General features: G+C 38.0%; 1 protein-coding gene across 2 annotated transcripts; it reads right to left on the bottom strand.

Annotated features, from left to right (window-relative positions):
* Window positions 1–26,288: 26,288 nt before the first annotated feature.
* SLC30A8 (solute carrier family 30 member 8) lies at window positions 26,289–62,042 on the bottom strand. 2 transcript variants are annotated; one of them, XM_077847035.1, is made up of 8 exons: window positions 61,783–62,042; window positions 52,472–52,671; window positions 42,801–42,947; window positions 40,149–40,302; window positions 36,809–36,959; window positions 35,108–35,213; window positions 30,089–30,223; window positions 26,289–28,735 (listed from the first exon to the last, which is right to left on the bottom strand). In XM_077847035.1, the coding sequence occupies exons 1-8, from the start codon at window positions 61,851–61,853 to the stop codon at window positions 28,593–28,595; spliced, it is 1,107 nt and encodes a 368-aa protein (XP_077703161.1). In that variant the 5' UTR covers window positions 61,854–62,042; the 3' UTR covers window positions 26,289–28,592. The 2 variants fall into 2 exon arrangements, with proteins under 2 accessions (XP_077703161.1, XP_077703160.1); XM_077847034.1 differs by having other exon boundaries at window positions 26,289–28,738; window positions 61,783–62,031.
* Window positions 62,043–72,089: the final 10,047 nt, after the last annotated feature.

Raw genomic sequence — 72,089 nt, 5'->3', positions numbered from 1 at the left:
AAGAGGAGTGAAGCAGAGTGGTAAGATGAAATTTTTGAGGCATACACTAATTGTCTTCTATTCTGTCTTTGTTCATTCTTTTTTTTTAAGATTTTATTTATTTATTCATGAGAGACACAGAGACAGGCAGAGAGAGAAGCAGGTTCCCTGCAGCAAGCCTGATGTGGGACTTAATCCCAGAATTCCAGGATCATGACCTAAGCCAAAGGCAGATGTTCAACCACTGAGCCACCCAGGTGCCCCGTCTTTGTTCACTCTTGACAATATCCTGATTTTGTCTGAATAAGGATCACCATATGACACTGCTGTAGCTGATGATAAGACTTAGTCCCCTGTTGGAGAGTCTTTCTTTCTGAAATAAAAACATTAACAAGGTCTCAAATGATAAGACTCTTGCCTTTGGTCCTTTATGTTTCTCTCTTCCTCCCCAGTGCTTGGAGATACAACAACCATCTTGTAGTCATAAGGACAAAAATCACATGGTAAAAATAGTATAGAAAAAAGATATAAGGAGGCTGAGATCTTGGATGACTCTCTTGATCTAGCTGCTTGGACTTTGTACTTTTGGGAAATTATTATATGAGAAAAATGTGTCCCCTTCTTTAATAACCCATTTTGTTGAGGTGTTTTTTTTTTTTTGTACTGAACATATAACCATACTTCCTAAGTGATACAGTTGTAGATGTAACAGAAGTCAGACCACACAGAGTCCTATAGAACATAGGAGAGTCTAGAATTTAAAGATTGCACATAGGCAAGAAAAAGAAGAAATTATCCAAAATGGAAAAGACAGCATAAAATTGCCTGTTTTCAAATGACATGATCTTATACATAGAAAACCCTAAAGACTCCACTGTTAGAACCTGGGTGGCTCAGTCAGTTGAGCATCTGCCTTCGGCTCAGATCATGATCCCAGGGTCCTGGGATTGAGCCTTGCTTGGGGCTCCCTGCTCCGAGAGAAGCCTGTTTCTCCCTCTGCCCCTCCCCCTTTCTCATTCTCTCTCTCTCTCTCTCTCTCTCTCTCTCTCCCTTCCTCAAAAATAAATAAAATATTTCACAAAAAAAGCAATAAACAAATCCAGTAAAGTTGGCAAAATACAAAATCAACTCACAAAAATTAGTGGCATTCCTAGACAGTAAAAATGAACTATCCAAAAGGAAATTAAGATACAATCTCAGGACATCTGGGTAGCTCAGCAGTTTAGTGCCTGCCTTTGGCTCAGGGCATGATCCTGGAGTCCCAGGGTTGAGTCCCATATTGGGCTCCCAGCATGGAGCCTGCTTCTCCCTCTGCCTATGTCTCTGCTTCTCTCTCTGTGTGTCTCTCATGAATAAATAAATAAAATCTCAAAAAAAAAAAAACAATCCATTTATAACAGCATCAAAAAGAATAAAATACTTAAGAATAAACTTGACCAAGGAGGTGAAATATTTTTACATTGAAATATGCAATACATTAATGAAAGAAATTAAAGAAAACACAGTTATTGAAAAGATATCTCATGTTCATGGACTGGAAGAATTAATGTTATTAACATGTCCATACTACCCAAGCAATCTACAGAGCCAGTTCTATTCACATCAACACTCTATTTTTTTAACAGAAATAGAAAAAAAATCTAAAATGTATATGGATGATAAAAGACTTAAGACAAAAGAATAATCAAAGAGGTCTTAAAGAGAGAAGAACAAAGCTGGAGGCATTACTTTCTGATTTCAAAATATATTATAAGGCTACAGTTATCAAAACAGTTTGGTACTAGCATAAAACCAAATGTATAGATCAATGGAACAAAATAGGAAGCCTAGAATTAAACTTACACATATGTGGGGAACTGATCCTCCACAAGAGTGCCAAGAACACCAATGGGGAAGAGATGGTCTTTTTTGAAAAATAGTACTGGCAAACCTGGAGATCCACATTCTGAAGAATGTGGACCCCTATCTCATACTATGTGCAAAAATATCAACTCAAAATGAATTAAATACTTAAAGGTAAGACATGAAACTATAAAATCATTAGAAGAAAACAAAGGGAAAAGTTCGTGCCGTTGGTGTTGGCAGTGATTTCATGGAGATGACTCCAAAAGCATAGGCAACAAAGCAAAAATAAATAACAGGGATTCCATCAAACTAAAAAGTTTCTGCACAACAAAGCACACAAACAACAAACTGAAAAGACAGCCTATGTAATGGGAGCAAATATTTGTAAACCATCTGTTTGGTAAGGAGTTAATTTTCAAAATATATATGGAACTCCTACCATTCAGTAACAAAAAACAAATACTCAGATTAAAAAATGGGCAAAGAACTTGAATGAACATTCCTTTAAAGGAGACATACAAATGGCCTACAGGTATATGAAAAGGTGCTCAACATCACTAATCATCAGAAATGCAAATCTAAACCTGTTAGGATAGCTATTATCAAAATAACAAAAGATAACTAGTGTTGACAAGGTGTTAGAGAAAAGAGAACCCTGTACATAAATGTAAAATGTAAATTGATACAAATACTTTGGAAGGTCCTCACACAATTAAAAATTAAACTATCATATGATACAGCAGTTCCACTTTTGGATATATACCCCAAAGAATTGAAATCAGAATCTCAAAAAGATATCTATACTCCCATGTTTGCTGTAGCGTTTATTTACAATACCAAGATATGGAAACAATCTAAGTGTCCATTGATAGACAAGTGGATAAAGAAAGTGTGGTGTATACATACAATGAAATATCATTCAGCCTTTAAAAAAAAAAAAAAGGAAATCTTGCTAGTTGCAGCAACATGAATAGAGCTGGAAGATATGCTAAATGAAATTAGCCAGATACAGAAAGACAGAAATACTGCAGGTCCCACGTATCTGAGTTATCTAAGGTAGTCAAATTCATAAAAGTGGAGAATAGAATGGTAGTTTCTAGGGGATGGAGCAAGGGGAAATGAGGTGTTGCTGCTTATTGGGTATAAATTTACAGTTATACAAGATGAATGAATTTTATAGATCTGTTGTATCACATACTGCCTATAGTTAACAATACAGTGTTGTGCACTTAAAAACTTGTTAAGAGGGTAGATCTCGTACTCTTGCCTCTGACCCCTGATTAAAAAAAATAAAGTGAGGTGCCCAGGTGGCTCAGTCAAAGTTAAGCATCTGCCTTCAGCTCAGGTCATGATCCCAGAGTCCTGGGACTCTCTCTCAGGAGATGTCCCTCAGACATCTCTCTCTGTCTCAGATAAATAAATAACTCTAAGGACTCCTGGGTGGTTCAGCAGTTGAGCGTCTGCCTTCAGCTCAGGGTGTGATCCCGGGATCCAGGATCAAGTCCCACATTGGGCTCTTTGCAGGGAGCCTGCTTCTCCCTCCGCCTGTGTCTCTGTCTCTCTCTGTCTCTGTCTCTCTTATGAATAAATAAATCTTTTAAAAAAATCTTTAAAAAAAGCATAAAAGCATAGGAAGTCAAGAAATCTTTTCAAGATAATGAATATCTTTATTACCTTGATTATAGTGATGTTATCATAGGTATATGTATATATGGATATGCATATATGCATATATGCACTTGGATATATCCAATATATATCCAAATATAAATCAAAATGAATACATTAAATATGTGCAATTTTTGTATATTAAGTAAAAATTAATGAGGCTGAAAAAAGAATACAAGAAAAATTTTAACTAAAAATAAAGCAACCAATTGCATTCAATAGCATATTTTAGATTTTTAATAGAAGAGTGGTACTACTATTAAATTGTTAATATATGTGTGTTTTATGTTAGTTTAGAAAAAAAAAGAACAGATTTTCATACTACTACAAATATTTTTTTTTCTCTAAACCCTCCTCCATTCTCCTTTCTAAAGCAAAATCTCAGAAAATTACCCATAATGTACTTTGGGTCAACAGTAGTGTCTCATGCTACATTAGGTGCCAATGATTAAACTGACACCATCTGGTCTGAAACAAGTTATCTTTGCCTGATGTCGAAAGAGCAAAGACAGCAGAAGTCATATTTAGTGTGCTGGTAACTTCTAAGTATCAATCCACAGAAGGCTGCTGAGGTTGAGAAAGCAAAATCCTAATATGTCACAAACAGCTCACCATCCTAGGATTGTCTGGGAAGCCTAAGAAATGAAAGAGAGCACAGCTTGCAGTCTCAGGAGACATCACTTCCCTATAGTGAGAAGGGGGAAATCTGCACCTCTCCTCTGACCCTTTGCACAGAGGGCCCTCAAATGAGATTTGTGCCACACAAAGCCAAGTGGATAGGCCTTAATCTCCATAGTTAAGAGGATGTGAGGCCTCCAGAATTTACGTTGGGATTATGGTCACACTGTAACAACCCCAAGCCCCGCTGGCTTTAGTGCAGTCAGTAGCAGCCTCTGTTTCCGTTTTGGGTTGTTCAAATAGTTTCAAACATCATTTCGTTGAATTTTTAATAAATAACCTCTTCTGGTGTTTATTTTCTAAGTGCAGAATGTCCCATTTTTGCATCAGAAATCTCTGACTTTCAAGAACTTAACTTCTGAGTCATCAGAATCCTGTATCACTCTGAGCAGTTGGTCAAACATGCATTAACTCCCCCATAGGACTCTAATAGCCTGTGCTCCCTTATTCACATTTCTGAGTGTCCAAGGTGTTTTTTATAGTGGGCAAATCATAGACAAATCTTAGATGGAGGTGGAGCACATATTAGACATTGCTCCTGCCAGTAGCCCATTTTTTAAATTCTTTCTTTTCTTTCTTTTCTTTCTTTCTTTCTTTCTTTCTTTCTTTCTTTCTTTCTTTCTTTCTTTCTTTCTTTCTTTCTTTCTTCTTTCTTTCTTTCTTTCTTTCTTTCTTTCTTTCTTTCTTTTTCTTTCTCTCTCTCTCTCTTCTCTCTCTCTCTCTCTTTCTTATAATTTTCAAAACATATTTTAGTTTAAATTTTAGGTTGTTAACATACAGTGCAATATTGGTTTCTGGAGTAGAATTCAGCGATCGTTACTTATATATAACAGCAGTGCTCATCATAACAAGTGCCCTTCTTAATACCCATCATCCACCTAGTCTGTCCTCCAGCCATCTCCTTCCATCAACCCTCAGTTTGTTCTCTATCAGTAAGAGTCTCTTATGGCTTGTTTCCCTCTCTCCTTTTTTTCTTTTCCCCTTTCCCATATGTTTATCTGTTTTCTTTCTTTTTTTTTTTTTATTTATTTATGATAGTCACACAGAGAGAGAGAGAGAGAGAGAGAGAGGCAGAGACATAGGCAGAGGGAGAAGCAGGCTCCATGCACCGGGAGCCTGATGTGGGATTCGATCCCGGGTCTCCAGGATCACGCCCTGGGCCAGAGGCAGGCGCTAAACCTCTGCGCCACCCAAGGATCCCTGTTTTCTTTCTTAAATTCCACATATGAGTGATATCTTTTATATTTGTCTTTCTCTGACTGATTTATGTATTACGCTAAGTGAAATAAGTCAGAGAAAGACAAAGACCTCCAAGTAGCCCATCTTAAAAAGTCTTAGTACTGAAAGGTAATTTTAGCTATTGGTAATCACTAATTGGTAATTGGTAATTACCACTCACATTGGTAATTCCTCTCATCTCACATTCAGCACGGTAGGAAATAACCGAGTTTCAATGATCAGCTACTGTCTTGACAATTATTTTATCTCTGTTTTATCTATAGATCCATCTCTGAATTTCTATACACTTGGTATATCAATTAAGATTGTCACAGTAATGCTATGTGAGAACCATTCCAAAACTTAATAGCTCAAAACAGCAAGCATTACTATTTCTCACAAGTCTATGGGTTACCTGGGAAATTTTCCTCTCTGGGTTTAGATGACCTTGGTTGGCCTCACAGCTGAATCTGCAGCTAGCTAGTGAGTTGGCTGGGGACTGCTGGTCTAGAATGACCTTTCTCACATGACTAGTGAGTACTTCATCTGAGATGACTAGGTTGACTGTTCTGCTCCATGTGCCTCATCCTCTAGAAGACTAGCCAAGAAAAAGGAGGAAGAAAGAGCTGAAGTCCACAAGACCTTTAAAGGCCTAAACTTAGAACTAGCCTTCCTTCATTTCCACTACGTGCTGTTACTAAGGCAAGTCACAAAGCAGTTCAATTTCAAGAGTTAGAGGGAACGACTCCACCTCCTCACAGTAGATATGGAACCAATTCATCATAAAGGGTGTGGTTACCATAAACCATTGATACATGCTACTATTGGTAAATTTATTCTTTTGTGTACTGAAAACCTTTACAGTTATCTTTTATTTAGAGGTTGAAAATATTTTTCATTCCTGAACTTTTAATTTATTTTGACTTTCAAGGTGACTCTCAAGAATGGGACTTATACATTCTCAAGGCTCACAGTTTGTTGGACCCCAGAGTGAAGCATTCTGATACTGCTAAATAAGATTCAGATTATGCACAATGGATCAGACTGCCAGGGCCTTAAGAGAAAGAACTTGTGACCCAACCAATAGCTTCTAGCCTTCAACTCCTGCATTTGAACAGGAGTACTCAACCTAACTTGGTCTTTCCTTTGTTCTTGGTCTTCTCTTTCAATCTTTATATATATAAAGTATAAATATAAAGTGTATTTAAATATTAATTATACATATTTAAATATATTTATATATAAACAAATAAAAGATATATTTATATTGAAATACAATAAATACTTATATAAATACATTTGAATGTTTGGGTACATTATAAACTGATGTTTGTGGAAGACCACCTCCCATCTCTGATCTGGTTGAGAAGAGCTGTAGAAATATTGTTTGTGAGTTACAAAATTTGTAAAGCAAATTTATAACAACTAAGTAAATGTATTTATATTAGACATCATATATATACACACATAACACATTTTTGTATGTATACATGATTTGTTTGTATACGTATGTTGTGTTTACATATATATATGTATGTGTATATGTATCCACGTACATATATATTTACATGTATCATAAACACACCTCTATAAATTACCTACAATGGTGGCAGGTACTATTAAATATAAGTTTTAGGCTGTGGGTTTTTTTTTTAAGTTTTATTTATTTATTCACGAGAGACACAGGGAGAGGCAAAGACATAGGCAGAGGGAGAAGCAAGCTCTATGCAGGGAGCCCGATGTGGGATTCAATTGCAGGACATCTGAGCTGAAGGCAGACACTCAACTGCTGAGCCACCCAGGCGTCCTTTAGAGATAAAAGTTATGTGTAAGATTAAGTAAAAGTCAGCATGAAAGTAGGTCCTAAGTCCTGTGAAGGTGAGCAGGGAAGCCCCACAAGCAAATAGGGCAAATCTGACTCTAACCTGAATATAGTGCCTGGAATAGATTTTCAAGACTTGGGTCAATCACTTTATTATCATACTCATGCCCAATTGAGTAGATTAAAATTCCAAACAGCAAAAAACAAAATTCCAAATAAGTCATCCAAGATGAAAAAAAAGTATATGTTCTTCTACCTGAAAACTCCACAAGAAAGACTCTTTCTCTTGGCTCGTCTATCTAGAAGCCTGAAGTGTGGCTTGGATCTATCCTATCACCAGGAAGGGGCCTCCAATTAACATATACAAGAAGAGTTTGTCAGAGGGCAGGGGATAACAATGGTCTTTTTAGAAGTTCATCATACCTCTGCCTTTGTTCTCCCCCATCCCCAATAGCCCTGGGCCAAAACTGCCTGGTGCAAAGAAATGGTAATTTTCAAAATCAAACTCCAAAAGAGAGCCTTTGTGTTTCTCCATAAAGATCTATTATATGTGTTTATATACTCTATGAAATGAATTATTGAGAACATGCAGTGTAATAGAAGAAACTCACAAAAATTTTTGCTTCCTGCTGACTTGCTAGTTGGTGAGGCTGAGCTTTTTGGAAATTTAAAAAGCAAACTAATTTGCAAAATAGATAGCAAGGGCTTCCATGTGATTCTCAAGTATAATTTTCAATTTACAAGTCTTTCATCGGTCTTCACTTTTCATCTGCCCTTCCTCCCTTCAATGTTATTTGAACTACAGTGGTTCCATCAGGATGAAGATGCTAAAGAATTGCCTGAAGTTTTCCCCAAGGGGTATAGAACTATCTATTCAGATATTTTAATATACTTTTGATTGTAAGACAGCAGTCTCTGGCACCTGCCCTATGTCATGTGGATTGAGGAAATGCAATCAGCTCAGGGTTAACTTGAGATAACAATAGTAATATCAGTATAGTAATAATACTGACAATAATACTAGCCACCGTGCTGATCACTTCATTTACATTGTCTCCCCAAATCCTGTGACAATCTGTAAGACAGTTCTATTAAAAGCTAAAGAAACTGAGTCAAGTTTTCTTATTTTTTTAAAGTCATTTTTTTTAATTTTAAAGATTATTTATGATAGACATAGAGAGAGAGAGAAAGGCAGAGACACAGGAAGAGGGAGAAGCAGGTCCATGCCAGGAGCCTGACATGGGACTCGATCCCGGGACTCCAGGATTGTGCCCTGGGCCAAAGGCAGACGCTAAACCACTGAGCCACCCAGGGATCCCCTGAGTCAAGTTTTCAAAGCCACATTAGCACGTGTCAGAGGCAGGACCGAACTCAGGGTCATCTGACTCCAAAGTTCATATTCTTAACTATTTCTCTGTATTGTTCCTAGAGAAACTGAAATCATCTGACTTCCATGATGCACAAGTGCTAAACTGAAGCCAAAGATTATTGATGGCTTTACCTACAGATGCTCCAATATATACACACGACAGGCCAAAACACTGATAAAGGAGATCCATACAGCCAACTTGCAGCAGCTTAATCCAACCTAGACCCTTTCTTGGCAGAAAGACATAGGTGTAGGTGGTAACTTGAGACAGGCTGACTTGGAGCAGAAAGCATTTTAGCAGCTACCAGGGCAAAGAGGCAGAACGAACGTGACAGATGATACACAGCAGTAGGCATAGCTGCTTATCAAGAATGTGGCACGGAGAGGTTAGATGCTGTGGTCCTAGCCTGGCCATTATCAGCACTTAGATAATTATAAGTAATAGCACTCTTAAAGTGTCAACCTCTAGTTGAGTTCATACATATTACACATATATTTGTATTAGTGAATACTTGTTATACAGAATAACCAGTCTTTTCTATTTTTTTCAGTTATGACATTTCTGCATGCTTTATGTTAAATTCAGTATGTTTTAGTCACTGACTTCTGTCTTTGAAGATTATAGGATGTTGTGGAGAGATAGGCGCATGAACAGCCATTGGGGTCTATTTAAAAAAACAGTCTAGAAATATCATAGTTGAACATTTTTCAAAAATCACTTTGCTGAGTTATGACTGTCATGCAAATAGCTGTATATATTTAATAGATATGACTTGATAAGTTTGGAGATAAGTAAATACCATGAAATCATGGATTCAGTCTATGCTACAATCTTATCTATTACCTCAAAAAGTTTCTACAAAACCTTGTGAAATCAGGCCCATATTGATAAACTGCAAACCATGTTTATTATTATGTAACACAACTTACCAACCATTACCCATGGTAGGCTTGCATTTATTCATTCATTTACTCAATATTATTGTCAATGACTGCGTTCATCACTGGCAAGTACAGTCAATATAGGGTGGAGGAAGAGACATTCTAAAAATACAGAAAATCTATGTTTAATTATAAATGTGATTAGTGCTACAAAAGAGGAGTTCAGGATGCTATGGGGGTGCAATATAAGGGATCTAATCCAGGCCTAAGTGCCTCATTTAAATCAAGCTTGAAAATTTAACCTTATTCTGTAAGGAAGAAGGTGGGAATTTTCTGAGAGAGAAGATTATAATATGCCAAGTCCCTGAAGGAGAAAGTTGGGATGTCTGATGAATGGGAATGTGGCTGGAATAAGAACAGAAGGAAGAGAGGTGCCACGTGAGACTGTAGAGATGGGTCATGGAAGACCTTGTGAACTGTAGTTTGCATTTTAGATTTTATTCTAAGAGCACTGAGAAATTATATGAAGGATTTTAAGCTGGGATGTGACATAATAATAACAAGCCAGAAATTCTTCTAGGTACTTTAAATGTTAGCTCTACGACACTGTCAGGTAGATAATTTGAGCATCCCTCTTTTATAGATGGGACACAAAATTTCAGCAACTGATGTCAGACAACCAGCAAAAAACTGAACTGGGATTCACACCTGGCTCACATTCACAGTCCGGCTCCAGATCCCTAGAACTCTTACATGACGCTACCTGTAATGATTAGCTTTGTGGTCCAGAGGAGAGTGGATTGATAAACATGTTCCATACACCAGTTATATCATTTGGATACATGAATGAATGAAAGTAGACTAAGACTTCAAGAAGAAATCACTAGTCATCTATCTGCCTTGGGTATGTACTACTGGAGGAGGCCTTTTGACAAATGCGACCATCACTGGCAGAAGTACTTTCTGCACCTATAAGACATTTTGCACTTAAGAAGCTTTGCAAAAATGGGAAGCAGTCCATATTTCAGCAACTTCCATTAAGCTGTCATATACCTTCCCTGCATTTCCTGCCTTATAGCAAGTCTTGGATTAGTATCTTCTTTACTTAGTGGAAGTCCCCCCCCAACACACACACCTGCCCAGCAATCCTATAGTCTGCTCCTGATAGCACAGTCTAATTACCTTAATGTGAGATGCACAAGGTCACACCCAGATCTTGGGCTCTCTTGCTTGAGTGGTTGTGAGTCATTTGGCAACTACAGCCAGGCTTTAATGATGACAAGAAAGTATGGAAATTTTGGACTTTTTCTTTCCCTCAAATGACTTGTACAAGAGAGCAGTGATCACCCTCCTATGCAAAAATGTCTTTTTTGAAGTTCTACATAAATGTCTGCCTTCCCCAAATCCAGAGTATGAGAAACAGGGGGAATCCAGTGGAAAAAGCTAATCATTTAATTTTGTTTTGCATATTTTTTTTGCATATGGAAAATTCAGAGACTATAGATGTAGAACTCTACATTAAGTATATATTAATTAAGCATTTTATGTTGAAGGTGATTGTTTTTCGAAGTTTATTTTTAAAATGAGTAATAGAGGGGCTCCTGAGTGGGCCAGTAGTTTGAGCTTCCTACTCTTGATTTTGGCTCAGGTCATGATCTCAGGGTGGAGAGATGGAGACCAACATTGGGCTCACTGGGGAGTCTACTTGTCTCTTTCCTCCCTTTTTTCCCTTCACTCTCTGCCTCTCCCCCCTCATGGACCCTGGAGTGCTCTCTCTTTCAAATAAATAAATAAAAATTTTAAATTAAAATAAATAATATATTTATAACAGAAACATAACTTTCCACCAATCTACTAAAAAATATACATATTTATGTACATATAAAATTCTAGTTACCCATTCTTTAAGTAGAATAAATTGAGGCCTATTTAATGAATGAATGAATTTCTTTGGACAATGTTTTCAGGACGTAGCATGTACAGATTGTGTTTATAGTTCTATAGCTCATGAACCTTGCTAATATTTTGAGTATTATCCAACAGCTGGGAGGATTTTCTCTGAAGCTCTGTGGCCATCAACATCACCATTATTCACACAATTGGCTTCCTCAAATGAGGTAAACTCATTTCTCCTTAGGGATGTGGCCTCAGGAACCAGAATGCACAAGAACAGAAATATTGGAGTACCTGGGTGGTTGAGTAAGTTAAGCATCAGACTCTTGATTTCAGCTCAGGTCATGATCCCAGGGTTGTGAGATAGAGTCCTGCATCCGGCCCCATGATGATCATGGAGCCTGCTTGAGACTCTCTCTCTCTCTCCCTCTCTCCCTCTCTCTCTGGCCCTCCCCCTTGCTCACTCACACACATGCATCCTCTCTCACTCTCTCGCTCTCAAAAAAAAAAAAAAAAAAAAAAAAAGAACAGGAATACTTTACTTTGAGTCTGCTTAATCCAACCCCTACCTTACCACCTCACTTTCTATGACTAGCAAGCAGTTTTGTCACTTTGGTTAAGGAGACTCCCTCTTGCCCCTCAAGTTATATTTTCATGTTATACATGTAGCCATAATGAGAAATAAGGAATATAAAATAAAGTTTTAGAGCATGTGTTTGGGAATGACACAATCCTGGGTTTGAATCTATGTTCTATCACTTACTAGCTCTGGTCCAGTCACTTCACCCCCGTGAGCTGTCTCCCATCTGTCACATGGAGGATATCATATATATCATGAAGCTTGTTGAGAGTTAAAGAGGAAAATGTATTTAATTTCTCATCCCAGTACCTGACACCTGGCTAACTTCTGTCATCATTCTTATGGATATTATATCAACAATATATGGCTATCATGATTATCATTTATAATGAGGAAAAGGTTCCTTCCTTCTAGCAGCCAGTTCAAGACAGTACCTGACCCCTGTCCAAGACTTTGGAAGGGAGATGCCAAGCTTGAGCTACTAATGTGATTTTGATTATTAAATATTCACCAAGTGCTGGGAAGGTACAGCATGTGGGGGGGCAGCCTCCCCAGTTCTGAGTAGAGCTGGGAGCAGAGAGCTGGCTGGGTGTGTGGCTGGGAACAACACAGCCAAAAAAGACCATCTGGCCCAGTGCAGTCAGGGCTCCCAGGAAACCTGTAGGGCCTCTCTGACTAAACCAAATTATTTGGCTTCTAATCAATTTAACATTAAAATTCTCCAAGCCCTCCTGTCTAAGATGCTAATTCCTCATAAAGAGGCATGTGATGTATAGGAACCTACATCAATCAGGCTGCTGCTTTTTCTTCTGCCCCCATCTCACTCCTGTCAGCTGGATTGATCCACTGGAAAACAGAGACTTTTCCCTTATAATAAATCAAAACCCTAATTTGAATAAACACCACTGCCAAACCCTCATTTTAAGAGGCCTAAACTCATTTGGGAGTATATGACTTTACCACTCCAGTAATACTTCTCCTAGAATAGATGCCAGGTTCCCTTTCTTGTTAGGAAATTGGGCTGACTTTTTCAGGCCAACCATACCTTCTAGAATCACCCAGTCCTTGACCTCTAATCCTTCCAAAAATTGTTTGAAGCCCAAGGGTTTCAAGGGTGTCCTGAATTCCGACATAACATCAGTACAGGAGCTGACTCCTCCAACATGTTAATTAGTAACAGGATTCTATTCTAAGTCACAAAATGCACCCTGTAATTGCTTTCTTTATTACTCCTTGAGCCAGGTAAATGGCATTCCAAGAAGTCTGTGTTCACATTCCCACAACAAGTTAAGTAAGACTTCCTATTAAAATCCTGTTTTATAAATTTGACTTACAGTGGGGAAACTTCAGATCAGACCCTGTGCTTCATTTGCCATTGAATTACTTTGAGTTCTTCAAATATAGTGTCTGGTGTATAAAAGCTGCTCAGTCAATGTTTGCTGAACAGAGTACAATAGTTATGGCCTAAAGAATTATTTCTCAGCCTAAATGGTTTTGTATTTGCAACCTCATGGTCAAGTGGTCTTGCAGGAAAATTTCAATAAGCAATTCTCTACAATTCAAAGAAGCAAATAGTCATTGTGTATACAACTGTGTGTGTTTTAGATATGTTGAAGGTTGGGGAGCAGAAAAGGGGCAGCTATAAAGTCCTATGAAAAGAGGCAAATCTATATGATACAATTTCTACAGTGAGTAGTAATAATAAAATAATGATAATAATAGCCGCTGATTATGTGATAGTTTACAGTCTACAAAGTGCTTTTGCCCAAGATTTCCCATTTGGTCTCCATAACAAGTGCAGGGAGTAAAAAAGATCAAGAAGATTCTTCTTCCCATTTTACTTGTAGTGAGACAGCTCCAGAGTTGGCTGTGAATGATTTACAATGACATAATTTGTTCTGTTGATACCCGTCTTGTTACACTTGCTACCCTCTATTTCCATTTGCTCCCTGCACTCTGCTTTCTTAAAGGCTCAGGCAGGCATCCACGAACCTCTCCTATATTTTAAAAGTTAGTGTATTCCAGGGTGCATGCTTGGCTTGGTCAGTTGAATGTCTGGCTCTTGGTTTCAGCTCAGGTCATGATCTCCTGGGTCTAGAGGATCAAGTGGAGCCTCATCTCAGTCTCTGCACTCAGCGGGGCGCCTGCTTGAAGAATCTCTCCTTCTGCCTCTCCTCTCCCCCCCCCCGCCCCCCCCTCCCCGGCTTCCCTCTCACAAATAAATAAATCTTAAAAAAAAAATTAATATAGGGGCACTTGGGTGGCTCGGTGGTTGAACATCTGCCTTTGGCTCAGGACGTGATCCCGGGGTTCTGGGATCAAGTCCCACAATAGGCTCCCTACAGGGAGCCTGCTTCTTCCTCTGCCTATGTCTCTGGCTCTCTCTGTGTATCTCTCATGAATAAATAAATGAAATCTTAAAAAAATAAAAAAATTAATATATTCCATAATTATTTGTTCAATAAACAATCCTGTGATTACTTAGATGCTAGGTATAGGATGGGTTCTAGGGGAGGATACAAAGCTAAATAAGACAAAGATCACTGCTTTTGAGATACTTGAAATCTAATTGGGAAAGTCAAATTTGTAAGTAAATATTTTTTTGTGGAATGTAATAAATGCCTACAAAGTGTTGAATAAGCAAAGCAGGTGGAAGAACTAATTTTTCTGAGGGTGGAAGTCAGAGAAGCTTTGGAAAGAGGTGGTCTTTGGCAAGGCCTTAGAGAATGAATAGGAGTCTTTATTTCCTTGGAGTTTTGTTGAGATATAATTGACATATAATATTGTATAAATTTAAGGTGTATAACATAATTATTTGATATATGCATGTATATATACTGAAATGATCATCACAATAAGTTTAATTAACATCCATTACCTGACATAGATACAAGATTTTTTTTTGTTTGTTTGTTTGTTTGTTTGTTTGTTTTTTTTAGATACAAGATTTTTTTGTTGTTGCTATGAGGAGAACTTTTAAGATCTACTGTCTTAGCAGCTTTCAAATATACAGTAAAGTATTGTTAACTATATTCACACATTACATCCCTGGAATGTATTTATCTTATAACTTGAAGTTTGTAGAATATGAGTTTTTAAGGAGTAGGAGAAGAGAAGGAAGCATATTTCATATAGGGAAAGTGAGCCAGAGTGCAGAGCCATGAACTAGTATGGCCACTTGTGAACAGATGCAGAGCTCAGTGTGCTACGAGTATAGGATGCCTGGGAGAAGTGATAGTGGATGAAACTGAAAAATGAAATCAAACCAGATGACCCCATATTGAAAAGTTTGGTTTATAATCCTGTGTGTAATGTATAGTCTCAGAACTTAATTTCTGAAAAGGCACAAGATTTATAAGTAAGCATTGTATCTATGTACTTGCTTAATAGACTTTATAATTCCTCCTCTGGATAGAGGCCATGGTTGTGCCAGATATGGATTAGGATATGGGCCTTGAAATTCATGGTGGGAATTGTCTGGGTACCATGACTTCTCCCTGGCGGCTGCATGAAGGAAAGGGGACAGCTCCTGTAGACCTAGAGGAGGAAGCCATACCATCACAGTCAAAAAGGAAAGATATCCAAGTATGGGCTTATTTATTATTATCTTGTTTAAATGGTAGTGATGGCAGGTAGGAGAAGGGCTCCAAAGAAGAGATGCATCTCAGGAGCATGGATACGAGACTAATAGTTATCTCATCTCCCACCTCCTCCTGGTGATTCTCCTGACACTGATCATGGATTGTATTTCCCTGAGGGCAGTGCTTCACTTTGCACACATGCCTGCACGTGTGTGTGTGTGTGTGTGTGTGTGTTGAAAGCAAAGAATTTTTTTTTATTGGAGTTGAATTTGTCAACATATAGCATAACACCCAGTGCTCATCCTGCCAAGTGTCCCTCTCAGTGCCCATCACCCAATCACCCCAACCTCCCGCCCACCTCCCCTTCCACTACCCCTTGTTCATTTCCCAGAGTTAGATGTCTCTTATGTTTTGTCACCCTCACTGATATTTTCACTCATTCTCTCTCCCTTTCCCTTTATCCCTTTTCACTAATTTTTATATTCCCCAAATGAATGAGACCATATAATGTTTCTCCTTTTCCTATTGACTTATTTCACTCAGCATAATACCCTCCAGGTCCATCCACATCGAAGCAAATGGTGGGTATTTGTCGTTTCTAATGGCTGAGGAATATTCCATTGTATACATAGACCACAGCTTCTTTATCCATTCATCTGTCGATGGACACCGAGGCTCCTTCCACAGTTTGGCTCTTGCGGACATTGCTGCTATAAACATCGGGGTGCAGGTTTTCCAGCGTTTCACTGCATCTGAATCTTTGGGGTAAATCCCCAGCAGTGCAATTGCTGGGTCGTAGGGCAGATCTGTTTTTAACTCTTTGAGGAACCTCTACATAGTTTTCCAGAGTGGCTGCACCAGTTCACATTCCCACCAACAGAGCAAGAGGGTTCCCCCTTCTCCACATCCTCTCCAACATTTGTGGTTTCCTGTCTTGTTAGTTTTCCCCATTCTCACTGGTGTGAGGTGGTATCTCATTGTGGTTTTGATTTGTATTTCCCTGTTAGCCAGTGATGCGGAGCATTTTCTCATCTGTCTTTTGGCCATGTCTGTGTCTTCCTCTGTGAGATTTCTGTTCATGTCTTTGAAAGCAAAGAATTTTTTACAAGGGGTTTTGGGGTACTTGGTCAATCTTTGATCAATTTGTCTGAAAATGTGTTTTGCCAAGACACAAATCTGCCAAATAGCAACATGCCAAGCATCTGTGGTACTTTCCCCTTCCACCCCATGGAGAGCTCTGCATTTACTAAAATTCCAATTCCTTATCATGGCCCACAAGGCTTTACCCTTACCAGCCTAGCTCTTCCCTCTTCCCCTAGCCTTGCTCACAATGCTCAGGCACCATGACTTCCTTTCTCTTCCTCAAGCATGTCAAGTTCTTCCTACCTCAGCCTTTGCTCACACTGGACTCCCTTTACCTCTGCCCCTTTGTATGTCTGGCTCCTTCCTGATGTTCAGGCTCAGCCCCTAAGTCATATGACTTACTTATTAATTTAAGTAAAAAAAAAAAAAAAAGGAGTTTATTTGGGCATAACAGAGGAATTATGCTTCAGGAAAAGCAAACTACAGTAAACCAGAGGCAAGTCCAAAGAGATAATGGGAAGGTCAGCTTTTATTAGGTTTTAGGATAAAATTGGGGAGGGTTATTCTGAACAAAAGCTTATTGAAGAACAAGAGTCTGAGATTGTGTGGTTTCCCATTGGCTGCCAGTGGTAGGTCCTGCACTATTGCTGAAGCAGGGAGGGATCTTCCTGCCTTTTTGTAAAGGCAGGAGTTGAATTCCTATGTGAAAAGGGCCCTGCCTTGTTAAAATGTTTCTTATCTTTCTCCTTCCTATTGGTTTTGCAGGCTGCAGTGAGGGCCACATGCATGAGATCTCCCACTTCAGGGCTTTCTAACTCCATTTTAAATGAAGTTTTCTTACTTTATTTTCACATTTATCAATATCTGAACATTTCTCATTTAAGTCTTTATTTATTGGTCTATTGTCCATATTCCCCATTAGAGAGTGAGTGTCTTGGTCACTCGTAGATGCCCATGCCTACCACAGAGCTTAGCCCATACTTGGCAGCTACTAAACACTCATTAAATAAACAAGTGGATGAAAAAGCAAAGACAGTTTTAGGGTGACTTAAATTCTGTCCTATATTGGCATTAGTATTTCAAATACCCAATTTCTATTTGACATCACTAAGCAAGGAGGGAAATGCCATTTTGTCTTATGCTTGCATCATGTTATTTCAATGCCCTTCACCCACAATTTATATAATTTGTAGATCAGTTTTCATTATTATCCCCAACATGTTACCCTTCTCTCTTACACCATACACCATCCTTTACCCTATATCTCCACTCTCTCTGCCTATTCTGTTTTAGTATGTGAAAGGAGAGGAATTTATACTTATTTATGCTGGGCATTTTATATGCATTATCTTAATGCACTTTTCTGTAAATACCTTCTAAATTTTGTCAGACCCTAGAAATTTGCATTATAACTTTCTCTTTATTTGGAAGCTCCTTTTTCCTTCTTTTTTCCATTTCCTATTTATTTCCCTAAATTCCTTAAAATATTTGTATATTCAACAGAATGAATCTAAATTTTAAAGGTCCCTAATATGGGCCAAAGATCTTTTCCTGGTATATTTTGATCATTGGATGCTTCATGTGAGTCCATTCATCTTTCTTTTAAAATAAAGAACCCATACCTTTCATGACACCACATCAATGTGCTTATTAACAAGTTCATGTTTTTTTTTTTAAGATTTTATTTATTTATTCATGAGAGACAGAGAGAGACAGAGAGACAGAGACACAGGCAGAGGGAGAAGCAGGCTCCATGTAGGAGGCTGGATATGGGACTCAATCCCGGGTCTCCAGGATCATGCCCTGGGCCAAAGGCAGGCGCTCAACCACTGAGCCCACAAGTTCATGTTTTAAATGCAAGTATCTAGTTCACAGAAGGAGGACACTTTTTATGTTCGTAGTCCATGCTATGTGCAGGCTACAATGAGGAGGTCATTTTAGTTATCTAACAATCACAACAACCTTGTGATAAAGATGGTAATAGTCAGTATCCCCATTTTATTATGAGAAACGTAACTCTACTTCATGATGTAGCCAAAACCTTGCAGCTAGAAAAATGTCCTGGATTAGAACCAGGGGCAAATGAATTCAATGCTAGAATTTATTTATTTATTTTTTAAGATTTTATTTATTTATTCATGAGAGACAGAGAGAGAAGCAGAGACATAGACAGAGGGAGAAGCAGGCTCCTCACAGGGAGCCCGATGCGGGACTTGATCCCGGAACCCCAGGATCACGCCCTGAACCAAAGACAGATGCTCAACCTCTGAGCCACACAGGCATCCCTCAATGCTAGAATTTAAATGTACATATCTAGTGTTTAAAACATAACATATGAAAGAATTGAATGCTTAATCTTCTTATTAATAGCTATTAAAGTCTGCTGGACAAGAGTATGTTACTCTGGATAGGGAAATTAACTGAATACTGTTCTGTGCTAAGTCCATGAACGCAGTCCCTATCCCAACATCATGAAGCCAAGTATAGAGAGCTGGTTGCTGAGAGACGATGGCTTCGCACAGCCACCTGGTCATCCTCTTGTCATGGCCTTTCCACTATTCACTCTCCTAGATGACCAGTTCACTCTTTCTCCTCTTGCTTTAAATCCCCGTTGCCAACTCCTCCATTGTCACACTCTGTTGATGACCTTGCTTCCTCCTTCACTTAGAAAAATGAAGCAACCAGAAGAGCATGCCAGGCTGCCTCCATCACCCATCTGCCCACCAACCCACAGAATTCTGTTCTCGTAGAATCTTGGGTTTGTAGATAAATTACCCATGCCCCCCTAGAGCCAGCCCAAACACTTGCACAATAGAATCCTTCCCCTCCTGCTTATCCATATATACCACTCTAGTAATTATCTTCTTTCTCTAAGTTAATGATCATTAATACCAATAGTCCATGTGCTTACCTATATTTTCCAGATTCCTTTCAGTCATGTTGGGGTTAATTCTGGCCAGTAGACTCTGAGCAGAAATTAGATATGCAGGTTAAAGCATTGCAATTAACCAGTTTAAGAAGTGGTTAAAAGCCAGCATGTCTCTCCTTGTCTCTCTACCCCTTTACCTCAGAGACTAAATGTTCCACATGGTGCCATTATAAGATGGCCTTCATTACCATGGACACCTTTATAACCATGTGGAGCCTACAAAACCACTACTTTTGTAACTTCAGCTCAGATTTCTCTCCTGAATTGTAGAACTCATATAAACACTGCCCGTTTGACAACCTCACTTTTTTTGTTTAATAACTTAACATGTCTAATTCCAGATTCCCAATCCTGCCCCACCCCATCCTCTCACCCTTCCTCACTTTTTCTTTTTTTCCAGATTTATTGAGGTATAATTGACAAATAATAATTGTCTATGAGATGTACAACCTGATTTTTTGACTATGTGAAAAGATAACCACAGCCAAGCTAATTAACATCTCTGTCACTTCGGTAGTTACCATGTGTGTGTATGTGTGTATGTATGTGTGTGTATATGTGATGAAAATACTTCAGGTCTGCTTTCTTAGTAAATTTCAAGTATATAATATAGTATTATTAACCTTACTCACCATGTCATATGTTATAGATCTCCAGAACTTATTTATCTTGCAGAAATGGGAACTTTGCACCCTTTGACCAACATTTCCCCATTTCCCCACTCCTCAGCCCCTGGCAACCACCATTCTACTCTCTGCTTTTATGAGTTCAGCCTTTTTAGATCCCACATATAAGGAGCATCATGCAGTAGTTGTCCTTTTGTCCAGCTTATTTTACTTAGGATAATGCCCTCAAGGTTCATCCTTGTTATTGCAAAAAGCAGGATTTCCTTTTATTAAGGTTGAGTAATACTCCTGTATCTTTGTCTCTGTGTGTGTGTATACCATATTTTCTTTATCCACTTATCTGTCAACAGACAACTTAAGTTGTTTCCATATCTTGGCTACTGATAGCGCTGCAATAAACATGGGAGTGCAGATATCCTTCATTCAAAATACGGATTTCATTTCCTTTGGATCTGTATCCAGAAGTGGGATCAGGGTTCCTGGATCACAAAGTTTTTCTACTTTTAACTTTTTGAGGATCTTCCATACTGTTTTTCATAATGGATGCACTGGGTTGCATTCCTACCAACAGTGTGCAAGGGCTCTCTTTCCTCCACATCCCCATCAACACTTGTTATCTCTTGTCTATTTGATATTAGTCGTTCAAACAAGTATTGGTGAGGATCATTATGGTATTGATTTCATTTCCCTGATGGTTAGTGAAATTGAGCACCTTTCTGAATACCTGTTGGTTTTTTCATATCTTCTTTTGCTTTCTTTTTTAAAATTTTATTTTATTTAAATTCAATTAATTAACATATAATTTATTATTAGTTTCAGAGATAGAATTCAGGGATTCATCAGTTGCATGTAACACCCACTGCTCATTATATGATGTACCCTCCTTAATGCCTATCACCCAGTTACCCCATCCCCTCATCCATCTCCCCTCCATCAAACCTAAGTTTGTTTCCTATAATTACACATCTTCTTTTAAGGAATAGCTCATTTAGGCCCTTTACTTATTTTTAAATCATGTTATTTGATTTTTGCTATTGAGTTGTTTGAGTACCTTATATATTTTACATACTAACCTCTTATCAGATGGATGATTTGCAAATATTTTCTTTTATTCCCTAAGTTGTCTCTTCATTCTGCTGATTGTTTGATGTGCAGGAGTTTTTAGTTTGATGTAATCCCATTTATCTATTTTGCTATTACTGTCTGTACTTTTGGGGTAATATCTAAAAAAATTATTGCCCAGGCTGATGTCAAGAACCTCTTCTCCTATGTTTTGTTCCAGTAGTTTTACTGTTTCAGGTCTTACCTTTAACTCTTTAATCATTGTAGTTGATTTTTGTACATAATATGAGATAGGGGTCCAGTTTCATTCTTCTGCATGTGGAGCTGCAGTTTACCCAACACCATTTATTGAAGAGACTATCCTTTCCCAATTGTGTGTTCTTGGCACCCCTTGTCAAACATCAGTTGGCTATAAATGCATGGAATTATTTTAGAGACCTCTGTTCCAATGGTCCGTATGTCTGTACTTATGCCAATGCCATACTGTTTCAATCACTGTAGCTTTGTGACTATTTTGAAATCAGGAAATATGATGCCTCTACTATTGTCCTTCTTGCTCAAGATTGCTTTGGCTTTTCAGAGTCTTTTGTGGTTCCATATGAATTTGAGAATTGTTTTTTCTATTCCTGTGAAAAATGCCACTGGAATTTTGATAGGAATTGTATCAAATCTGTAGATAGCTTTAGGTAGTATAAACATTTTAACAATATTAATATTTGCAATCTGTGAACAGATGGCATCTTTCCATTTATGTGTTTCTTCTTCAGATTTATTCATCAATATCATATTGTTTTCCACGTATAATTTTTTTTCTCTTCTTGGTTAATTCTTTTCCTAAATATTTAATCTAATCTGTTTCAGCACTAACATTCCAAGCTCATCCAATCCTCAAGCCATTGCCCAGTAGTTGCTACTGTACAATGAGAGACACTGATATCTCAGTATATTTGGAGAAAGAAGTGAAGTGAAATACTTCATATTCTGGAACAATCAATAACATTTCATCAGGAAATGTGACTAATTCCATGGTTTGACTGCACCTGAGCAATACCTTTATGAAGTATATTTTTCAAGGGAGAAGCAATGCAGATGTTTTTACTTCTTAGAGTTGATGTCTAGTATTTGAGTATTAATTTTTTTCAGAACCTCCAGGGTTTAGTTATACAGTTATTTCTTAATACATGATAGTAATTGGAGTCTTCTAGACTAATATAAACATAACTAAAGCAATATTGTACTTCCCAACCTTGTGTCTGACAGGTAGTTTATCAATAAATATCAGTAAAATGAGTTGAAAAATGAATTCCATGAGTTAAAAAAAATTAACAAAAAGTCTCAGAGTAGGAGATTAGTGGTATTCTTCAAAATCTATATCTGAAAATGTGTCTACTATTGTGCAAATGTTTGTGCCAAGGTAAAACATTCTCCATCATTGGATGTAAGTAATAAACTCCAGAATATTTACAAGCTATCAAAATAATAATTATGGTAAGAAGAAGGAGGGAGAAAAGAAAGAGGATAGAAGGGAAAGAAAAGATGGAGAAAGAGGTAAAGGAGGAGGAGGAAAACAATTATATGTTCTCATCAACTGCCCTTGATCATAGTACCTCCCTCAGAATTTTCTCTTTAATCAACATTAAAAATGATCTAATCTAAGATTCTAAAATCTCTTCTTTATGGCTTTGTGTTTATAAAGGATTAGAGATTGAATGGAAAGAGAATCTGCTTCTTGTTTATGAATCCAGAGCTTACTGAGCCAAGGAAATCTGAACTGTCCTTTCCCATTCTAAAATTACACAAGGTGCTGAACTCTGTGAGAAAGTGAAAACTAGAAAAAGGACACTTCATCTTTCTAGGCTATTAATTATTCATAGAAAGTATTGCTCTAAAGAATTGTCAACACAGGGTATTCCTATCTTTTGACCATAGACCTCTGCCATGTCAAAGACAGATGTGGAGTGGAGAATGGAATAGTAACAGAAATTCTCGTTCATCATTTTCATGTATATGCCATGGATAAAAACCACTCTTCATCTGTGAAAAAAATGAGAGGGGATGGAAAAGAAACAGGGTATTAGCTTATTAAGTGCCTACAGATTTCCATGTGAAGAGTGCAGTTCAACTTCAAACAAGACCCCAAAGTCACATCTGATCCTGATTCTTTTGTACAGGTTAACTCACCGTGGTTTATAATATCTTCAGTACAGCCGGTGCCCTTTCTTCTTCTGTAATACCCCCAAAACCTCCTAAACTCTACAATCTAGGGAAATCACACTTGAAGGGACCATTGGACTGTGTACCGCAACCACATGGCTTCAATGGCTTCAAATAGGATAATTACGTTTTTAGCAAATGGGTATCCCTTTGAAGGAAGGAAATACAGGGCAATTATACTGAAAGGTTGTCTCCTAGGGCTTGATTGACACACCTGAAAGGGGTGCAATTCAGCTTGACATCTCTCTTCACTTCCTGACCTTTACGGGTGATGAAGCACAAATGTGTTTGTTTTTTTACAACTGTCGAGGGCTACCACTGCCTTTGACCACCATCCTTTTCCTCACTGGGGTTTCATACCGATGACCAAGATGATTTCAAAAGTATCCCTGATTCTTAGATCATCTTCCATTTCCTTTAGACTAATCTGCTTCCTCAATGGGTTCTTTCTTCTGATAAAAGATTGAGAGTAGAAGAGTATATTCTCATTACACTCCTGATTGGTGTTATGAGAAACATTTTCTGCCATGATTTTAGTGATAAAAAGATGATGACTTAACCCAAACTTTCCCTTTTCCCTGATTTTTTTCTAAACAACATACATTAACATTTTAAAATAGAATTTTAACAGGTGCCCAGTAACAGAATGACAAACGTTAAGTGTGAAATCTGAAAGTTAGGAATCTGAGCCACATATGGTCACCTTTTTTTTTTTTAAATATCCGCCTGTGCTGGACTATTAAGTGGTTTCATCACTGTCACATCAAGCAGGACTTGTAAAACTTGGGATATGGGTATTCAAAGACATTTGCCTTTAATGATTTCTGTAATTAGTCATTTAAACAGATTGCCCTGTGATCCAAATCAGGGAAGGCAGGGAGATGAGCTGAGAAAATCATTTCCTGAAGGTACTTTAAAGCTAATTGTGGAAAATGAGGCTTGTCTCTGTGCAAAATTCTCTGGCCCATAGTTCACCGGGTGGACCTGGAGCTGGAAAGCCACATTCTCCAAGAATCTATAAAATGTATATGCCAGGTGTTTTTTTGGACACCTGAGTGCTAAAGGCCTTTTGTTGCCTCTGCAAAATTTAACAGGTAAGGAAATGGTGCCTCTGTGACAATGACAATTTACAAACCAGAAGAAGGAAACACACCTGGTTAGAGTAAGCTGTGGCTAGGAGAGAGAGAGAAAAACCAAGGAAGGGATCCTTCACAGGAGCCAGGGAAGATGGCTGGGAGAACCATGGCTCTGCCTTCTTGAAATGGACGGCTGTACTTTGTTAATAAGTGTACACGAGGTGACTAACTTGGCATTTACTTTAAAGATAAAAGTAGAAGTTGGCAGAGTGTGTCAGAATGGGACTTAACTATTTTAATGAATCCGTGCCTCACGCACTAGGCAGTGCTCTCAGTAGATGTCTTTATCTCAGCAGGCCTCCAGGGCTCCATGAAAGAGCTGTTCAATTCTCACCCAAAATTCTGCCACTGTCTTGTGGAAGTTGTGTCGAAGACTCAAAACCTTTTAAAAGTAGGGATGATATAAATGTCTGTGTTGGTGCACACATACGTATGCACTCACTTCACATATCAGTAAAAATTAAGATTTACTGAGTGCTAACCACATGCTCTGTACAAGTCCAACATCTTTAAGTGTCCTAATATATTAAATTCTCATACATCTGAATAGGGAGCTTTTACTGATCAGGAGACAGAGGGACAGAGCATTTAAGTAACTCGCTCGAGGTCACAGAGCTAATAAACGCAAGAACTAAGATTCAAACTCAAGCAATCTAACTACAAATGTGATGTTCAAAGTGCAAACATTCTCTTCCTCATGTCCTTGAACATTCCCATTTCCCATCTGTAACCAAACATATGGAACGCATCAATTTCTTTTATGGGCCCTAACATCACCATAGAGTCCTAGATAAATCTTGACTGGGTGCTGGATGACAGAGAAGCATATGAAGGATGGAGGGTGGCAATGAAGTTGGCCTGATTTCAAAACTGTGGAGAATAAAGTGTGTTTCTTTGAATGATGTGAAGGATGTTTTGATACCCAGAAAGACTACAAGGCCACAAAGTAAAGAATTCTGCTATACTACTCCAGGAATGTCAACAACCTGGAGTTCACGATCCTGGACTCCAGGGAAGAGACAAAGGGGGAAGCCGACTTTCAAAATTGATACATGGTGCATAAAGTTCCCTTGGTGTCATCTGCTCTTTTACCTTCAAATCCTAAAAATCCCCATTGCAGATTGTATTGCACTTTATCCCCCAAACATCTACAGTCCAGAGTTGTCAGTCTAGCCGACAAAAGAGGTAGAAATTCAGGGAAGCAGCAGAAATGGTTAGGGGACCATGGGGCAATTCCTTTGGTTGATGTACAGATCCCCCTACCTGGGGGATTATGTTTACCTGGCATTTAGTATGTTCCCGGAATTAAAATAAAAGATAAGTGTGATTTTAAAAAGAAAGCAAACAGTTACCCTAGAACTTGTGTGCTTTCCAGGTCTTAAGGGCTCTATCCTACACAAAATACGGAAAAGCAAAACCATTCAACAGCCTTTGAGACAGGAGGAATGATTTGACATGAACTATCCCTGCCATTTTAAGAGCCAGCTGAGGCAGGACACATTAGTAACCTGAGTGGCTCTAATTCTGGTTGCCTAAACGTGCTTACTGAGGTGGGGGACAAGTCTATTTGTCAGCAGAATGCTAAGTAGTGATTTCGGCAGTGCTGATTGATTTGCAGAGATGGCACAGATGTGACCTCCTCCGTCAAAGTCGATGTTTTCTTGGCCCTCAAAATTTCAGAAAAATACAAATATAAATGAAAAATAATGACAGGACCCACACATAGCCCCAGAGTCATTGCCTCAACAATTATTTAATGCCTGCTAGGTTTCCAGCACCCTGCTGGATGCTGACAATGACATAAAAATCATCAAAGACATAACTTTTGTTCTACAAAATTAATAATGGCAATGTTAAAATTATATAGTTTTAAAAATCAGAGTTGAACATTTCCTTTGCCACATATATTCTGCTTTCAAATTGAAAATTAACAGGTAGGGGCGCTTGGGTGGCACAGTCAGTTAAGCATTCAACACTTGGTTTTTGCTCAGATCATGAGATCGAGCCCCACATCAGGCTCCATGCTCAGCATGGAGTCTGCTTGAGTTTCTCTCTCCCTCTCTCTCTGCCCCTCCTCCTCGTGATCTTTTTCTCTCTATAAGTAAATATTTTTAAAAATTAAAAAGTAAACATGAGTATACCTTCCATATAGTCTTCCCTTTGTCTAGAATGCCCTTTTCTTCATCTGTCTAGACAAATCTCAGATATAAGTCAAAGTCCAGCATGACTATCTCCTCAATAACATGAAGCCTCAGTGGCTATGCCCACATGGCAATGCCCCTTTAGACCCCATCCACATGTTTGCAATTCAAGATATTACTGTAGGTGTCTGGATATGTGTCTGAATCCCCCACTCAATGACCTTCTGTGGTTGAAGTTCTTTTAGACTCCAGCTATTCTTTAGAATATCTCTGGATGTGTTAAAAAACAAAAACAAAAACAAAAACAAAAAAACAGAAGTTTAGGTTCCAAACCATACCCATTAAATCAGAATTTCCAGGGTGTAGGCCTATACTTCTTTATTTTACTTTACTTTCTACAGGTGATGAGTTACAATCAGTGCTAGAAGCACGGAATTATACAATCAATGACTCTGAATGAATCTTACTTTGCCAAATGGACTTGCTCATCTCTCTTCCCTCATGTCCTCCATGTTTTTTTTAACTCACCCCTCAGTACCCTCCAGCCACAAGGGCCTTCCTCATTTCCTCCCATGTACCAAGTTCTTTTTTCATGGTGCCCATTCATGCTCTTGGTTCTTCTAGAATGTACTTCCTCCTAAATTAATCTGGCTATCACCTAGTTTTCTATTCAGGTCTCAACTTGAATGCTGTTTCTTCAGGGAGGCTGTCCATTGACCTCTCCCAATCTAAACCAGCCTCTCCTCCTTTATCACTTACCACTCTTTGTAATACATTCTTGGTATTTACTGGTGGAATGCCTGTCTCCCCAACAAAAGGGAAATAGCTCCATGAACAAAAAGGCCGTATTGACATAGTTCACCAATACTCAGCTCATAGCCTGCATCGACAAACTATTTTTGAATGAATGAATGACATTGATTAAATTACTTAACCTCTGTGAGCCTGTGTCCTTATCTATACATGATGGTATTAATTCCGACTTTCCCAAAGTTGTCATTCAAATGAAATGAGGTGACATATCTAAACAGCCCAGTGCAAAACCTGGACAATAGCTGGGACTCCATAAATATTATTCAATTATTCAAGATCCGGAAGTTCTCAATTCTTTGACTAAATTATTTTCCATGTGACCTGAGATAAGAATTCTGATGCTCTGTGCTTCTGTTCTATTATTAGGTCATACCATATGAAAACACTCAAAAAACAACAATTTCATAATTTTTCATTGGTCCAGAGCTTTTATACAGAAAGTAAAATGTCACTCAATAGTTTTAGGCATATTAAAACATAATTTGTAATTGATAAGGAAAAGGACATTTCTACCCCATTTAGTAAATAGTGATATGGATAGGGAGAGAAAAGATTCTGCTCCAAATCATATTATAACTTGCTAAGAGAGTCAAGTTATGGTGGGATGTTAAGTTTCCAGAATCTCTTTTAACCTTGCTTGGCTCTTCTTATTTTGCTTCTCATGTTTTCAGAGAATTTTGTGACTTTCCTTGGCACCAATTCCTAATAAGAGTTTCCTGAGTTCAATTTTACCCACTCACTCAGGATACATTATTGAATGGAGAGGAACTTTTTATTGCCTATGGTTACAAACAGCTTTTATTTCAGTCCCAGTCAGGAATAAGACTATAAGACTACACACATTCCTGTAATTGAACACAGCTACTGATGAGTTGATAATCCAATTGGCTGATGAGTCTAAATGCATTTTCATTTATGGTGGATGGACTAAAAAAAGAAGGATATAATGTGCACTGTACTGTGTCATGAATTTCTCAAACTTCTTCCTTTGGTACTTTATTTCTTAGGTTCTAGAAACTGCAGAGCAGCATATAGTGGCCCATCAAAACTGGGAAGTTGACATTGTGACTGAACTAGTCCCGGGGGTCTTCACAGAAAAAGCAGTTGGGGTCCTGGTCAGCTGGAGATTCCATCTGAATGGTGAGCGAGTGCACAGTATAGCTATTGCTGAGGGCTTTAACAATCTCTCTCCGAACAACCTGGCTGTCACGGCTGGCTGCTGTTGGGAAAGAACCACAGTGAGATTGGCACTGATTGCACACACATGGGTGACTGCTAAATTTCCAGCTTCAAGTACTTTGTCTTTGACCTGGTGGGGAGGGGCACAAGAAGAGCACTCAGAAGAAGCCACGTTGGCTCTGACAATCAGTTACATTCACACAGACAAGACAGGGGAAATTCTGGTGCAGCAAAGTACTCATCACTATGGGAACTCTTCCTGCCCACAGTTCTCTTGGGGTCTGGCGTGCTTAGAAGCTGAGCATGGAAGGGGAGATAAGGCCTGAAGAAAGCTAAGACAAAGCTCTTTCTTTCTCATATAGCCCTTTCCGCCAGTCCCCAGAGATCTTTGGGTTGCAGCTCTTGTATCTAATCAGCATTTATATCAAGGCTAGTGAAAGGAATCAGGAAGCATTTAGAGCTCCCCACAGACTCCTCCTAGAGCAGCAACCTTACTTCCATTTTCCTCTTGTTCCAAAAAGTATCAGGAGGCTCTAAGGCCCTCTCCCCCCAATAGCAACCTGTTTACTAGATTCTTCCACCTGCAGTAAAATATTGGTGTAGTGGATGCTATAAATCACCTGTAGCCAGATCTGAGATTCTCAGCAAAGATGAGGATGTCTAAGCCTAACCCTCAAATGCCTGTCGCCGTTGTTGCTGTAGCCTGCCTGCCTCTAAATAACTTCTTGAGTTATTTTTTAGCTGCCTGACATATCATTTTGCCTGAGCTGTCTCCTGAGGCAGTGAGAGATCCTCCCCCCTTCCCCCCACAGCCTGTTTCCCCAGCCCAAGGACACATAATGTGTGAATCACCTTCTATTTAAGAAAGTTTTTAGAATCCAACACCCTAAGAATTATCTCACATGGTACAGAATTTCTAACCATCCATTAATTAATCCCTGCTAGAGCGTCTTTTAGCTTGTTAGAATCTTAAGGATGAGACCTATGTCCCTTCATCTTTTTATCTTCAGTGATAGAGCACCTTAGACCAGGAGATATTCAATGAGCATTTATTGCTGAATTCATCCCATTATTTAACTGATTGGGCACCAAATCAGACAGGTGAGATCCAATTTTCAGAGTTTAAGGCTTTGAGGTTTGGGTGGCATTTAAACCATTTGTTCTACCCTCTACCCTCTGCAGTCTGCCTCAAAGGGATGTCTTCAGTATCATTGTTGCTACGATAACATTGACAAGGGGTGTTTTCAAAGGCCTTTGGTAATAGGAAACACTTTACAGTTGTTTTGACAGGCAACAGACACTAAAGAGAAGCTCTACAAAAAGGAGGGAAATTATTGAGTTTACAGGACAAGGGCTGAATTTTGGCAGGGTGTTTACAAAACTCACTGACCTGCAGCAACATGAGCTGAGAGAATCACTTGGTTCATTGCTAGAGACCAGATGTGCAAGCTGTGCACAGACACCACACCATCCACAGCTAAGATGAGCTCTTTCACATCACTGTAATTCAGGTTCTTAGGTACACCTAACAAGAGGAAGGAGAGGGAGGCTGTTTGTTATTTAACTAAATATAGCTCATCCACAGGGCTAAATGGGGCTGCAAAATCTTCTCCAGAATTTCAACTTGCCCTCCTCTTTTCTGGTTTCTTACTTCAGATGTTTACAAATCAGATTCACTTGACTGTGTCAAAGGGTTTCACATCAAAGAATGTTTGCAAAATTTACCATGCAATAACCAACAATAGCAATCATTCTCTGTTTTCGGGGTGTGTTATTAAACCAATTAAGTTTTTTCTACTATCTACTATTAAGTTATTTCTACTATCTTTGCATACACTCTAGAAACCAAAATGAAGAAACATGGGACTTGTTATGAAATAATTCTGGGTTAGCATTCTGACCACAACTACCATGAATTTACCCAAATCTTGGAACTTCTCTGATCCTCAGCAGATCTATGGTAAAATAGGGACAGTAAGAGCAATATGTATACTGAGTTCTTTGAGGAGCAAGTGGGAAAAAATTTCTGCTCTTTGTACACTACAATGCTATGTAAATCAGAGTTCTGCAATAGGTCACTTACTGAACCTTGTTAATAGGTGATACTAACATTGTAATGCCATCTTATTCGGTTTATAGAATTTTTATTGATCTAGGTACATTACTCAGGGTTTAATGACTGGGTCATATAATGTCAGAGTTTGACATCTTTCTTGATTCCAAAGGAATGGTGTTGGGGCATACAGGAAGGTAGGGATGCTGTCAGCCAATCAGCTATTCTTTCGGGCTGAGGGAACTGGGGTTTCCCCAGCTTGAAGAAGTGAAAGCTCAGGGCTCTTGGGTGGCTCAGTGGTTGAGTGTCTGCCTTTGGCTCAGGTCAGATCCTGGGGTCCTGAGATCGAGTCTTGCAATAGTCCCCCACAGCGAGCCTGCTTCTCCTTCTGCCTATGTCTCTGCCTCTCTCTGTGTGCCTCTCATAAATAAATAAATAAAACCTTAGGGGAAAAAAAGGAAAGAAAAAGTGAAAGCTGAGGGCAGAAGGATCGATCCCTTTTTTCAAATATTGCAAGGATTGTCATTTGGAAGATGAGAGGCTATGAAAGTGTAAGGGTCTTTGCTTTGGCAGAGAGAAGGCAAGCTAATGGTTGGTTAGAATTGTAAAACACATCAGTTTAATATAAGTTTTTTTAATCAACTCAACCAGCATAACAATGATAAAGCCACTTGAGGCAATAATTAAATCCATGCCAACTAACGATGACCCAAAGAGGATGCTGTAGAACAGATTTCTAAGGATGACCACCTTTTAGCTCCTACTTCAATCATATATACACAACACAAACACCTGGTGTGTTTGTTAAAAATAAATATGCCTTAGCTCCATTCCTGTCCTTCTGAAGAAAATTTCTATGGATAAGGCTCTGAAATTGACATGCTTTCAAAGTGGCTCTCCACCTTGAATGCATATTAGTATCCTCAGAAGAGATTTTAGAAATCCTGATTACCAGGTCACACCCAGGACCAATTAAATTAGACCCTCTGGGGATAAGATGAAGCATCAGTATGTTTATAGCTCATTTGGTGATTCTAACACACAGCCAAGATTGAGAACCATTGCACTGACATTAACAAACCACTGGGCAGCCCTACCTTGCAATAGTTCTCAAGTTTGCTTGCATGTTAAAAAAAACCCCATCAAAACAGGCCCTAAACTGAGTCAATTAAATCAGAATCTCTGGGTATGAGGCCTGTGCATAAGTATTTTTAAAAGTTTCCCAAATGATTGTAATGAGCAGCAAGTCAAGAACAACTTACTTAAAGGAATAGGAAATCCTTAATCCTCCTTTTTCAGGATTTAAAAGGCTTACTCATGGGGATTTCCATCTTAAAGCTAATATTAAAATTCTCTACAGTTTGAGTTTATTTTTTTAAGATTTTATTTATTTTATTCATGGGAGACACACAGAGAGAGGCAGAGACATAGAACGACAGGCAGAGGGAGAAGCAGGCTCCCCATGGGGAGCCCACTATGGGACCCTATCCTGGGACTCCAGGATGACATCCTGAGCGGAAGGCAGACACTCAACCACTGAGCCACCCAGGCATCCCAGTTTGAGTTTACTTTTTATCTCACTTCATATTGTTTCATGGAGGTAACAAAGAGCTGGTCAACATGTTCTTTTATTCTGTAAAGTAAAAGGTAACAAAGAGCTGGTCAACATGTTCTTTTATTCTGTAAAATAAAATTCTGAGTTGCATAGAGCTCAGACCACTGGAAACAAGAGTTCTTAGATTAGTCATAAATAGAATGTGTATGGAGTCATGGTCGACATTGTTATATTGTAATGATAATAACCCATCTTTACCGAGAAATGGCCATATGTCGAGGTTTGCGCTAAGTATTGCATTCATAGTGCTTATCTTATTTAATCTTTGTAAGAACTTTAAGGGCTAAATGTCAATGTCACAATTCCTATTTAATTGGGGGAGAGGAAATTGGGAGTCAGAGAGGTTAAGAACCATTGCTAAGGCTACACAGAGACCGGGGATGTCAGATTCTCAAGTCCATGGTTTGAGCGTGAAACATGATACAAATGGTAGAAGTCTAAGTCTTGCAACCCAAAGTTGCCTATTATGCCTTATGTATCATCTCTGAGGAGTTTCATGTGATCCTCTAAAAACCTATTGTCATTGTCTAGGACCCTTGAGATGAAATCACAATCCCACTACCCCCTTCCCTCTTGCCTCACTTATATCTTTACTTTTATAGAGAATACAAGTTCACTGTTACTTATTTTACTATATAAAATAATGTTGACAAGCAAGAGGATATGTTCTCACTGGCTTCAGTGCTCCATCATATACTAGAGTTTTGTTTTTTGTTTTGTTTTGTTTTGTTTTTTCTGAAGGAGAGCCTGTGAAAGTATTAATACATCCAGGAAAATACCAAAATTAGTCTTTAAAAAATAATTGCCCAGGTTAATAAATATATGAAAAATCACTCAATATATCTCATAATGAAGGAATTACATATGGAATCAATAAAATATAATATTTCACCTGTCAGATTAGAAAAGAATCAACATTTTGATACTCAGTGATGGTGAGGATGTGAGGAAATGGGCATTCTCAGATGCTGTTGGCAGGAAAGAAATTGATATGGTATGTTTGGTAGAAATGGCAATATCTATCAAATTTTTAAATGCACATAACTTTTGAAACAGCAATATCACTTCTAAGACACAGATATTCAAGCACTAAAAAAAATATATATGGACAGAATGGTAATTACACCATTATCTATAATGTCCATCAATAAGTAAGTACATGCATCCAGGGAAATACTTCATACCATGAAAAGGAATAAGAAAAAAAAAAAGAATAAGATGTATCTCTGTATGTGCTAATATGAAAAGACCTCCAAGTGAAGAAAGTAAGGTGAACAAAATAGGAATCAATGCATAATTCTGTTTATATAAAAAAACACACTATATATGTACACATATATATGTAAATGCCTAAATATTTTTGGACAGATACATATCAACTTATTAGTAGGTGTTATCTCTGAAGAATGGGACTGAGAATTCAAAGGTGGAAAAATGAGGAAACTTTTAATAATTTTATACCATTCCATATTTTTAGAAAACTTCATTAAGTACAAGTATTATTTTATGCTAACCTAATTTGAAAACCTAATTTAAAAATTAAGCATTTTCCACGTAGGAGTTACCTGCAAGTTTCAATAATTAGCTACGTTTTCCTTAAATAAAAAGAAATAGTCACCTGAGAAGAGCTGTACTAAGAGACAGAGACAGTGGAATATACTCATCTCCAATGTACACCAACTTGTTTTTCTCCATCTGTAAGTCAGCAAAGTCCCATATTAGGAACAGCTGCAGCTCAGCACTCAGCCCTCAGAAAGGAAATAGATGCATCTGTGACTTAACAAACCAAATATTGTCACTTTCAAAGAGAGGAAGTCCACTTGTTCCACAGTGACATTTGACTCCCTTTTCTGTTTCACTGTTGTCAACATTATCATCCTCTAACATTGTCTTACATCTGTCTATCATCCTCTTACAGTGCCCAATGGGATAAAATCCTTAAACATGTGATCAGTAATGAACACTAAGAAGTGTGGGCTTTTGTGAAGGCACCTGCACTCTGAGATTGTGTTAGCCTTATGTCAAAATGTGCTGGGCAAAAAAGAAAAGTTCAAGCCAAGATCTGGATATTTTTGATTGTCCAAATGCTTGATGTGATGTAAACCTCTAATTCCGATTGAATTTTCTACGTGCTACTCTCAGTGCTCTCATGTAGTAATCCTTTAAGTGGTATGAAAAGACTATTCCAGTGGTTCTCAAAGTGTGTTCCCTGGACCAGCAGTGTCAGCATCTTGTTAAAAATTCCAATTCTTAGGCCCTACTCCAGACCTACTGGTTCTGGAACTATGAGGGTGGGCCCAGCAGCCTTAACAGACATCAAGTGATTCTGATGCACTGAAGTTTAAGGACTGTTAGCCAGGTCTACAAGGGGTTTTAGGCAAGCCCTTCATAGTAGTTATAATGCTGCCTGAGAGATAGATTATCCAATTATTCTTAAGTCTTTTCCATATATTTAGGGAGAAATTTCTATTTTTGCAATATCTCCTTCAGTGTCTGTCCTTAGTATTTGTACATATCATTTTTATACCATGCCATATCATTTAATAGTTGCTGGAGGAAAAAAGAGAAACCAGCTCTTTTTATTTGTTCCCATATGAATAAAAAAATAATATCTGTTTTCACAAAAACTCCTTATAAATTTATATTTTCCTTAGAATGCAAATTAACAGTGAATGTGCCCTGCTGTGATTATAGGGAAGAAAAAACATTGATCCTGGAAATAATAATAAAATCACTCCTACCTTCCATGAGTAAGATGGAGAAGTCCTTTAAGACAGTGATGGTGCTGGCCAAAACCAGGATGGAAAAGACAAATGTGCAGATGGGGTCAGCCATTTTATAGTCTGGCTAAAAAATACAGGGACTTTAGTTAACTGAATTCAGGCCTTCCATGAAAAGTTTGATTAAAAGAATGAGTAATCATCTCTGCTTCTTTTTCACATTATCACCCTTCGCCTGCCTGACATTTGGCGTCCAACTCAGAGGTAAGACTTCCTGAAGACTCAATCCTTCTTTTAAGCTTCAAACTATCAGTGACGGAAGAAATTTTAAAAAGTAAATCTAAGATGTAAAGGGAAAATATCCTTGAGTTTTCTCTCCAAAGGCCTGATTTGACTTTTCTCAAATTAATAGAAGCGCAGAGTATGTGATTAAAAATATGCACAAGTTTATACAGTATTCAATGGCTTTTAGCCTTGGTAAGAGGAAAGGGTATCACCTGCCCAGAGGTGGCATATGACCAAGGTCCAGCTGGAGCTTGGTCTTGGAAGACTGGGGTTAGTTCCTTTCTTTCCCTCCTCAGGATGACACATATTTGAGGCAGGCATTTTTGATTAAGTCCTAAGAGTATAAGCTGAGGCCTCATTCTTGGCACTGTCTCACCACTGGACCCCTTAGCCTCAGGGTGAGATACCTGTTCCTCTGCCCTTGAAATTTTGTGCCACTAAAAAGTCCATGCCCAATTACCTCTGAGAAACTCTCAAATTCTACTAACCAGTGCAAGTTTGAACAATTTTGCCTTAAACTTGAAGCTTTCAATGAATATATGCTCAACTGAATTCAGATATGTCTGTAATTTTTGTTTATATGTTTTTATTTTTTAATAAAAATGATAAAGAATCCCTGCTAACTGGATGATCAAGATGCAAATAACAAAGCTAAATGCTCTTCTCCATTACTTCTACCTCCACCTCAGTGCACTTCCATCAGTTCTTGGCCTAACAGATCTGTGGTAAATGTTTGTTTAGGGTCAGAGGTTCACCCAGGATCCATCCCAACTTCCCATTAACACCCTGACATTGGGAGGAGAATTATCTTTCCCCCATTGTGGGTAATATTGGTGAGACAGTCAATCAGATTCTCTCCCTCCCAAGCCAAGCAGCAGGTACAAGATCCTACCTTAGTCTGTTGGACTCTTTCCCAGAAATACACATTTCAGCAGAATGACAAGAAATGGGGGGAAATGGCTGAGGCACATTCATTTTTACATTGGTACTTGGGACAGAAAGTGGATAGTTTCTGAAATCTAAGACACCCAATGTTGTCTTTATTTCTACCTTGATTTCTGTCCAAGAGTACATCAAATAAATTCCAGTCAATAAATATATTTTTTCTTAAGTAAGCTAGACATCTTTTCCCTTACTTATAACCCAAGAATCCTAAGGTATCCATTGTTCCATTGCTGTTCATCTTAGCTCCATAACAAAAGTAACTACTTTTTGGAAAGACTGATGCCCCTATAGTTTAAGACATAGCACTTAGGAATTTGGAAAGTCTAAGGTTTCAGGCTTTGGATATTTGTTTGTGTGTTTAAACCTTGCAAAGCAGTTGGTATAGGCAAATATAGGCAGTCCACCTCATTTAAGTTAATATTGGCATGTCAGCTCCTGTACTACAAAATCTATAAATTTACTATGACAGTGAGCAAACTCAAACATTCTCACCTTAAAGTAGATAATAAGTGCACTGGTTAGCACACTGATGCTCTGAAATAGATCTCCAAGGGCATGCACAAAAGCCGCTCTGACACTGGCATTAGCTTGCACTTCCTTATGATTGTGGCCAGGGTGTTTTTGGTGCAGAATCACACTTAGCCTGAAAAAGAGAAGGGTATTCTTGGCACACGTGAGATTAGCCCGTGAAAACCTATGCAGCATAATGGGGAATTCACAAGACCATGTATTATCTAGGATTGCAGATAGTTGAAATATTAATGCTGTAAAATGTACTATTTTGGACTAATTTTTGAAAACAAATGTATCATAGAATTTTAAATTTTTACACAAGGAGAGACAACAAAAGTTCACTTCATTTTCCTCTTCTATCTACCCAGTGCTACTATGGTTCACCTGAAAACTGGAAAGTATCACTTCCTAAATGAAACTATTTGATAATGAAGAGGGAAAATATCATTTATTGAGGGTCTACTGAATGTCAGGCATTAAGTTAGGCTTAAAGCTGTGCTTTGGTGGGAGCTAAATTAAATGTACTGGTTTCAAATGCAAACGACAGCAAAGGGGGTAAAACAAAAATAAAATTTCATTAGGTTCAGATTTTTAAAAAAATATTTTATTTTACTTAATTTTGTTCATTTCTATGAGAACTTAAAATCTGAATAATTTCTTAATGGCCAATGATGATACTCATGTGCTTGTATATATGTAGCTATTAATAAGAAACTAAAATGTTTTAATGTATTTTAAATATATATGTAAATATTATGCAATTTAACATGTAAATGTATATAGAAATGCAAACATATGTAAATTTTATACAGTCCTAAGAGTATAAGCTGTGGCCTCATTCTCTCTCTGTATATAACACATTGCAAAATTTAACATCTCCTATCCAAGTCAAAGAGATAAGTATTAGCCACAATAAATTATGTATCTGATTTTATTTTGGAACAAGGATTTTTAAAAAATTATTCTTTAGTACCACATATCCCAGTCTAAAGTGCCTGTTAAATTGAATGTCATCACCACAAAGTGGGATGATTGCTCTCCAGCAAGATTTGATCATTACATAATGTACCGTTTTTAGATGGTCACTGTTTGGGCAGAAATTCATCCTTAATTAATAGTTACCACTTAAGAATCTTCAGACAGCCTGATATGCCTGGCAGTTAAACATACTCTCTTTCTAGGTCTATTCATATGTGCTTATCATATTGTCACTCATTCTTTTACTCATTTTATTAGAAAAAAAGTACTTAGGGACTGTTGTGTGCCAGGCACTGCTAAATGCTTGGGGTATAAAGGTGAATGAAACATGGTCCCTCCCCCAAGTAGCTTTAAGTATAATGGAGATGGCAGAGATTTTTAAAAGACCCAAATAAATGAAAATTCTAATTTTAATAAGTCTACTAAGAACTTGTGCTATGGATAACACAACAGAGAAGTCTGATTTAGTTAGACAAAGCAGTTGAATTGGAGCTAATGGTTATGTTAGAGTTAAATTGTAGGCTGGAGAGGAGAGAATGTTTCCGGCAGGGAAAACAGCATGCGATAGCCTTAAGGCTCTATCACTAATCCTCATCCTAGAACCCCTTTGCAACTTCTATTAGAACTTTCTTTCCTGATTTTGGGTCTCCAAGGAATAGATTTATTCCAGACTATAGTTCTGATATTTCTATATTCAGACAACACAGCATCTAGCAACACTTGAAACCTATAATCCCAGTTCTGGGAGAAAACATTATAGTCACTCAGTATATTTATCCACAAATAACTATCTCCTTGCACAGGGAAGTCACCACTTTTCAATTCCCTTGTCTTTCTAAGTATGAGAAGCACCTTCAATGTTAAGGTCAAAGTTCAAAAGCAGTTTCAATAAAAAAAAAAAAAAAAAACTTGGATGGTATCAATTTAGAAAGTCAAACTTGATCATCAAGGTTCTAGATTTATGGGGTAGTTAGCTGGGTGTATCTTTCATATTCATGTAACATCGACACTACCTATGTGACATATGACTCTCAGGAAATTTTTAATATTTTCATTTTCCCTGCTGTTTTGTGGACATATTATTCTCCTTATGCAAAGATGATGTTATTGACTCCTACTCAGCGGCACATGTGCTCTGCCTTATTTGTCTCCTTGTGGTGATAGATTTGCATTGATCTCCACACGCTTTTTCTCCCACTGCCAATATGAAACACATTCTCAAGTTAGCTGATTGGAAGTAGGGACCTACTCAGTAATAGCAGTCAAATTCCACTCTTCTAACTGTTTAGCTCAGAGATTCTGACCAATGATTTGCACACTAGGAGGTAAGGAACTGAGACAGGCAGAAGGTAAAGGGATTAGAGTGACCTGAGGAGCTTTTTCAAAGTGTCTATGTTCAGAGTGTCTCTCTTACAAGGATCTTTCTGTTACATTGGGCCTATCTAGATAACTCAAGAGAGTCTCCCCATCTCAAAATCCATTCTTAACTTAATCAGATTTGCAAAGTTCCTTTTGCCATGTAAATTAATATACTCACAAATTTCAAGGGTTAGAATGTGGAAATCTTTGAGGGGCCATTCATTATTCTGTCTACCACAGATGATTGATAAATAGATAGATGATACAGTTTTAAATAGTGTTGCCCAGAATCAAGCTATCAAATGGTAAGGAACAAATCAACCAAAAAATATCAAAGACCTGGCCTCAAAACCCCCTTATCATGAACAATCAAATAGCTCATTAGGGTAAGAGAAGAGCAATATAGTAATGATCACATGTCCAGTAAGGCATCACATGTCTCATAAGAATAAATTGCCTGTGTAAGAGAGTGGATCAACAAGTGGAAACTAAAGAAAGAGTTTAGCTAATACAGCTTAAGAAGCAATTTTCATATAGTCACAATGATACAAAGATAAGAGAGACTGCTTTGAAGAGAAATAAATTCCCGGTTATTAGTTCTGTTAAAATATATGACACTAATGACTATTTTATTGGGATGTTGCAAAGGAGAATTCAAAAGTAGAAAGAAAACTGAAGTAAATGAAATTTAAGATCCCTTCCAACCCAGCCCTCTGAGAACCCATAATGTGTTGTTCATGTAACAAAAACTAAATAGGAATAAGTCATATCTCATATGGAACCATCACTATGCATGAGAGCAAACTGGCCAGGAGCTCGATTCTGGGCCTAGTAGATCTAGATTCAGATCCCGGCTCTGCATTACCTCACTGACAATTTATTCAATTTATCATCTTCAAAAGTGGAAGAATTAAACAAAAACAAACAGGGTTAAAGACAGGGTTAAAGACAACTTTTATGGGCAGTGTGTGGAGTGACTTACATAATGTTGGCTGCCACAGCACAGCCTGAAACCAGGATCATCACCGTCCCCTGGATCTGGTAATCGGGGTACAGCAGGCGTTCACATGCCAGGTACACCAACACCCCAGTCACCACCCAGACGCACAAGATGGACAGCAGGGCACCTAGGATCTCTGGGGATTCAAGCACACAGATACCCAGACACAAAGAATTTGTGAATTACCTTAACCTCTCAAGAATCATAAGGCATTAACATTCCTTGCCAGCCACCCCCCCTCCCTGCAAAAGAGGCTTTAAACTCATTCACTCAGTGATTCACAAAGCAAAAGTGTGGATGGATTTTAACACCAAGATGAGACACTTTAATGTTGCATTCATAAAACACCAGCGTCTGAGTTCATTATGCTCCATATTACTAAGTAATTCAAGCAAATTTTTAAAGTATATTAATTGCTATCTGCCATTGCTGTTTTCCTTGGGGATTTTAATTTAAACAGGTGCTAAAATGATTGAAACTTATTAGGAGATGAAATAATGAGACACAAAGAATAAAATGTGTTTAGAAACTCTCAATTTCACCATAAAACATTTACAACTTGCCAGTACTGGTACCTTGTGTGGAGTAAAATAGTAACAAGGGAAGGCTTCAGAAGGTACTGGATGAAAATGAGTTTCATTTGCCAACCCAATGTATTGTAAACACAGAGGCAAGCTCAGAGGTATATCAACACTCTAACTGCATTTCTGCATTTTAAGAGCAACTATATGGAAAAGAAAGATCAGAGTGGAGACATTTACATTAATATTTAAAGATAAGATGGTGTTCAGTCTGCAGGCTGAGTAAAGCATGTTTGCTTACTTGGGAGTTCCTTAACACTTCACCCTGAACTTTAATGTAACTTCGTAGGTAGGTACTAAAAGCCTAGGAGGGCCTAGAAATATTCTGGAAGTCAGTGGTCAGGCACATTCCATACTTTTGGCCCTCCCTCTTTTAAAGCAGAACAATAGAACATGTTGTCTCCCAGGCTTCAGTCATTTATACACAGCCTTCGTGATTTTTACCACATCCACATGCCACCTGTCGTATTAGCCACTTAATACTTCTTAATAAATTCACTTTTTATACTTAGCTTCTTCCTAAACAAAGTCATCCATGAAATTACATGTTGACAAGCTAGTTCATTTTCATCTATACATCTGTAACAGTGCTGCCTAATAGGGTAACCGTCATCGCATGTGGCTGTTTTCATTTAAATTAAGTAAAATTAAAAGTCCGGTTCTTCAGTAGCAGTGGCCACATTTTAAGTGCTTTGTTGGGGGCACCTGAGTGGCTCAGTTGGTTGAGCATCCAACTCTTCAGCTCAGCTCAGGTCCTGATCTCAGGGTTGTGAGTTCAAACCCCATGCTGGGCTCCATGCTGGGTGTAGAGCATACTTAGAAAGAATAAATAAAAAGAAAATAAAGTGCTCTAAGGCCACGTTATACTCTGTATTATAGAACATTTCTCTTGAAGCAGAGAGTTCTATTGAACAGCACTGGTCTTCTAGAGTATCAGTGTTCATGGACTTCCATCACCAGGATGAGAAAGTACAAGCAGTATTCTAAATTCTAGGGACGCCTGGATGGCTCAGCGGTTTAGTGCCTGCCTTCAGCCCAAGGCATGATCCTGGAGTCCCGGGGTGAGTCCCGCATTGGGCTCCCTGCATGGAGCCTGCTTCTCCCTCTGCCTGTGTCTCTGCTTCTCTCTCTGTGTGTCTCTCACTAATAAATAAATAAAATCTTTTAAAAATAAATAAGTAAATAAATAAATAAATAAATTCTAAAAGTTCTGAGTTCTGTCTGTGTTTACAAAACATCCTATGTTTACAAAATAGCTTTGACCAATAGCATCAGAAAGGAGAAAGTACATATAAAAAATGTATACAGACAAATGACAAGTGCTCAGACAAAGACATGTTTTCCAAGTACAGCACTGATCAGGGTCTGGAAAGCATCTTCAGGTCACATCGTCACAAATTCTTTTTATTGATGTTTATTGCCTCATCTCTTCTTCTCCCCTTCCTTTTCTCTGAGCATTACAGGAAAGGCAATCCAAAACCCTTGTGATGATAAATTATTTGGTGTGAAATCAGAACTTTCAGCCATCCTAAGCTTGAAAAACCACAGTGCATATTGCCATAAGTCATGGTCTGTATCTAGAGGCAACTTTCAGTGAAGGCTGGTCATGTAAGAGGTTGGCCACCCTTGCTCTGCCCTAGATTTTCTTCACATTTTATTCTCGATTTATCTATGAGAAGTTCTTCAATCTCTGTAGCTCTCTTGGGCTCTCTGTGCCTTACTTTGCAAAATGGTAGAAGTTTTATCCCATCCTCCCTCCCAGATGCAGAGTAACTGAATGAACGGTACCACACCCTGAGACCCTTGGGCTGGGGCTCTTGCTAAAGTGATACAAGTTCCTGCTGTCCCATTGGAGTAGAGGGAGCACAATTAATCTGGCTTTTTGACAAATCAACATTGAGAACATGTGTTCCCAGGCACGCATCCTCTTAATCCTGTGCGCCGATGTGCCTAAGGGATTTTTGAATGAGGCTTTGCTTGTCTCTTCTGTTTTTATCCTTAGTTTGACTGTATAGCACTGCTTTGCCATTAATGCTCAGTGGGGGAACTGTACCTGCCCGGTGCCATCCAAATGTCAGCTGCTTCGAGGGAGGCTTTGATGACAACCACAAGGAGAAGAGACTGAGCAGGAAACTGGTCAGGTCAATTAAGAGGTGGGCAGCGTCTGTGATGACAGCAAGACTCCCAGCAATGTGGCCACCTAGGGAATGCAGTACATTACGTGGGATTAGGGCCCCCTAGGGGCCCCAGGATTAGGGCAACTAGATTCACATGCATACTAACCATGGTGAAAATTGCCACAGATTCACAAAGCTTTGTAAGACAAAAGATATCAACATTGATTTAATCCACCTCTTCTCAATTTGATAAGAAACGGACACCCATAGAGTACATAGGATTTGAACATGTGGAAAAGGATTTCAAGGGAGCGGCCATTCCTGGGAGAGGGAAAGTACAGAGACTGGAAAGTGTAGGCACATTTAGAGAACATCACAGTTAGACTGGGACATCAGAGTTCAAAAAAAATATGAAAAGATGAGCCTGGAGAGGAACTTAATCCCAGGACTCCAGGATCATGACCTGAGCCGAAGGCAGACATCTAACCACTGAGTCACCCAGGCGTCCCTCTCAGCCTTTGGCTCAGGTCGTGATTCCGGGGTCCTGGGTTGGAGTCCCACATTGGGTTCCCCACAGGGAGCCTGCTTCTCCCTCTGCCTGTGTCTCTGCCTCTTTCTCTGTGTCTCTCACTAATAAATAAAATCTTAAAAAAAAAAAAAAAAAGATGAGGCTGGCAAGGTATGGGCTGGATTTGAAGAATCTTGTACTGAAGTCGGAGGACCTGGACTACTGTCTATAACCCAGGGGTTGTGGTCAGGCCCACAGCTGTGTTTGGACTTGACTTGTGGTTTTACCAAGGTTTTTACCACTTCCTTCTGCTCTCCTAATTTATGTTACCCACCTGAGTTCAAGATCCCTATTATGAACAGTGGGGGGCAGTAAAGGAAAGGGCAGACACGTTCCACTGAGGTCTTGAAGTGTAACCACTACCCAATAAACTGTAGGAAGGGAACCCAAGCCATGGACATCCTGACTTGCCTTTCTTTCTATTTGGTTTGCCTTCTTTACCTCCTTCTAGCTCTGCAAGAAAAGACCTCCAGCCCCCAAAATAGAAATCAAAAGAAACCTTTGTTTCTTCTTTCCCAAACAGGGCTCCTTGTTTGAGAACAGTCTTTATTGCTACATCTTCCTGAAAAAGAGCTGCGCCAACCAGGTGTCTTCCTGGCAGCTGTTTATCGCCTGTGTATGACAAGCGACAGAGACTTATCAGTCACCAGCCCCTCCATCATCAGACTCACCTTGTCTCAACTAATGATTTTTAAAAATTACATATATGGCTCATAATTGCAATAATCCCCACAGACCACTGGCTCTAGCTGTAGTTAATAACTGGTTTGTCAAAGTTTAATGGTCTGAAGCAAAGTAGTCTTCAAGCTTGTTACTGAGCTGTCAGTGCAAAAAATCACAATGATTCATTAGCCAAAAGGCAACATTTTGCTAACAAATCAGCTTTTCTTCCAATTATCCTCTAATGTTGCTCTCTCTGCCAAACTCGGGGGTCTGATAATAAAGCTGTGTTAATAATACAGTATTTCTTACCGGGAGAATGGCTACATGCAGATTAGCAGCTGACCACCATGTCGGCAAGGAACAAGAGTGAGGATTCCATGCTCAGCTCAAATTGTAGCTTAAGTCAAGGGAGAGGAGTCCTATAGGGGCTCTTCAACAGGCTCAACTGAATCAGTAGATGACTGAGCGAGAAAGATAACTTGCTTTGGAAGAAGCATATTGATTTGGACGCCCAGGAAGTGAGAACCACTTTGCATCATCATTGCTACTTCTAAGAACAGTCCAGAAAACTGTGAGCAATCATGCTGAACCCTATAGAGAAAACTGTGCAAGAGGTAGTTTCTGACTCAACTTGCATTTGCTTCTGAAAGCATGGGTTAGGGCAGCCCGGGTGGCTCAGCGGTTTAGCGCCTCCTTCAGCTCAGGGCTGATCCTGGAGACCCGGGATTGAGTCCCATGTCAGGCATGGGGCCTGCTTCTCCCTCTGCCTGTGTCTCTGCCTCTCTCTCTCTCTGTGTCTCTCATGAATAAGTAAATTAAAAAAAAAATTTTTTTTTAAACATGGGGTATTATTGATAATGATTGTTGTCATCCAGCCAATATCTATTGAGTCCTTCCTGTGCTCGGTACAGGGATGGGGTACACAAAGATACACAAAGTTACACAAAGATACACAAAGATACACAAAGTTCAACAGAGTCCTTGTCTTCAGTGATCTCATTGTCGAGCATTCACCACACTCAAGACTGTACCGTGGGCTAGGAGGATCAGAAAACCATTCTCCTTGGGAGCATTGAGGAATTTTTCACAGGAGAGGGGGGGTAAGACAGAGCTAGAAGGGAAGAGTTTTTCAGGAAGAGGTAAGAGCAAGAACCAAAACAGAAAGAAATGAAAGAAGATGGCACCTTTGTGGAAAATCAAGAGATGTGGAGTGTTGGGTGAATAGCTAGAAATGAGAGTGGAAATGCGGGTTGGGGACCCACTTGTGGGAAACTATGTCAGGCTGGAGAATTTGAATGTTATCCTATGGGATAAGAGAATCTACTGTGATTTGAGGCAAGGTTGTGATGTACTCATATCTGTATTTGAGAGAGAGAGAGAGATCTTTGCCGGCAATGTGGAGGCTGACCTGGAGGGAGGAGAAGCTGGAGGTTAAGACGCAACAGCAATAGCCAAGGAAATACAATGAAGGCATGAAGGAAGGCAGGAGCACTCACACATGTATGGATTACTGGCAAGATAGAGAAGGCAGTGCACTGATGACAAGACAGGAGAGGGACTAGGGACTAAGTTCTGGAAATGCACTCTTCCTAGGGCCTGTGGGGTGAGTGGACAGTGGGGAGCCATTGGGCCTGGGTCTCATACTAACCTCAGTTTCAGAGAGTGGGTGGTAAGTACACATGGCATGTTCTGTGGAGAACAGACACATACTTACCAAAAGGAAAGAAACAAATGTCTCTCAGACAACATTAGCTTGTATCTCATTACTGGACATCACCACTATATAATTCATATTTTAAAAATCCTCTATCTTATGAAGAGCATTATTATACTATATCATAGTATATTATTAATAATATATAGTAATAGAATTATTATACTATATAAAACAAAATTATACTATCAAAAACACAATGCACTGAGTTGTTACTTAACAAGTATTTAACATACACCACAGTTTGCATAGGCGTGTTTTGACACCTCTTAAATTTTTAATATCAGAAACCTCAAAAAATATAAGTGGCCTAAGCCTCTGAGACACCGACTCTAGTACAAAGTAAGCCTCCTTATCAGTAAAGCTTGTGGTTATCAAACCACCCAGCCATAGCTCTCTCTAAGAGAAGTTTCTTACTCTGAGATATTCACTATCTCCCCCAGGCAGCTCCCAGCTCTGTTTTCCTATCTAGCATCCTCCTGCCTCCTCCATCTGTGCTTCACACTCTAAATAGTCCTCCTGTAGGATGTCTCTCTCTCTCTCTCTGACCATTCTCAATTGCTTCCAGTAATTGCCATAGTTAAGCTGATTTTTGTGAGTTCTTGGTGTCCATATAACTGTCTTTTTAAATAGGGATATGCATTTATATGTGCATGTTAGGGCCTTTCCATAATTAGGAGTTTTCACAAGCAGTCAAAAAGAGTTCCAATTCAACAGATTCAAGGCCCATTAACAGTAGACACACTAATGCTTATAACCTTCTCTGATTCCTCCCACCAGTCTGCTTTGTGGCCAATTCTCTCTCTAAACACAGCCCTATGACCTGGTTCTCCCCTGTTCTAAATGTCAATTATCCTATAAGGCCTACAGAATTAATCCAGGTTCCCTAGCCAGGCCTCATGGTCTTTCTTGAGCCCCAACTACCATTCTGCTTTTATTCAGCACTCACCCTGTTTTATTTTACATCACTTATTTAGATAGATCTTAGATAGGTTCAGTTGTAAGTCATAAATGTCTTAAGCAAACTGGCTTCGACAACAACCACAAAATGAACATTGGCTCAAATAGCTAGAAAAAATCAGGGTAGGATTGGATCCAATGCATTCTAATCCTAAGGTTCAAAAAACGTTTGGGATGGGGTGGGCTCTGCCCTGTCTCTAACTGTTGATATTTATTGTCTTACTGGAGACAGACTTACTTCACCCTTGGCAAGAAAAGTTGGACACTAGAAGCTCCAGGTTTCTATCATTTCAGCAGAGTATTTGTAGAGGATAAAGAGCTGTTCTCCCCTCTAGTCTCCCTATAAAAAGACCCAGAGACTCTGAGTAATCTTGCTTGGCATCTCATAACCAGTCTTGCCTCTGAGCATGTGGTTTGTGGTCCAGGAGGACCAGAACTGCATTCAGTACAGTGAGTAGGAGGAAGCTTCCTGTATAGGCAATCCTTGACCACGACAAACAGTGACACCCAAATGCAGCTAGACATCAAGAATCACTTGAATTGCTTTCTAAGAATACAGATTTCCTGTACTATTGAAGACCTACCTGCTTAAAATCTTTCCAGGCAACGCTGATATTTACTACCTCCTGGACCACAGAAGTAATCAGGTGCTGCTCATCAGAGTGCTCCCTCTGGAAGGCCTTTTCCATCTCCCTCTTAGCCACTTCTCAGTGCCTACACAAACTTTAAGGCCTGTCTCAAATCCCATACCCTGTATGAGGACCTCCCAGATTCCCAAAAGTGACCTGAGAATAACAATAGCTTTCTCTGACCTGGTCAAGAATGGCTTTTGGTGAGGTTTGGCTGGGCTTGAATGATGATCAGGGTTTTGATGAATGTGGGGGATGAGGAGAGGCCTTTTCTATTCAAATAAAAAGACATAAGCAAAAGCTACAGAGACTTTAAGATATAGTGTTATTTTGTACAGGATGGGGGAAACAGCTGAAACAGAAAAGTCATGTAGTAAAGTAGTAAGAGAAAAAGATTGATAGTTGGTTTGGCAGCCAGATGGTGGGATGACTTGAAAGTCAAAGTAAGAACTTTTCATTTTGTCCAGAGTGCAGAGTTTTCAAATATATTGATCTCTTTTTACCTGGGGACCTAGCACAGAGGCAGCCCCTGAACCAGCTTCTCCCTGCTGCAGCACACTTTTGGGTCTACCCCCATACCCCCATACTCAGTAACATTTTCTGTGCTTGCTGTGATGGAGGAAACATTGTGAAGCCCTGAAATAGGCAAAGCAGAGCCAGTGAAGAATTCTGAAGACATATTTAACATGATGAGAGCAATGTTTTAGGAAAATCAGTTCAAAATCAATGCAGCTCGAATTCCAAATGAGTCTGTCAGTATCCACTTAATTCCTTAATGACAACATCACTTTCTTCTGGCTCTCAACTGAAGCCAGATTAGAATTTATAGACTAATTAATTATTAAGAATGAAAGAGAAGAGGGAGATTGATTTGCTCACTCCAAGTGAATAACTTTTCAACACCCCTCCCCCAAAAATATAAGTAATTTTAAAATAACACGACAGGGCATAGGAAAGGTACAAGGAGAAAAATGAGTTTTATGAATGGGAGACCATCTCATTTCAGACTGTTGATTAGACATCAGCTAGGGAAAAGATGCCGTCTGTCCTCAGCATCTACATGGATTCTGGGGAAAGCAGAGTAAGAAAGTAGTGGAGAAAAACAAGCCAGTTTCTACATCTTGCTGAGCTGTGTTTGCATATAGTGTTTGCCAGTACTTTATCTGGAAAGCTATAAATTTCCAGAACATCGCCTTTTTAAGCCACATTTTGAGTAGGTTCTGTTTTTTAGATTTTCCATTTTGTCCGTCTCTTACATAAGCAATAGAATACTGTCCATAATCTTATGAATTTAACTAATAAAAAAGGAATATACCTCTGGCATAAATATCAGTGGATTTTTGCAGTGAGTTTTCAAATTGGAATTGCTCAAAGTAAATTCTTTGCAATTTCATCAAGCTATTAAGTTGGTTCCTTCAAAAAACTTACCCTGGCTCTAGAAATTGTGTGATATCAATTATTTTTATAATCTTTGACTGGAAAATTATTTGCCAACCCTGGATTTTTCTTAGACTGGATGAGTCTAGGTTCTTTTCCAGTTTTCAAAAGATAAAAGTCTGAGTATAAATATAGAGGCCATAAGACTCCATAGGATTCAGAAATCAATTAATTCTGATTATTGGCTATGATAGTGCAAAACCCAAACCAAACCAAAACAAAACTAAATAAAAACAAAAACTTGGCAGGTTCTATTTTTCTTTAGTCTCAGATACTATTAATTTAGTCCTCCTTTTGGGTAGAAGAAAATGAAACCAAAATATTGATAAGATTGTAACAAGTAAGAATTGTCATGGAGTAATAGTACCTTATAATACTGTATGCCAGCTAGTTTCTAGTGTTCCTTTTTTATTTTGGGGGTGGAAAAATAAGAAAAGATACATGACATATCAAAACTTATAGATTAAATTCATAGCTAAACATAATTTTATTAAAAAAAGAAAGCATAAAAATATTTAGAGAATGATATAACTCAAGATATTAAGACATGCAATAAGACTACAACCCTGAAGAAACATGGAGAAAGTAACAAACTTTTTTTTAGTAACAAATATTTTTAAAACCAAAATTCTAAATTAAAAACAGAAAAATTTAGATGATAATAATAATAATAGTCTCAATAAACTAGATATCCACCCAGTTAATCAAGGAAAAGAAAATATATCAACAATATTAAAATGAGAAAGTAGCTAGAATAAACAAAAGAATATTAATATGAAACTGTCATGCTCCAATGTATGATAATAAATTGGAAAATTTCAGTGAGATGGTTGACTTTGGAAAAACATTATGACCAAAATACACTGGAGAAGTAGAAACTTTGAGTACATCAAAAAATAAGGAAGAAGCTAATAAATCTATCTTAAAAATTATTTCCAAGACTGTCTCTAAAGCTAGACAATTTGCCAGGGAATTCTTTAAAAGGAAGAGATAATTACAATGTTACATAAATCATTTCTATTGTTTTATTTTTTAAAAATATCATTAAAATTAAACTTTTCACTTTAATATGCATAACTCTATTTCAAAAACTGAGAAAAATAGCTCCAAACATAAAACTCTCAATTTCAGTTATTAATAAAAATAAAAAATCCTAATGAAAATGTAAGTGATCCAGACTGAGCAATGCATTGAAAGAATGGTCCACCACAGTCCACTTAGAAACACTGTAATAAGAGCCTAGCACCAGGAGCTCCTGAATTCAGACTGCCTGCTACTCAAGTAGAGTACTCAACAGTGTTTCTATTCTTCATCTATATAGTGCAATTAATAATAGGACCTACCTCACAGGGATTTTGACAGGATTAAGTAAGGTAACACAATGGCAAAGACTCATCACAGTTCCTGGCACATAATACGCATTAAATAGATATTTATTATCATCATAATGCCAGAAATGCAAAGACCATATTATATTAGGAAATCTCTGAATATAATACATATCAACAATGTGTCAAAAAAATGCTTAACAGTATGTTTAAAAGAAAAGTTACTTGATAAAAGTAACAAGTGTCTTTAATTATCTGTTAATCATTTAAAAACTAGGGAAAAAACCCACTTCGTTCACATAATGAAATACTTAACCTCTCAGGAAACATTTCCCTTAACAGTTAATAGTTTAACATAAGATTTGATTTAGCATATTATTTAACATGATAAAAATATGAAACATACAGAAGAGCTAATTTATTGAAAAAGAAGAGAAATACGTTTTTTGCACAAGAAAGTGTTACCTCCTAGGAGGGAGGAGGATGGATGAGAGAAAAACAAAATGGGTTGAAATACATTTAGAATGAAAATAATTCTAGTATACTGTTGAGTATAAAATGAATATGCAAAATGGAAAACTTTCCAGAATACCAAAAGTAATCACCTCAAAAAAAAAAGGACATGCCAAAAGGAAGACCCCCTTCACCTCTGAAAAGAATAAAAAAAAACACACCTAAATAAACCTGGCAAAAAAATAGGCTGACTCTGAACAAACAAATAACCCAACTACTAAAATCACAAAACATATGAGAGATGTAGAGTATTTGGTTAAATGGAGAAACATACCATATTCTTAGAGGAGAAAACTGAGTACTTTAAAAATATTTGTGTTTCCAAATTATCTTACATACCAGTAAAACCATAATTTGATTTTGGAGGGAACTGAACACAATGGTTCTCATGTTTAATTAGAATAATAAACAGAAATTAATGAGCTTTTCCTTTTTTCTTTTAAATGAGGAATGATGAGAGAACAACAGATTTTATAACATATAAATCTACATTAATTAAATGCTACTAGTAACAGAGAATAGCAATACAGATCAATAAAACATCTTAGAACCAATCCCTTATTCTTTATAAAATATTGATGAATGATAAAAGAAACATCAAAAATCAATAGGAGTAATTATTCCATAAATAATTCTGAAAACTCTGTTATTCATAAAAAGAATTTTTAGTCCTTAGAGTATATCTATTCTCACATTGATTTAAAATTAAATGCAAAAAAATGAACAACAAAATGGTATTTATCTTCTTACTATACAGGGACGAAAGCACTAAAAGAGTGAAAGAGCAGTAAAAGAAATTAGCTCAAAATGGGATGTCTGGTACAGTTACATATATAAAATTTAAAACTTATCTACATCTAACCAAAAATTAAAGACAAACAATAAACTTAAAAGTACTTATAACAAATATAAAAAGTTCAGTATCCTAACTATATAAAGAGCTCCCAGAGATCAATATAAAGCATTACAAATTATCTATAAAACAAATGAGCAAGAAATATTAAGAGGCAAGAAGGAAATGCATCAACAAAAGGAAACATAGATTACTAATAAGCATGCAAAAATATTCTAACAATAACAAAGAAATGAATATTAAAATAAAGGATATTCACCTATATATTAATAAAGATTCTAAAAGATTAAAATAAGTTCTGGTAGAGATTTGGAGAATCATTTTCACATACATCATGCAGACATATGAATTGTTTTAAGCTTTCTGGATACCCGTTTGGCAATATGCATCAAGAAGTAACAAATATATTTATGTCCTTCAATCAATTTTTCCACTGTTAGGAATCTCTTTCAAGAGATTAACTAGAAAGGCAGGCAGACCTTTATTCATGAGTTTTTATTACAGCCCGTCCATACATAGCAGGAAAAAAAAAAACCCTCCCTAAATTTCTAACAATAGAGAGATAGTAATGTAAGGCACAGTAGAGCGTTATTATAGAATATTGTTCAGACATAAAAATGTTTTTGAAGAGTATTTGATGGCATGGCCAAAAACATTCAGTATGCTCTCAGTTATGTTAAAAAACTGAGTTATGACAGATAAGTATATCGGAAAAAACACTCCACAGTATTATTAGAGGTTATTACTCAAATGTGGGATGGTGAGGAATTTTGTTTTCTAATATTTTCCCATCTTATCGACAATGAGCATATTGTTACTCAGTACTTACAGAAAATATGAATTCTTTATTTAAAAGGAGAACTTACATAACTGTCCTGCGGTGATGTGGGGTTTTGTTTGTTTGCTTGTTTAATCAGAGAAGTCTTTTTAAATAATACTCACCCACGACCTCTGCAATCATGAAAATGAAGCATACTCCCGAAGCAGCATAGAGTTTCCACTTGGCGTAGACTTGCTCGTTTGCTCTGTTCTCTGTGGCCTTGGAGTTGCTGTGGCAGTGATAGATGGCTCCTGACTCCAGCTCCTCTGGCTTCTCTCCAGGACATTGATCTTTATTCAAGGATTTCTGCTGGAGTTCCACACTACAGATGAGTTTGACAGAAGCAAGAAGTGAACATGGTTGCAAACAAATACCTCAATGACAGCCCTACCCGTTCTCAGAACTGTTATTAGGACATCTGCTAACTAGCTAGGAAGTTGCTGTTCACAGCTCCTTCCATAAGAAATACCAAGTGAAGGAACAAGCAAGAAATTTCCTTCTGAATTCTCAACGACTAAAGGTTTTGCTTTTATTCTGTCAAGGTCCTATTCAGTCTATTACCAGCAGCGATTACGAGATATCAAAGGAACAGGAGAAAGGAAGCAGATACACTTTGATGCATTTTCTTCCAAATTACTGCATTTTTAAAAGATTTTGGACCCCATGTAACACATTTTTAAAAAGGAGGGCAGGGCGATCTTAGATATGTGCGTATGAGCCTGACTGTTGATTCAGATACTCACTATTAAATGCCAAAACTCTTCCTTTCTTCTCCACAGCAACACTGTTAATAGATCATAGCACTTTCTCTTGCTGAGTCCACGTGGACCCTCAGAAACCTTAACATGACTTTGCAAACAATCTCTATCATCTATCAAAACTGTATTGGGAGTTGATCTTGCCTATACTTCTTAAAGCAGGCAATACATATCAGCTCTTCTCAAATATAAAATTTTATTTAGAGGCATGTATAGACTTCTAGAATTTCATAGATGGAAAGATAGTAGATAACATTCAGTCCAATCCCATAGTTTCTTAGCTGAAGTAATCAAGGTTCACAGGGGTTAAGTAATTGCCTGAGACCATATAACCAGGAAACAGCAGAAGTGGGATTCCAAGCCTAGTGTTTTTTTCCCACTGGGCTCCACTCTGCCCCCTACCTGAACTTCAGTACACCTAAAACCAATCTCTACTGATGGCAGTATCAATGTCCATGAATTTTGAGCTGATAAGACTTTAATTTCTTAAATAAAGTTATTAGAAGACATTAATAAGATTCTTAGAATGAACTTAGCATCCATGATTTTGAAAGGTATAAAAAGAGAAATAAGTTCACCTCCACTTGAAGAGCTAGTTCATTTGTCTTATTACCATCTGGAATTAAAGGTCTGAAGGTTTTGGCTTAGATTATGGTGATGATTATGATCCTAATTATCATTTTATTTTAGTTTTCCTGAATAAACTAACATATATATTCATTACAAATGAATTTCTGTAATTCTAGATTTTCTAGAATAGAATTCTGGCACAAAGCAAAGGGAGAAATTACTGGTAACCTTATCTCCAAAAGACAACTACTGCTGATATTTTGTTGTTTACTTTGTAACATATAAACACACCTTTTTAAAACATAATCAGAGTCCATAACTAATTTGAATGTTTTTGGTTACAAGTACTGAAAACAAAGCTCATGCTAGATTATTAAATGGGAATTATTGGTACTACAACTGAAAAATCTAGATATATTAGGCTTTAACCTGATTTAGGAAGACTCCAGATGCATCGCTCTGCATTCTCTAAGTACACTTTAACTGCAGGCTGTTTTTCCTCATGGTAGTGGAATGGTTGCCCAAGGTAATCAGAGTTGTGTACTTGCCTTTTCTTATACAGAAGAGACAATGTCCACTCCCAAGTCCTAAACAAGAATCCTGAGTTGCATGCTGATTTGACCAAATGGGAACCAACTTTTATAGCCAGAGGAATATGAATAGGCTAGTTGGCTTGACCTTGTTATAATCAGATTGGCTAAACCCTACCATGCTGACCCCTGGAGCTGAGATTGGGGTAGATGCTACCCAAATCATGGCTGCAACTCAATGGGGAGGTCTGGAATGGGTTATGGATAAAATGACAGTGTCACCATGGAATCCTACCAAAGACAAGCTTCGGAACCTGATTCTTAGCTATATGTATTATTGACATTTTCTCAATTTATTAAATACTCTACACTATTATTTTTAACACAAAGGGAGCACTGTATTTAGCATAAATATGTCATACATAATGAACTGATTTCCTTAAACAATTCATTCTTTTCCATTTATTTGCTTATATAAGTGAGGCTGTTGATCTTTATAGTTCATCTTTACTCTATATATTATCATCTTAGAATGTAACTCTAAAAGGGCAATTGTCTGGTCAACAGGTATCTACATTTTTAAGGATTTTGGCGTTTATTGCCAAATTGACTTTGGAATCTTTATATGGATGAAGTTAATAGCACTCAGGATTTTGAACAGTTCCCAATAATCTTGTTTGTTAGAATAGGAACCATTTGGCAATAAGCACATAAAGTATTTATATCTACACATTTTTGCCTTTGTAATGTGATACATAATCTGATAATAAAAATATATATCATGGGGCAGTGTGGGTCACCAGTGGCCATCAACTCCGTGGAACCAGAGAACTAAAAAGAAAGCATGATAGAGGTTTCCTCTTCCTTTGTGCTGAAAAGGCAACATGAGCAAGACAGGGTCACCGATTGGTCTGGCACTATTCATATGACCACTGATTTGCTGGTGTCATATGAAGCTTTGTTTTATTTTATACTTTTCATTAATCTTGTGGCCAGAGAAAACAGGTGGTAAGTGACCAGGAGAAAGAACTTATTCTGGGGGCAGTGCAGAAGGCAGACAAAGGCAGGAGTCCTACTAGGGACACAGCCTCAGGGCAATCTCATGAGAAGAAAAGTGCAAGAAACCTGGCCAGTTTTTACTTTTAAATACTGCTTTGTTGTCCTAGCCTCAAAGATTAACCAATACGGTTATACTTTAAGCTGAGATTGTTCCTTGAGATACTAAGCAGGCTATCTAAACATGGGTTTCAGAGACTCCATTGAAATTGGATACGATGTGTTCATATGTATATTTGTGTTTTATGTGGGAGGAATGCAAGAGCCCACAGTTTTAACTGAGCTCCTAGAAAGGTCTGTAATCCCCCCAAAACTTAAAAATCCAAAATTAAAATACATTTCTCATTGCCTCACTAGAGCAAAGTGGTCTGCGTACCTACAGATGCAGAACAGGCTCTTAATCTAAAAAATGATGTGAATCCTAAGAAGAATTTTAAGAAGGTTCTAAAAAGCAAATGCTATAATGCATCAAAAACTGAATTGTGAATAAATCATCATAGATTCCCATGAATTCATAGATGGTTTGAAGCTCTGAAGAATAGGAATAGTAGGCCAGAGCAGAGGAAGTTACTATAGCATCAAAGAAAAAAAGGAGTAACAGGAGAAATAAGGAAATATTCAGAAATTTTCTTGCAATAGCCTAGAACTGAGTTCATTTCTTAAAATACTAATTAGAATATGAAGTTTATTTTTTGACCTTGGTGAAGCCTTTCTTTTTCTTTTGTATTTTCTGTGTGTTTGATGGTAGATGTTAAACCCCTTTGTTTCTGGGTCTCTAAAGTAGAGCTAGTAATACTTTCCACCCTCTTATTTCATATGTTGACTACATAATGAAATCACTTCTATTTTGTGCTTCTACATCACTTCTCCCAAGAACCTAAAATCACTATTCCTATTAGAAGATGAAAGCTTACATTCCACCATGCATATCCAATACATCATGTATTCGTTCATTCGACAAATATGTACTGCATGCCTGCAATGTGCTTGCACTAACAAAGATGCTAATTGATACCATGGTCCTTGAGACTAAGTTCCTGACCTTAGAAGCTTGTATCTTAGCAGAGGCAGACAAAAGTAAGCCAGCTGATAGGCACAGAGGCTATGTGGTCAGTGACTGGGCAAGAGAAGCTGGGGCTACTTTAAATAGAGCCGTAATAGGAGGCACCTCTGTAGAGATATCTCTGCAATGAATTAAAGGATAACCAGGAGTAGACTTACGTGGAAGAGAAACATCACAAGTGGAGGGTATTGCTGGTGCAAAGGCACAGAGGCAAGAAAGAGCTTGTCTTGTTCAAAAGCTTGCCTGGACAGAAAGGGAACTACATAGGTGGCCACTGTGAGATGAAGAGTGACATTGGATGACGTCAGAGAAGTAGGCAGAAATTAAATCATGCAGAGCTCTGTGAACCATTAAAAAGGGTCTTCTTTTCTTCAAAGTCTGCAGGGAGGCAGTTGGAAAGTTTTGAGCAGGAAACATTATGTGGTTCACATTTCTAAAATGATCACTTCTGGTGATGCTTAGAAGGCTTGAATATAAAGAGACAAAACATGGAGACCATTTAGGAGGTGGCTGGAGCAGAGATACTGGCAATTTGGACCAGTGCCGTGAGAAGGAAAATGGGAAGAAGCAGTCATAAAGAGGGATGTTTGGAAGGTACAATCAATGGGACTTACTAACCAATAACATTATTTAAGGTTGAATGGGGGAAGGGTGGGACTGGAAGATGGTTCATGGATTTCTGGTTACAACAGCTAGGCAAAGGGCATACCAGTTTCTGAGTTAGGCTGAGTGGATGACAGTACTGGGAGGAAGCTGAGAATTTGGGCTTTGACATCCCATTGCTAAGCCGACTCCCAGCTTTACCACTCACTAATCGTATGACTCTAAGAAAATCACTTCTCTGTGCCTCAATTTCCTCATCAGCAAAAAGGGATAATGATAACATCTCTCTCATAGGGTCACTCTGAGATTTTAGCAAATTCATATAAATACTTCAGAGTTGTGTTTGGAACAAGATAAAAGATAAAAGTGTGGATTTTTACATTAGTCTACCATTTTCACATTACATGGGTATCACTCTTCTTCAGAAACTATAAAGTAAGTTGTACTGCGAAATAACTTTAGGCTAGGGGTTCCTGAGTGGCTCAGTTGGTTAGGTGTGGGACTCTTGGTGTCAGCCTCTTGGTTTCCACTCAGGTCATGATCTTGTGGTCTTGGGACCAATCAAGTCCCAATGGAGCTTTGTACTCAGTGCGGAATTTGCTCCAGATTCTCTCTCCCTCTCCCTCTCACTCACTCTCTCAAAATAAACAAATAAATAAACAAGCAAATAAATAAATAAATGAAATCTTTAAAAAAAGAAATAGGCAACTTTAAGAAAAAAAAATTTTTAAAGAGAAATAACTTTAGGTTAAGCAATTTTATGTGAGAGCTTGAATAAACAAAAAGCAAGCTTTTCTTTTGTTTCCCCTTTGTCCATATCCATTATTCTAGATTCTACTCAAGTGACAATAAGGCATCAGTTTTGTATGAATTAACCCTGGGAATTGAGCCTCTATTCCTAAGGACAGGATAAGTATCAAAGAGGGAGAAAACATTCATACATCCCTTAGCAGTTCCTGGCCCATTTCACCCTCTCAACCACTTTCCTCCATCTGCACTAGAAAGACTCCTGTGCATTCAGTGCCTGGGACTTCATCTTGAACACAGTAGATATTCAGGACACATCTGTTGAGATTATGCTTGATTAAATGTTTGTGAAATAAATGAGTGATGTGAAGAAGTGTTTTGAGGGGAGAGAGCTAGAGGGAGTGGAGAATAGAAATGTTAGCAGAATCAGATGTAATTTCCCATCCTAGAACAGGTGTCCAATTGCTCTCTCCTTTTTAAAACAGCTTTATCAACCTATATATATAATCCATATGCCACACAAGTGACCCATTTAATGTATACAATTTAATGGGTTTTAGCATATTTGCAGAGTTGTGCAACCATTACCACAATCTAACTTAGAACATGTCCGTCAGCCCAAAAAAGGAGCCTTGTACCCATTAGCAGTAAATCCTCAATCTCCTTGCATACAACTCTACCCCAGACAGCCACTAATTTACCTTTTTTCCTCTCTTGCTGCTTTTAAGACTTTTTCTGTGTGTTTTGTTTTCAGTATTTTCACTATGACATATAAGAGTGTAGATCCATTTTCCTTGATTCTTCATAGCATCTGTTGACCATTGTGGATGTACAGATTAATATTGTCACCAAATTTTGGAAAATTCTAGACATTATTTCCTTAAATATTTCTCTCCTCCTTTTTCTCTTCTCCTGGTACTCCCATCATGAATGTGTTAGGGCATTTAATGATGTGCTACATTTCCCTGAGGTTCTGTTACTTTGTACTCCTTTTTTTTTTTCTCTTTGTTCATTATGCTGCGTACCTGTTGATCTGTTTTCAAGTTCACTGATTCTTCTGTCAGTTCATCATCTACTACTGCATCCTTTTAACAAATTTTTTATTCTACTTATTCCACTTTCAACTTCAGAATTTCCATTTGGTTCTTTTCTATATGATTTCTATCTTTTTATTGACATTATCTGTTTGATGACACACTGCCATTATACCTCTTTTTAATTTTTTAAGCATGATATCATTTAGTTCTTTAATTACATTTATAATGACTACTCTGAACAAAGTCCAACATCTGGGCTCTTTTAAAGGCAGTTTCTATTCCCTGCTCTTTTTACTATGCATGGGTTGTTTTTTGCGTTTCTTTGCAGAGTTTGTAATAGTAAACTCTAGCAATTCTGGATACTGATCCCCTATGGGCCCAATGTTGCTGACATTTACTTGTTTGCTCTTTTATGTGTTTTAGGAATGGCTTATCTTATTTAGTGGCATCTATTTCCTCTGATGTCCACTACATGTGCAACTTCTGTTATCAATTTATTTTCTCATGGTTCTGGAGGCTGAAAATCCATGATTAAGGTGCTGGAAAATTCGGTTTCTGGCAAATGCTCTCTTCCTGGCCTACAGATGGCTGCCTTGCTATAACCTCACGTTGTGGAGAGGGATCTCTGGTATCTCTCCCTCTTTTATGAGGATATCACTTCTACCATATCAGGGCTCCATCCTGGAGACTTCATTTAACCTTAATCACCTTTTGAAAGGTCCTATCAGCACAGTCACATGGGAGTTTGGGCTTCAAGATGTGAATTTGAGTGGGGGCGGCGGGGGGGGGGGGGGACACAAATATTCAATCCATAGCAGACTCCTTTATAGGGGGGAAATATTTGAGGCCATAGGAAAGAGAATGAAAACTAACCAAAAGCTGGTACAAAACCCCCAGACATGTGAATAAAGCCATCTGGGAACTTTTGGCAGAGCACAGACACCAGGAGAACGCAGCTCCATGAGCAAACCCCGCTAACCCACAGAATTGTGAATAACACAATGATTATTATTTAAGCTACTACATTCTGGGACTGGTTTGTAGCCCAGCCATAGATAAATGAATCACTCTTTTTGTGGAATTAGAGAGAAAAGATTCCTTCAGATTAAGTTTCTCAATGCTGGCAACAATTTAAATGGAAAGCTGATTATAAGTAGAAAAGAGAGAAGAAAGGAGAAAAGAGAAGGACTATCCGAGGAATAAGTTGTCTGGGAAATAGAGACGGAAGAAAATATATGAGAAACAAGGTTGGGGAAGTTGACAAAAGGAAGTGAATAAGTGAAGAAGTCAAGGTTCATGTGACCTCAGGAAGAAATAGATTATAGATTCAGGAGGCCACAAGGTTAAAGTGTAGGTGCAGGAGAGGTGAAGGAGGAGGAAGCAGACACTAAATTCACAAACAGGAGGTGTGTGTTCAGACCCAACTCTGTCATAATTAGACATCTGAACTTGTTCTCTTTGGCATTCAGGTTCCTAACTGGCAAAATGACGGATCGGCATAAATCATCTCTCCCAAGTTCAACTGTTATTATATGAAAAGAAAATAAAAATGAGTTTGACAGTTTCTATCATCACCATATCCTGAAATCCATACCCGTTTAGGAAGTGAAAGAGAACCTGTAACTATAAATTTATAAATTTATAAATGTATAATGTAACTATAACTGTCACACTTTGTGTAACAGAGTGCCAGTGGTCTATTTTAATGAGAAGGGAGATAGTGTTATTTTAATAATGTAGAGATGCTCTTTTAATAGTGTCCATAGTATTAACAATTCATTGTCTAAAATTTCTGCCTGACCTAACATGAGGATTTATTATTTATGGTCTTAATAAATCATACCTAATACTATTTTCTAAGAAAAATAACTCTTATAATATGAGATAATAGATGTGCTAGATTCTACCAAACATTTTTAAGGCAAAATTATAAAGAAGTCCCTTTACAGCTCTTTAGACATTTCATGCTATCAAGCACAAATTTGCTACTCTTTAGAATATGAATTTGGTTCCATGAAACAAACATAGACATTACACATATCATTAATTATATGTATTCTCTTGAGCTCTCCTCCTATCATGAATTCATTTCACATTTTTATTCATTCATCTGTATGTACTCTGCATGTTTCTCTTTGCTCTTCATTCAGCTCGAACTCTCCAAATACACCCACTCTTATTCTTACATGTCTCTGTTTTTACCAGGCAATTATCTCAGTCTGAAAAATATTCCCTAATCCTATTTTCCATATGGAGTTTTCCTAACCTTTTTCTAACTCCTTTTCATTTTTCAATTCTTATTCTACCACTTCCTAAGTGCTTTCTGTGACCCTTAAAGTCCAGCTAAGACCTAGGTTCCTTTGAGATTTTCTCATTAAACATCCCCAGGATGACACTTCTATGCTATTTTATAATTGCTTATTTCCTATGAGCGTTCCACATTAGACTAAAGGTTGCAAGAGGACAGAGATCTGAGAGCAGAAATGTTTTCTTCCTGTTATATATCCAGGTGTATTCAATCAATAGTAGTTCGATAATGGAGGATGAATGAATATACTGTATGTGGTACCGTGGAGATATTAAATGGAACTAGAATTCTGCAGTGCATTAAACTCAGCTATATTCATTATACTTGTGTACGTTTGATTATGGCATTTTATGATTAAGAAAACAGCAGTTAGTTAAAGAACAATGTAGCCACAATTCTGTCACATAGTTGAAAAGCCTTAATTTTTTTCTAAATATAATTTAATAAAATTTGCTTAGAACTTTAAGAATGATAATAATTGAGGAAAAGAAAGGTAAACACATTCGATCACATATACCTATTTCCTGGAAGATAAACTACAGGTGAAAAATATGTTAATAAAATGTATATTTTGTGCATTTAAGGAACCAAATCTGCATTTTTCAGGATGCAAATCATATAGATCAGTCAACAGTTTATCAAATTTTACAAACTGCCCCTGAGTTGGAGAGTGAAAGTTTCCAGTTTTGAAGCAATAGGGTCTGAGGATTTATTAAATAGTCAAGATAGAAAATTGTGAGGCAGAAACTGATGTCTGTTACCTGTCTAGGTTGAAGGCATACATCTTGGTGGCTCTGTCATTCACAAGGTAAGTTCTTTCAAGAAACTCCATGGTGGTCAGGATGACAGCTTTGCTGTTGTTTGTTGTGGCAGAGGCTGCTGCTCCTTACCTCACTGCCCAGTTTGGGAAGCAAAGCAGCATTACAATCATTCACATACTTTCCAAAGAAAAAAAGTAAAAAGGCTTCCGGGATTTAGAATACCAAGCCTCCTACATAATGTTCTTGGTAGGTCCTCTAAAATTACAGCCTCCTTAGACTATCACCTGGTCTCATTTTCTCACCCACAGAAACTCCTTTCCTACAGAGACTTGCAGGAAGGACCAGGTGAAGCGTGTGTGTGTGTGTGTGTGTGTGTGTGTGTGTGCGCTTCCCATGTTATCTGATTCCACTGTGCTTCCTGAGAGGTAGAGAAGCTCAAGAGTTTCCTGTTAAATGCTGATGTAGAGGTTTGGTCTTCAGAGCACACCTGGATGAGCTGCAGACATCCTTCTGGGCACTCGTCTCATGTTTTTCCTTTCTTTTCCTTTCCTTTTGGTTGGGGGAGAACTCTTTCTCAACCTAAAAACATTTCTCTGGAGATTTAGTTATAAGATGACCTCTAAGCAGCTGTCAGGATTTATTTCTCCTCTCCTAGGACCATTTTGGGATTTCACTACTGAAGGGAGGACATGGGTCATTAGTTGCTGAAGTCTGTAATCTGAAACAGTTCCTGGTGTGGCAGCTTTGAAGCCCTTTTGACAGGCAGGGAAAGGGCAGACTCAGCTGCTAAATAAATTACAGCCCTCAATCATACCCACAAGGCCTGGAAGGATCAGTATTCCCCCTGGCTAGGGTATCCACTGCTGACGATAAAAGTCTCATCCAAGGAAACCCTGTCAGGCAAACAAGTCACAACTCAGGAATGGCATCTTCTGAGTTGATCCCAAGGGACCTTCAACCCCCAAACTCCTAGGAATTCACATCTCACTTCATTTTAAAGCATTTTCCTTTCCAAATAAGAGAAGGAGGGGATCCCTGGGTGGCTCAGAGGTTTGGTGCCTGCCTTCGGCCCAGGGCGTGATCCTGGAGACCAGGGATCGGGTCCCGCACCGGGCTCCCTGCATGGGGCCTGCTTCTCCCTCTGCCTGTGTCTCTGCCTCTCTCTCTCTCTCTCTCTTTCTCTATCTGTGTCTCAAATAAATAAACAAGCAAATAAATACATCTTTAAAAAAAGAGAGAAAGAGAAGGGACTATAGCCTGAAGGCAGCAGCCCTTTCTGATAGGCATTTGTGGGGAGACTGAAGAGCATCCGAGACCTGTACAGATGCATGTGGGGAGTAGGAGCGCATGCAGACTGGGTAAGAGGCCATAAATCTCCAACTACTGAGTCCTCATTTCCTTCTCATTCTGTCAACACTCACTTCCTAGTGAGGAAACTCAGACAGAGTAGTATAGTCTTGGAATAACCCAGTTGTCCTCAACACTGAACAGAAGTCTGCCATCATGGCCTAATAAGATAAATTGTCTCTGAAGAAGAAAATGGGATTCAATGGCAATTTCAATAGCAGTGAGAGGAGAAGTCACTTTTGGCGGACATTGAGAGCCTTATGTGTCCTATCACATCTGCAGCGAAGCTGTGCCTCATCTTCAAGATTTCAAACAGTTTCACCCATAACATAAATTCTAAGGTCTTTCCATATGACTCCATTGCCTAAGCAATCATTAACTTGGTTCTGAGAGATGGAAACCAAAGAAATGGCTCTGGGAGACTGTTTTCCCTTGCAGGAGAAATTCTGAGTCTAGAGTTACTAGAATAATCCAAAATATTTCCTTCTCATATATCCTTACTCTTAACTTTAGAAAATAATAGGTTATTCTAGGGATGCAAAGTAGGAAACCAGAAAAGAATTACTAATCCTTCTGTGTAACACACTGCCACACTTTGCAGCTTGAATAATTTGTGAATTGTTCCTAGCACCTATCAGAGAAATAGAATTCAAGTGAATGAATGTAAAAGGGTGAAGAAACTACTTAAAATTAGGCTGAAATCCATTAAGAATAATAAGTGCAAAGAAGAGAAGAGAAGTGATATTCAAATGCAGGGAAGAGAACATTTAGTTATAGATCTCAACAGGAAAAAATAATCTGCAAGTTTGTGATTTTGCACCATGAGTTTGTCACTAACACATATATAGATGCACAGACATATTTACATCTGTTCATGATTCTGTGAGCAGAGAGCTACATACCAGGTTGTTAATGTGAATTGTCTGTGAAGCAAGAATAAGGTAAGGATACATGGGAAGTGTAGGGTAGGACTGATACAGAATAGGGTGAGGTGGAGATGAAAAAAGAGGTAATGGGGACCCCAGCAAAGAAGGAGAAGGGAAAAAATGTATTCTGGAATCTCTGCTACTTACTTATATGTTAAAATATATAAAATTGTCATTTTTATAATTTTAACAGTCTAAAATCAGCAAATTCATATGATTTACTAAAAAACATGGCACACACATATACAAACCTATAAAATATATATGTGTACATGTGCGATACATTTAGTAATAAAAAATTAAATATGTATATTTTAAAAGAATTACGAAATTACACAATTAAGAAATACACAAAAATCTGATTTCTGTGAACTTCCAAGTGCTACCCTTGAAAATAACTACTCTACTATAAGTCAAAACTTCTGGTGTCAGTAGCATAAGAACAGCGAAGAGTGCATCCCAGCGAATAACATTTTTATGTTAAAAAAAAGTGAGTTAAAAAAAAGTGAGTTTTGCTGCTATAAATGTAGGTTTAGATAAACTACGATTAAGAATTGCCTGCATGTCACATTGTATGAAATATTCACCTGTTGATAACTTTGTCATTATATAAACTCATTTTAACTACACGACCATTCCCTTCCCCCTAGTATTCGGTCAGCACAGTGTTTATGAAGAATTTCCCGTCCTCCCTGACTAACATTTGGCCCATTTTGGCATGCACCGCCCACCAAGGACCAATGGTCCTAATCAGACTGGCAAAAGCCACAAAATATGTGACTTGGAAAGCAACACAGATAAAAAAATAAAATAAAATCTTTTCTCTTATTGACAGTTGGTTTTGGTGGGCATTATGCTGCTTTTTTCCAGTTTCCAAGGCAACCAGCTTCCAAACCATCCTGAATTACAGGTTGTCCTCTCCGCCCACTCACCATCACAAGCTTGTAGCAACTGAAGAGGTAAAATGCAATTTATAACAGTTACCTCTGGGAATAAATATCCTGTCAGTCACAAGAACATCACTGACATGACCAAAGAACTGGTTCAGCTCCTCAGTGCTAGCTGTTGTTGGCAACAATTTCTTAATAGGATTTTACAAACAGTAGTAACTAATACTTGTGCAAAAATAATTTACAGGACCTGTGGGTGGCTCAGCAGTTGAGCGCCTGCCTTTGACCCAGGGTATGATCCTGGAGACCTGGGATCGAGTCCCACGTCGGGCTCCCTGCATGGAGCCTGCTTCTCTCTCTGCCTATGTCTCTGCCTCTGTCTCTCATGAATAAATAAATAAAATCTTTAAACGAATAATTTACACAGGTGTCTTACACATCATTTGATATTTTACTTGCAGAAAAGGTTTTTTTTTTAAAGATTATTTATTTATTTATGAGAGACACAGAGAGAGAGGCAGAAACAGAGGGAGGCAGAGGGAGAAGCAGGCTCCCCACCGGGAGCCCGATCTGGGACTCGACCCCAGGACCCCAGGATCACGACCTGAGCAGAAGGCAGACGCTCAACCACTGAGCCACCCAGGTACCCAGAAAGGGTTTGTTTATGGAAAACCACCATGACCATCCTTAGACTCATCCTAAAGTACTGAGTTCCCAAGATTTGCATTCCCCAAATTTAAACTCTTATTTCAGAAACACTTCACATTGCCATCGTTTGTATGTAACTATCTTTTAAAAAGAGACATGACAGTGTGCTCGTTTTAAAATAATAACGTGGATTTTCATTCTCTTTGGGTTTTTCTTGTTTGTGTGGAAAGGCAGTATAATAAAGCGGCTTGCTGCATGCATGGGCTTTCGAATCTGATAGACTTAGTTTCTGGCTTAACCACTTCCTTACATATGTGACCTTGAACAAGTTACCTGGCCTCTGTGCTTCTCATTTTCTCATTTGTAGAGTGGTGCATTAATGGAGTCTCTTTCTACAGAGTGCTTGTGAAGGGTAAAAGAGATAATGTGTATAAAAGTTCTTAGCATAGCGTCTGGCATATAACCAGTGTTGTATATAAGTGAGTTGCTATGGATTTGGCCACATCTAAGTAAAATGTTTTGGCTGTCCCTGAGAAATTGACCTCAGTCTTAACAGAAGGCTAAGAATTACCCAAGAATGGAAGAATCTGTCAAGGAAGTAGAAGTTATTGCAAAGAAGACCTGGGGACTTAAGCCTGCCATCAGCTATATGACTGGGTAAATCCGTCAAACTCCCTGGGCCCAGTGTTCTCACATAATCTGTGATTTGTGATTTCTCAAAAGCTTTGTGCCAGCCTCCTTCTACCCACTTAGCAGTCAAATGCAATTCAGAATGTGTCCTCCATAAAGAGGACAAAACAGGAAGGAAATGAGAACTCAGTCAGGATAATCACCTGCTGAAGATTCTGGACTTCTGTATTCCCACCCAGGCTATAAACATATTATTTCTAAGCTTGGTGGCATTTCCTTAGCAAGGTGGTTTTATGGTTATTACTACAATGTGAGTTTTTTAAAAGTTCATCCAGAAATGTGAAAACAAAGACATTGAAAATTTAATTGGATTGTATTTTAGAGAACGTTGTGAAAATTTCATTTTAATCTAAAGTAAACATGTATAAAACACAATCCATTTCCTGATATTTCATACTTTATGTGAGAATGGACTGAGCCATCAGAGTTTTATTTTCTTCTTGATAAATTGGGACTATGTAATTCTTTCTTTTGCCATTTTTATTTTTAAAAAGATTGAGCCATAGAAATGTGTCAGTGCAAATGCAATTTGTATTTGTTGAAAAAGAAAAACTTGATAAAATATTGATACTAAAACAATAAAAGAAATACTTTATTAAGTCTGATAGATGCAAATAAATAATGCAAAAATAAACCAGCACTGTTTGGGTAGGGGGGGAATATTGGGACTAGGTGGTTAAAATGTTTATGAAGTGCATATTTTATTGATTAGCCTCCATGTCCCACAATTCTTTTTACAAGCACTCTACGAACTTAAACTCATTAACCCTTAAATGCACTCTCCAAGATAGAAATGGCTGATTTTGTCTTGCAAACTCCAAAGTTGTTATCTGCCAGCTTCACATTTTTATAACTATATATGTCTCTCTTTATCATTTTATTTACTTTGACAACCAAGAGAGGATTCTAAGGACCCAAGCCATGATTTAAGGCATTAGAATAGGAGGGGCGACTGCCTTTGGCTCAGGTCATGGTCCTGGAGTCATGAGATCATCAAGTCCTGCATCAGGCTCTCCCCAGGGAGCCTGCTTCTCCCTCTGCCTATGCCTCTGCCTCTCTCTCTGTGTCTTTCATGAATAAATAAATAAAATCCTTTTTTTTTTTTTTAAAAAAAGGCATTATAATAAGAAAGGCATGCAAAAGAAAAAGAAAGGAAAATCATGATTATTTCAATAGATTCAGAAAGAGCATTTGGCAAAATACAACATCTATTTATGATTAAAAACTCTCAAGAAAGTGGTCATAGAGGGACTGTATCTCAACATAATAAAGGCCATATATAATAAGCCAATTAGTGGTGAAAAGCTGAAAGCTATTCCTCTAAGATTAGGAACAAGACAAGAATGCTCACTTTGCCGCTTTTATTCAACATAGCATTGGAAGTCCTTACCAGAGTGACTGGGCAAGAAAAAGAAATGAAAGGCATTTAAATTGTAAAGGAAGAAGTAAGACTGTCACTATTTATAGAGGACATGCTATTATGTATAGAAAAAAAAACTGTTAGAACTAATGAACAAATTCAATAAAGTTATGGAACAAGAATCACTACACAAAAATCTGTTGTATTCCTATAATACCAATAATGAACTATCAAAAAAACAAATAAAAAAAAAAAACAATCATGGGCGCACCGATAGCTCAGTCAGTTAAGTGTCTGCCTTCGGCTCCAGTCATGATCCCAGGGTCCTGGGATCAAGTCCTGCCTTGGCCCCCTGCTCAGTGTGGAGTCTGCTTTTCCCTATCCCTCCCCTGGCTTGTGTCTCTCTCTCACTCACTCTCTCAAATAAATAAATGAAATATGTTTAAAATAAAAAATAATAATTCCACTTACAATTGGGTCAATAAGAATAAAACACCTAGGAGTAAATTTAATCAAGGAGGTGGAAGATCAGTATATTGAAAATTATAAGACATTAATGGAAGAAATTGAAAAGGACACAAATAAGTGAAAAAAATATTTTATGCTCATGGATTGGAAGAATTAATATTGCTAAAATGTCATACTACCCACTGCAATATATTCAACACAATCTCTATCAAAATTTCAACGGCATTTTTCACAGAAATGGAACAAAAAAATCCTAAAATTTGTATGGAACCGTAAAAGACTCCAGGTAGCCAAAATGATCTTGAGGAGGAGGAACAAAGCTGGAGGCATCACACTCATCTAATAGAGATTAGACTATTTAATATAGATTTCAAACTGAATTATAAATATATAGTAATTAAAAGTGTCGTATTGGCATAAAAATAGACACATAGATGAGTAGATTAGAATAGACAACCCAAAATTAAACCCACACATACCTGATCAATTAATTTATAACAGAGGAGCCAAATATATATAGTGGGAAAATATAGTCTTTTCAATAAATGATGCAGAGAAAACTGGACAGCCACATGCAAAAGAATTAAACTGGACCACTAACATAATATACAAAATTAATTCAAATAGATCATAGACTTGCACGAAAGACCTGAAACCATAAAACTCCTAGAACATAGCCAGCAAGCTTCTTGATACAGGTCTTGGTGATGATTTTTTTAATCTGACACCAAAAGTAAAAATAAACAAATAAGTCTACATCAACCTTAAAAGCTATTGCAGAGCAAAGAAAACCGTCAACAAAATGAAAAGGCAACCTTCTGATTGGGAGAAGATATTTAAAAATTATGTATCTGATAAGGGAATAAAGAAATCATGCAACTTGACAGCAAACGAATCATTAAAAAATGGGCAGAAGATCTGAATAGACATTTTTCCATAGAAGACAGAGATGGCCAACAGGTGCATAAAATGTTCTATATCATTAATCATCAGGAAAATGCAAATCAAAGCCACAATGAGGTATCACCTCACACCTATTAGGATGGATATTATCAAAAAGATTAGAAATATTAAGTGTTGGCAAGAACGTATAGTAACAGAAACTCTTGTGTACTGTTGGTGGAAATGTAAGCTGGTGCAGCCACCATGGAAAAAAAGTATGGAGGTTCCTCAAGAAACTTAAAATAGAACTATCATATGATCAAGCAATTCCACCTTGGGGTATTTACCTAAAGAAAACAGGAATATTAATTCAAAAGATATATGCACTTTGTGTTTTTTGCAGCATTGCTTACAATTACCAAGATATGAAAACAACAGAAGTGTCTATCAATGGACAAGAAATTGTGGCATATATGTACAATGAAATATTACTTAACCATAAAAAGAAGGAAATCTTGCCATTTAATAACAACATGGACAGTGCTCAAGGGCATTATGCTGAGTGAAGTAAGTCAGACAGAGAAAGATAAGTACAGTATGATCTATCTCATCTGTGGAATCTAAAATATGTATTTATATATATATAAATTTAATGTATACAAAAATCTAAGTTCATTGATACATAGATACAGAGGACAGACTAGTGGTTGGTGGAGGTGGGAAAAATGGATTAACTATTTTTTAGTTTAAATAAATTTTTAAAATTTTTAGTTAAAATAAATTCTAAAAATTTTTAAACTGAAAGCACCCTTAGAGGATCCCTGGGTGGCGCAGCGGTTTAGCGCCTGCCTTTGGCCCAGGGCGTGATCCTGGAGACCCGGAATCGAATCCCACGTCGGGCGGTGCATGGAGCCTGCTTCTCCCTCTGCCTATGTCTCTGCCTCTCTCTCTCTCTCTCTCTCTCTCTCTCTCTCTCTGTGACTACCATAAATAAATAAAAATTTAAAAAAAATTTTAAAAAAAAAGAAAGCACCCTTAAATATTCCTCCAAATTGTTATCACCTGGCTTTTTGGAAACTACAAAAAAATGTAATTTCTTTTGAAAAATGGCAAAGAAAAAGCAATGATAGAATCATTTCGGCCTATGTGTACCATGTAGGGATACCATTAAAGAAGGTCAGGGAATTAGCTGTCTAGTTATATTGTAGATAAATTAAAGATAATTTAGGATGTTAATGGTAAAAATGGTAAATAATTTCATTGAGTAACCTTGAGATTACCATCATTGGATGACAAAAAGTGAACCAGAAAAAAAACAACCAGAAAGAAAAAAATGTATTTGAAATACTTGAAGAAAAAAATGTTATAATTTCAAAATTCCTTGAGACAGATTATTATGTCCTTTTGGGGCTAGCAGAGGGGAAAAATACATCATTTGACTGCCTTTTGCAAGAGATATAAATAAATTTTAACCAAACAAATAAAATTAGAGCTTTAGCATGATTCACAGTTGGATTTTATTTAGGAGGTATCACATGACTCCTATGTCACGTGGTACCAGGCCTCTCACTAAACTCTAGAGAACAGAAGATAAAAGACACAAGTCTCAGAAAGTTTACGTGTGTGTGTGTGTGTGTGTGTATTTGTTAATTCATTTGGCTAGGCTCTGTGCCAAGTACTGATGGAATTAATGAACTAAAGAGTCTATTGCCTAGAGTGATTACAGATCAACAACTCACTGCAACAAACTGCTCTGCTCTTAGGGAGATCAGGACAGACAGCCTTCATCCCTGTAGAAGGTACCTGGAGGAGAACACTCAAGGCTGCCAGGGGGGCTGCCCTGAGTTTGGTGAGCTTGCAGGATCTTGAAGACTCCGGTCCACAAGAGCTCCACATTGAAAGGAGGATCCTGGTGCATGGTTGGCCAGGGACCTTCATGTCCAGAAGGGTCACTTCTCTGTCATTTCTGCAGGTCCCTTTCATCCAATTAGTTTTTCTTACCCTTGCTGATTGCCTCTTGCATCTAGTGGAGGTATACCAAGGGTCACCTAGAGATTGTTTCTGCCCATCCAGCCCACTGCTCTCATGTCTGGCAGTTTAAGTTTTACAAAGGGCTTTTCAAAAGTCTCTCGACTTGGCAATTATCTCTTTTATCTGTCTACATTTTGTTTTCCCTGGTCATATCTCTACTCTGTGAGAAGCGAAGGCACAGAGTTTGGACCTACAGTGTCTAATTGTCAAGGAAAGAGCTGACGGACGATAGCTTCTCAGAGTGGCTAATGAGTATTTGTCCATGACACCACTGTAGAAAGTCAGTCTATCTCTCAGGTTACATCAAAAATTTCAGTCAAGCTAGGTTTTATTCTGCTGTGGGCTTCAAGACAACAATCCCATTGGTCTGTTTTGTCTAATCACCAGAATTTTATTTCTGTTGTTACTGCTTTTGGACATTTCTTGGATGTTTGGTACTATTATCTGAGCATTTTTATTGCGACTGGCAAATGCTTGTATTGGTCTATCTGGAAAATTACTTCCCTATTTGAGTCTTTTTCAAAAAACGGTGGACAGAAACATACTTTCTAATATTCCAGCTCCTTGGTCTATATATGCACAAAGCATCATTGAAAACTAAAGCACTGAATTCCTGAATTAAAAAGAGAGAGAGAGAGAGAGAGCAAGCCCCTTGTCATTACCCAGAATGCTACCATTTAATTTGTATGAGTACAGTTTACTTTCCTTTAGTGAAAGGTCTGGAGGGGCCTTTGGTCTTAGGAGAAGGATTTTCACAGCAAGTCCCCAGATGAATGCCAAGAGAGCAAAGACATAGCTCATCTCCTCCTCTGAATCTTGAAGTCTGGATTTATTTGACTAGAGGCTGACAAGATTGCCTCTGAGGAGATAGTCCAGAAGACAAGATGGGAGCTGCCTGGAAGCTTTCCCTGAAAGACTAAGCCACTGCTTTTCATATCAAACCCAAAATGCATCAAGGGGCGGCAGGTGGGTTTTCTGCTTGAAAGCACAACCACAAGGCGCTGCTCACTAATTCATCTCTTCTTTGGGTATTAACAAATTTGCATTCAGTGAGTCTACCTTTTA

Source organism: Canis aureus, chromosome 14, assembly GCF_053574225.1.
Source record: "Canis aureus isolate CA01 chromosome 14, VMU_Caureus_v.1.0, whole genome shotgun sequence".
NCBI classification, from domain to species: Eukaryota; Metazoa; Chordata; class Mammalia; order Carnivora; family Canidae; genus Canis; species Canis aureus.
This window is presented reverse-complemented; position numbering and strand designations above follow the sequence as displayed.

Bases quoted from the DNA above. Each gene is read 5' to 3' on its own strand.
- SLC30A8 (XM_077847034.1), bottom strand. From the start codon at position 61,853: ATGGAGTTTCTTGAAAGAACTTACCTTGTGAATGACAGAGCCACCAAG. The intron at 35,214-36,808 runs GTGAGAATGTTT...TGTATTTTTTAG, and splicing joins CACTTATTATCTACTTTAAG to CCAGACTATAAAATGGCTGA. The intron at 28,739-30,088 runs GTCAGTGAGTTT...CTTTCCCAACAG, and splicing joins CTCAGCTCATGTTGCTGCAG to CAGCCAGCCGTGACAGCCAG.